The following is a 72,089-nucleotide window of genomic DNA, read 5'->3' as shown; positions in this document are numbered from 1 at the left end:
TCAGAGAATACAAATCTACACTGCCTGCATCTATCTTGAACATGAGTAGTGTCATTCAAGTAGTGAAATACAAGATGCAACAATAGCATAGATAAATATTGCAGATATATATGTAAGAAAATAAGACTCTGTTAACTATATAATGCTTTCAATGAGAGATTGCTAAAAGCATCTATCTTTTACTTAGAGAACATAAACTGCATCCAAAATGGCAGGGGGGAAATGTTCCTATCCCAACCCCTGCATCAAACAGCTTTTAGTCTGAGCTAGTTATGCAGTAAAAACCATTCAGTGTTTGGTAGGTGGGTGGAGACCTTGATATTTTTTCCTTCCCAGGCTTCCTCTGGTACTGAACTGAATGTCTGCCAACCTTTGGATGAGCACCTGCAGGACAGAATGTGTTTATTCAAGTGCTGAAACTATTCTTAGACAGAGTTTGTTTTTAGTAGGTTGCTCTTGATTGCTAAATTAGTCTGCATATTGACTTGCCACCCAGTTTACCTGCAAAAATTCTTGTACTATTTGACCTGAATGAGTTTGGAAAAGAATCATTATATATATATATATATATATATATATATATAACTTAATCAAATTAAGAGCTTCAGGAGTCCTGATATCAAGAAATTAACCCACTATATTTTCTGGAGACATGTTGAAACACTCAGCAATATCTTTCATTAAATAAGGTGTAGTCAGGAAACTCTCATACCATTTGCCTTTAAAGCCATAATTGTTTTACTTATGTCCACTTATGTCTCTGTAAGTGCTGGAATTTATATAAAAATTTGTGTATAATAAAAATAATAATTTGTATATAACAAAAGGGTATCCAGGTATTATGTAATCCCTAGATCTTCAAGGATTCTCAAGCTCCTGAATCTTTTGAATCTAAGTATCTTTAGTGACATAAATATCTTTGAAAATATGGTTAGAGAGACTTACTTCATATTTTTCAAAAAATCAGAGAATCACAAGGTTGGAAAGGACCTACAAGATCATGTCATGATAAATCTAAAATAAAATAACCAATAGACCTCTGCTTACATTCTAGACAGGCCAAATATCTGGTCATAATCAGCTCACTAGTAGATGGAGCAAATGTTTTTGTATTTTTCTGAGTAGTGCAGCTACATGCATAGAACTGCCTTACTCTGAAGTAGCAGGTATCTTTTGTTCTTGATCAGCACCAGAACAGCATTCCAAGCTGAACACTAAGACAAAATGCCATATTTCAAAAACTACTGGGAAAAACATTTAGCGAATAAATAAAAAAGTTATGAAGATATATCTATAAATAGAGCTTATAACGTTTTACTTTTAGCTCCTTTTCAGCGATCAAGCAAAGCAGTTATTAAGTGCAAAGAAATTACTAGTTTTAAAATGTGGTTATTTTGAGCACACTTACCCAGTAATAACTGTACTATTTAAGTTAAAATGCATGCTTGTAATGTGACTCTGAATTGCTAATAATTAACAGGAAAAACATATAAGTAATCTTTTACCTTTGATAGGAAGCTGAAGGTAACTAGTTTTTCTTATGTTCTGAATATACATGTTTATTATTAAAAAAGTCAAGCAAATGTTAGAAAAATAAGATTGAAGACAAACACTGAGAATTAGAAAAACAAATCCCTTCTCTTTCTCTTTGGACCAACATAGGAGTTTGTTTTCACATTAAACATTTTACAATGTACCACATACAAGAATATAAAGAATTAAGTGCCAGAATATGATAGCCAACAATTTAACTTCTAATATATGATCTGAATTAAATGAAACTGACAGCAGCATCACTAGCAGTTTTAAAAGGAACAAAATCAGGCTGCTAGCCAGCAGAATAAGATTTCTTTCAGCTGCCAGGAAAATTAAGGTCTGAAGCCTCATCCAGACTGGCCAGCATTTGCATAGAGCAAGCCCTAATCATGCACTGTCTCTTCAGACAGGTGCACAAAACTTGGTACAAGGCATAGGATTATCTCCCAGGACTCAAAAACAGAATCTTCTTTTAACAGCAGTTAGGAAGTAATGACTGGACAAATGCGGGAGCTCTGAAAATCTAAACAGATGAGACTACTTAAGAGCATAAGACCTCTGTAACATATTTTATCTTTCATGAAACACTCAAAAAACACATTTCAAGAAAATGGAAACTAGGGGAAAGATGCATATACTCTTCTCCAATAGAGCAACATTAAGGCATTTAGCTCTAGCTTTCAGTGAAATCTGAACAACTCCCTGCTGCGAAATACACATGTCCTTATTTCAGAGATTTCTTGAGAGCACTTCTTTCCTTAAAGACACTAGTAGACAACCTAGAAGATTACCTGCCAATAAAAAACTGTTCTGCTTATTAATCTCAGTAGACTGGCTTAGTAATTCACTCTTTGCTAACATCACCTATTACTACACTGTTTAAGTACTTGAATTATTTTCCCCATTGAAACAGCAAAATAAATCTACTATGGCCTACTTAATCTACTTCACTGAGGTCAAGTGTTTCTTACATCCCCCTGTCCACCTCTCTGTGCAATCCTTATTTAGAAGAACCAAGAGCTTTGATAGAATTGTTTTTTTTCTCTTTCTCTTTTCTCTCACATCATTCCATGCAGAAAATTTACAGACATGGAGGATTCCAGCTTACAAATTTTACAGTTAAATGTCTTGCTGTGAATGTATGGTCAGTAGATTGATTTGACTTATGACAAATCTGAAATGATAGCATGACAATGTTTTTATGGAAATGCCTAACATATGAAGCCATTTAGCACAGTAATTTTAAACATATCTTATCTGAGAGCTAGGGATGAATTCTCAGTTGCATCACCAACAGACATATGGTCTGAAATCTGTTCTGTGAATGTGAAATTTTGCCAATGGAATTTAAAATGTTTTTACAGATTGGATTACTTGGTAAGGCATTATATATAATTTGTTCTTACTGACATTAAATACTAGCAAAGAAAAAACGCACCTTTCAGCCTCTGAAGAAATTTATGAGATTTTCAAAAATCAGCAGTAGTATAAGAGGTACATTTTACCTCGAGTTTAAGCATATAAGTTGTTATTAACAAGAGTCTGTGATTGCAGCTGTTGATTGACAAATCTATGGGATGTAGACTGACAGTTACTCAGGCAGAGGGCACCTTGTAAAAGCCAAAACAAGTGATTTAAATAGTGCAATATCTGCAGACCATCAGTGTGAGATATGTTCCAGTCCATGTTTTTGTTTTTGTTTTGTTTTGTTTTGTTTTTTGAGAAGAGAATGAGTTAGAAGGAGATGACAGTGGCAAGTCTTGCTGTTTTTTAGTAGAAATAGGGAATCTGTTCTGATATGGGGTGGTTCATATACATTTTCCATAAAGGGAATGAAGTTAGAGGCAGAGGAGGTAAAGGCAATGACTCAAATTGCAGGTAGTAAGGATTTTTAATGCCCACTCACCTATTGAAATTGTTACCTGGAACTACTTGAAACAAGAAAAGTAAAAACCGTAATAGAGCTCTCAGCAAAATTCTGCACAATTCTCAGTCACAACCTGATATTTCAGAAGACCTACTTCTGAAGTGGGAGATGCAGATGAAATATCTTCTCTCTTCTGAAACCCTCTGCATAGAGCCTTTCCTCTTGATCTTCTGTTCTGAAGACACTTGAGAGGTAAAACATTTATTTCTAAAGGACTGCATGTATAAATGTAGAGCCCTAAAGTCAAATATTTTTTTCAGGCAGCAAGATGTCTCAAGATTATTCACAGAAGTGCTCTTTGCCACAGAAGTTAAACTGCATATACCACAATTGTGTCTTTTCCTAGATATCAGTGATACAGAAATTCAAAATCCTTTCTCATTATATTTGACATTGATTTTTTACTTAATTTGAAGCATGTGGCGCAAGACATAGATGTACTTCTGCAATAAGTTGCCCTTTAAACAAATAGACTTAAAGTTTATAGCGGACACATTATGAGTAAAATCAACCACTTAATTCCACCTCACTTAGACTTACTCTTAGGGGCAGCTTGTCCTAGTGAATATCAGCTTTATAAGTTAGTGGTAGTGTGTGTTCCCCAACAAGAGTGATTACTCCTCCTCTGGACAAGCTGTAACAGGTAGATGTCTCCTTCACAAGCTGTGAGGTGCAATTCAGAGGAAGCCCAATCTAGGCATGGAGGTGCTTTATTCTTCTGATCTGCACATTTCAAAGAACCTGTGATGATTCTTTATACATTCTGAGTTTTACAAGTCAGTGTGGCTATCGGTAAAGTACAGAAAGTTTGTGCTCTTTACTTGCAATGTCTTGAGGACAACCTACAGTCTGGTGTTAACTATTTCTGAAATGCACTGATATTACTCACATAAGTAAACAGCTAAAAGAGGTGAAGCTCAGGAAAAGCAAAAGTTTTGTATCTTCTTCTGGTATGTGTCTTCATTATTTCATTTTCAATGGATTTATTTTCAGGGGGAAAAGATCTTGGAGGCTCTCACATAAAACCTTTCTTTACAGACCTCAGCTAAGTCATGGCATCATACCCAAGGACTGAGGAGATCAGTGGAACACCTGCTTTACAGCAAAGCCTCAGCCTGAAAACTTTTCCACTGCAAATTGGTGAATACTGTTATGCTAATGTCAGTCTTAAACTTCCACTTTTCTTCTCTTTTCCTTCCACAAAAAGGGAAACCTCCCTGAATCTTTTTAGCACCCTCAAATTTTCAGGCAAAACAATCTGCTTTTGGAGCCTTTCTCAAGCAGTGCACAACTTGACTATCTCTCTAGACACAACAGTGTATATGTTGAACACCCAAAGTACTTCTGTTATTACTAGAAAAAAATAAAAAAATCTGTGTTTGCTCTTATGTATACTAGGAGGAAAATGTGCTTGGATAAATTTGACTTCCTACTGCTCAATTCATGTAAGCTGACAAGACAGCAGGCCTACATATTTAGCCAAATAGCATACAAAAAACTAATTTCAATTGAAATATCTGGATATTATCCTGATTAACATCAGTTAGATGTTTGTACAGATTAACTTCACTATAATACTTATATGAAGTGAAAACAAACAACAAGTGTATAAGTTGTTCAAGTAAGCCTCCACATTACACTAAAGAAGCTGAAAGGAAATATTATAGCTAGATATGTATTTTTTATTTGGGAGGAATTTCTAAACTAATATTTTCTTTATCTTAGAACAACATCATCTAATCTAAAGATTTATTACCTTTCGAAATATCAGAAATGTCAGAGACAAGACATAGCTTCTTGCACATAGTATGGAAAAAAAAAAGATGACAGGTATAGCCTTATTCACCAGATTTATTCTGTGAAACAGAGTGCACTCGAATTACTTAACTACCTGATTTCAAGAAATGTTGCCGAGTAGCTTTTAATCTTACTAAGACCACCCATGTCCTTAAAAGTATTAACCATTCAGCAATTAAGAGGCATAGAACGTTATGTCTTATGCTTTGCCTTTTCTTTACTGTTATTTTTTATGATGGATAGTGACATATTTGATGTTCTATATGCCAGTTCTTCACTGCTTCATATAATTCTATTTCGTCTTAAAGTAGAAAAGCCCTCACAGCAAGTTGAAGTCACAAGATAATAACTTCGCTCTGCTTAAGTCAAAGATAAAGTTTCCAGAATTTCAATCACAACACTGTAGGAGCCCATTTCTGAATTCTATGTTTTTACTGAATAATTAGCAGAACCCATAAACTGACTAACTGATGGAACATAAGTAATAGTGATACAATGATACAATACCACATGTCCGTGCAGTGTAAAAACTATTGCTATTAAAACTAAATAGAAACAAATACCTGGGCAGCCTGGTGTAGGTGGCGCTGCATGAGCAAGAAGGTTGGGCCATAAAACCTCCGGAGGTCCATTCCAGCCTCAGCAGCTCTTTAATCCAAAGGAAAAATTTATTGACTGGCAGCTATTTCTGATCCCTTGAGGAATTGGTCTTGTATATAGATCTGTAGTTTTAACCTAATAATGTAATTCTAGCAGTTGGCCCATCCTTAACTACAGATCTCTCCCTAACCACTTCACAATATAGTTAAAATGCAAATGAAAAAGTAATTTCAAAAGTCCCAAGTCTAAAGCTATCTTAATGAAATCACTTCTTAATAATTCAGTACCCAAACTAGATAAAGTGTTGTGACAGGGTGCTAAACTGTATAAGCACTTCAAGTTTTATCTGGCAGCTTTTATTGCTACTTTGTTTTTGTTTCTACTTTTTCCTCATAATTTAGAAATTACATCATTTTTTGCCTACCAGATAAGAAGTGCGGATAATTCTGATTCTATCTGATCTATGCTGCATTGATTAACAAACACAACCTAAATATGCTTTCATAATTTTGCTGTTTATCATGTTTAGTGGACTTACGCTGCTCTATATTAGCACTTAAATGGTATGAGAAATCAACAGTCAGTAGTGTGTACCTCTGATTTGACTTTGAATCTTGCATCTTGTTATACAATCAGAGAATGAATATTTTATTATGTGCTTTTAATTGTAATGTGCAAAGAATGAGAGATCCTTCTACTACTACAAAACTAGATTATGTCATTGGACAAAAAACTCTCCAAATTATATTTCGTGACAGAAATCACATGTTTGTTCTTTCCCATCTGATATTAACTATCAAAGGATTATGCATTTATTTCATGGAGAGAGAAAAGTATCCTTGTATATCTCAACTTCTGAATTCAGATTAGTGATTACAGTGATTAAAGATCACTTTAGATGAGAGAATTCTGGCAAAAGAAGACCTGTTGCTAGTGTAGAACAGACTTGTGAGCTGTGAACAAAACTTTTACAGAAAAGATCTGTTGTGGATATCTTCCTTGGGCAGCTGTAGTGGATGTCTGTGTGTGTGATAGAAAACAAATTTTGTAGGAGCCTTTGAAAAAATTCAGTACTGTAGGTTTTGACTTTAGTAGCAGTAGAACACAAGATGAACAGCAAGGTTACCATTTATTTGCCTAATGGTGAGAACTACATATTCTACTTCTAGTTCATAAAATCCTGGATAAATTTGTGAAATTGCTAATGAACTTACTAAGCTACCAAACAAAAAAATCTGGAAATTCTGTTTTGATAAAAAGAATATATGAGTTCTTGTTATCGATACATAGTGACAATTTGCCATAAACAAAAGAATGAGATACAGAAATGCCTATTATTACTCACCCGATTGGACAAGGATAACATATTGTACTCTTAGAGAGATTCATCAAATTAAGATTTTGTTATCACTATATCCAATTGAAAAATGTTAGTACACATTTATTCAGGTAGAATGAATAATCTTATTAAATCTGTCTGAATACTTTGATAGTAAGCAGAACTAGAAGAATCAACATTCCTGTTAAAATTCATTGGAAAGAGGATTTCCAGTAGCATTCTTGAGTATTAGGAGTACTAGAATATTGTCCTAGAAAATAGAAAATTTCATTTAACTGTCTTAAGACAGTTTTAGAGCACTTGCATCAGAGATACTAATTAGAAGACGGCTTATATACTTTTCCACTTTCTGGTGTACAGATGCCTCTTTGCAAGGAGATAGTTTCAGCCTCAGTAGCTGTTAACAGCTGAGGTACACACAGAAGTGTCCATGGGCTGTCATAGAATTTAGGAGGAAAAATGGATAGTACAGTGACCATTTTTAGCAGTTCAAGAGGCTGATATAGATTAGTTTCATTAGCAACATATTTGGTGGGTGGGCTGAATCACTGTGTAAGTAACTTTGAGAAAAATACTGACGTTCCCTATCAATATCACTCTGATTATCAGTTTAAGGTGTCACCTGACATTAGCAGCTAGATGATTTCCAATAGCTCTTCATATTTCTAGAAATAAAGAGGGCTTAATTGTAATTATAATTCTTCTTGCTTTTTTCCAAGACATCTGAGATAGCTACTGAGACTAGAACTCAGTAGTCTCAGCATCAGTGATATTTACTGAGCGTTACATTGATTCAGATTTCATTTCTAATCAATAGAAGTTTAGTGGAGATCTTGTGCGAACCCAGTACTAATTCCCCTATCATCCCATCACACTGTCAGAAGGCAGCGTTTGCCCTTTGTCCTCTGTGCCTGAAAGACAGCTCTGAGGATGGACTGAGAGTAAAATCATACAAAAGCTTGAGCAGAGGAGGAGGAATGGCTTCTTAAACTCATCTCTGAATGTGTAAAATGAGGAGCAGATGAAAGGCGAATGAAATAATAAATTGTCTAACCCTCTTTTTAAAGCCTTAGGTGCCTTCAGGATGGAGTTTTTCCCCCTCCTTTTATGTCCAGGACCATGAAAAAGAATGTTGCAGTTTAGGGTAAGAAAAACAAACAAACAAACAAACCTGATGAGGAGGAAAAGACAAAAAGATCTGTCAAACCTTGGATAGCTAGGAGATTCCTGTTGTGCTAGTGATTATTAAAGAAACAAGAGCAAAATAACTAAAAAGAGCGAGGACACTCAAATAGGAAAATGATTGTACATCAATTTAATGACATTCTTTTATGGGTTACAGGAGAATACTAAAGATATAACATGGGAAATATTCATGAAACATAGCTCCATTTATGCACACAGCATGGACAGTTTTTGAAATAATTCTTTTGACCAGCTTTAAATGTAGTAGAAAAATTTAATTTCAAGAGTATCTTGGCAAGTAGAGCAAGACTTCCAGAACAGACCTCAACAATACTAATGTGGAACAAGCTATCAATTTTTCTGCATTAAAATGCATCACTTGCAACTAAATTAGGAAAGAGCTTTAAAAGCATGTTTATTGTATTAAGAACTTATGGAAGCCATTAGTAAAAAGTCTTTTCCAAAAGCAATATTTTCAGGGTGTTTTTTTTTTTTCTCTTTATGTTTTTATTTAAAAAAATATATATATGAAAATTTCTGTTGCTTAGGAGTACATTTTTTTTTTTTTTTTGTCCACAGGGATTTTGATTTCAAGTCAGGAAAAAGCAGCAGTCACAGATTCCTGTGTGTGCATTTTAATGCAAATATATCTAGTAATCAATAGGGAAAAGCGATAAAAAAACATATATGCACTAGAAACAGAATTATTTCTACACAAAATGTTCTCAGAATTTCCCGTGAGAAGATGGTAGTTTTAAAAAGTAAGTTGCAAATGCCATACCTAATCAGGCAAAGAAGTATGGCAAACTTTTTATACTGTATTTATGAAAGGCATAGAAAATAAAGATTTAAGGATAAACATGCTGTTAGCTTTGGAAGTAGTTCACCTTAATTACATATGTGCACCCTTTCAGCAATGACACTGAAAATGCATCCATGAGAACTGCTGCTGAGCACTCCTTATCAGCTGGTTACCAGGTTACTGTCAGGAAGAGCAGCTACAGCATCACCCCAAAACTGTAATCCTCAAGAACTTCAAGAGAGACCAAGCACTGCTTCAGGCTCATTCACAGGATGCCTCTGTGCTGGTTAGGTTCTTCCATTGAGTTTCCCCTCCAGAGACACTTTGCCTTCCAATCTTGTTCTTATCACCTCACTGTTTTTTATGGTTCTTTCACTGCAATACAAATTTACCCTTTCCTATTATTACTGTCAAACCTGAGAGTTGTCTAGTTTCCACTTCAGTTCTCTAAAAGGCACACCATAAACATGCAGTGAATTGGGAAATGAAGTTAGAGGTAGATAGCTATGCACCATAGATTGTCATAATGCATTACATTTGGTCGCATCCTTCCTTTTTACTCAGGAAAAATGAAGCCATCAAGTCACCCAAACACAAACTTCCAGAAAACACCATTGCTCAGGCTGTTTTAGCCTTCTCAGTTTAGCATTTATGGCTAAGAACACATGCAAAAAGATCCTGGTTTATCCGCTTTGCCTTTGAAAATACTTGTAGCCTAACTCACATAAAAGAAAGGTCAAACACTTCCTGAATGACTTGTTCTTCTACAAGATCTGATCTTCTACAACCTCCGTCCAGCCAGAGTCAATTTTTCACACTATTGCACTTGGCCCAGTTTTTTAGTCCAGTCCTTTTGGTGCACCTTTCTACAGATTAGATGCAAAAGCACTGCACTCAGGACAGTTCAGCTATCTTATTTATTTTATTCAGGCCCTGATAAATTTTCTTTTCAAAGATAAAATCAAGAATTTTAAAAATATTATACATCATTTAATGTGTTTTAAGTATAAAACACAAAAAGAAACTACTATTGCCTGATTTAATATCAGATTTTTTATCAATATGAATTGGACTAAACAATATTCTATAAAGAAAAATGAATATCAACAAATTTTCCAATGGCCTTGAGGATAAGAAAATGGATGAAAGAGAATGGAAGTAACAAAAGAAAATAGACAAATTGACATTCAGTAGATGTTCAGACAGTGTAATTTACATGTATAGGAGACAGAGGGGAGTCATTAAAGGAAAAGCAAATTATGGGATAGTGTAAGTCAAAATCTGTTCTCTTAGAACTTTAATTAGCCACCCTCATCACGGTTTTTCTCTTCCAGACACTTCTGCCCCACTGCATTCAAACTACACCAGTCTTGTGCGGCATCTAAATTCAGGGATAAATTACATGTTTTAATAAATATACCCATCTTCTGACAGGCTCATTCTGCAGCTTGTCACTCTTTATGATGTTGCTAAAGTTAGGGCAGCTTTGATGGAAGATTCACACACTTGCTGCAGCCCAGATTTATCTGCCTTAGAAGTGCTATCTTAGTCAAACTCCCTACTTTTTGTGAAACTGCGGTGGAAATTTTATGGCAGTAAATATTTATTTTTAAGCATTATTTCATTTGATGAAATACAACAGTGTATACTGTTGTGTTCAGCATGATTTATATAGTGTGTCTGATATTGCATTCATGTCAACCTGCCTGGGAGGCTTCAGTATCCAATGTGCCACAGGCTGTCATTTTTAGGTCTGAATTAACAGTTCATTAATATGTGTAGGTCACTTCATGTTCCTCAGCAATCATACCATGATGCCTTTATGTTCTGGAAAGTATCATTAGATCAGTTTACAATTGATTTATGTTTCTAAGGCTATCAACACAACACATTGTTTATTTATTTGTAAACTGAATACTGAAACTCTTGAGCACTGTTCTGGTGCAAGCGATAAAAAGTATTTAGAGACTGACTGCACACAAAGGTTTTTCAAAGGATGGCGTTATTTTCATTGCTGATCTTTGTGGCCATTTTCTTTATCATACCCAATTTTTGCACATCATATTTAACTACTGACTCCAGATACATTTTCTTAAATTGGTTATAACAGCACTGTAAAGCATGCTATATTCCTACTCCCAGCCAGGACTCCCAAAACAATACAGCCAATGTCTCACTCTGTCAACTCATGCTAATAGGAATTCAGAATGAGTCCGAATTCTGCTCAAAACCATGAAGTTTTCTAAAGTCACCGCTTTCCAGGAAACAAGCCTCCATTCTATACATTCAACTTCATTGTTAACTACATAGCTTAGCATACAGTCTATTTTGTTTACCAAGGCCAAGGATGCAGGGCAAACCAGTCCAGCACCAGAACCAGAACCAACAACAGTGTCAGGGATGCTGAAGCAGGTCTCACCACAAAGTAGGACAGCAGTTTCCCATTTAGCAGTTATCAGTAATAGCAGATGAGTGGTGGGGACAGAGATATTAGAAGACAAACAATGAATTATGCAATGAGTTTGTTATCATGTTACTTCTGGTTTCTCACTTCCACTTTCAAGTGGTCTATCAAAACACTGTAAACAAACATCATCGCATCTTCACTAGAATAACAATTAACAGTGCTTATTTTACAATGTAGACAAAATAGGAAATTTATTGTGAACTGCTTAAGAGATAGGTGTCTGAAAACTCTAAGTTTTAATCATAGCTTACAAGTAATCACCACATCTCCTTTGGCAAGTCATCTTCTCATTCTCATTTTTCTTTTAGTGAAAATGTATCTTTGCAATGCAGTCTGATGTAATGACTAAAAGGAAATGTTTGTACAATACTTTAAGTGTAACTAGAGGTACCAAAATATTGACTGCATTTTTTGAATGAGAAATTATTTTCCACATGTCAATTGAATTATCATGCAAAGGAAGCTGGATTTTAACTGAATTTATGTTAAAACAATTTAAAAACTGGCATGCTTTGTAAACAGACATAAACTGAGGTTTTATAGCTAAAAAAAAAGTTGTTCCACTTTTAAATTAATAGCATTTAACTGATAGTCCTTTAAGTGTCTTTTAATTTCTCTATTCTCAATGCATAGTCTATTCTCAGAATTTTTACGAGAAGTGAAATGAGCAATATTTGAATATAAACTTACTTTAATCTCTTCTGTTTTAAAACACTATATTGGGAAAACCTTCAATAAAATTGAATTCATTAGATTAAACTGTAACTACAATATAAACAGGCATACATTAAAGACTTTAATCACCCTGTCCTTGCAGTTACCTTTATGTTCATACTGAAAATAAGGAGAATTTACAGCTCCACAGAAACTGCAGCCAGCTCAAATATAGAAAACACACACAATGTTCATATAAGCATGGAGAGAAGTGATGTAGGAGCTGACTTTCTAGAGCCCTGTTAGCGGGGCAATAGCTGTAGAAAAAAGGCACAGCTGGGCTGTTTTCATGGGGATGGGGTGGCAGAGTGGTGAGGAGTCAGAAGGAACAATGGAGGTCGTTGCCTGGCTGGAGCAAAGGGGAATTGCTCATGCTGCTTGCACAGCATTTTTGAGAAAGCACCATGGTAGGAGAGCAGCATTCTCATGGTGGGGAGAGAAGGAAGAAGACCCCACACTTTTGCCTGGATTTGAGGACTGGTGAGTGGTGCAAGAGCTAGTTGGTCTATTGCTTTCATTTCCGTGTTCAGCTTCAAAGCCCTGTTGATTGGAAACTCCTCAGCTGCAGGTGAGAAAGGATGAGCTTGTGGTCTTATCTGAAAGGAAGTGCTAGAAAAATTCAACTTTAAGGGTCAAATCACGAGGTGTGTTTAAAAGCAGCAGTGGTCTAGCCCTTTGGGATTGATCTGATGCCCTAATACTCGAGTGCTTTGCCCATAACACATTAAATCAAACATCACTGACTGTAAGTGAAAGACTTTTTGGCTGTTCACACTGTTGCCATGAGATGCTGAAGAAGTCTGACATAAAACTAGTTTTAGTTGCTAAAAATTGCAGGGCTTTTAGAAAAAGAGTGAAGTTCAAGGGTGGTGATATAGAAGTGAGGAGAAAATGTTGAAAAGAGAAATAGCTAGAATCAGGCATCACTTGTAATCTTTTGCACACAAGTATACTACTGCATAGACTATGAAAATTTCACTTAAAGGTCTGTGTCACCTTCATACTTTGTTTCTACAACCTTATATGTTGTTTCTTCTCGGTGTGTTAGTTCTTTATTTTCTTCAGTACCTATGCCACTTCATGACTTGTTCTCACAACAGAGAGATACTTTATAGACAGTGCCACTGGCTTATTTGAATTTAAGGTAATGGAAGCAAATAACATTTTAGTGGCTGAGAAATGAGTCCAGAATACTTACAGCTTATGCTTTTATATACTACTATACTGCTGTGTTAAAAATGATGTTATGAAATTATGTTAAAATACAATTTCCACTTTGAACATGCTAGAAAATACAGTCTGTTATATAAACTCTTAGCACTTGACCTCTGTTTTTTTGAGCAGTAGTGAATAGTCATCTGGAACTGTATACCTACTCTTCCTGCAAAAGCGCATGAAAACTGACACCAAGGAGTACATCGGAATGGCCTTTTAATGTTCCTATGTTGGGGAACCTGTATTTTATTTTTAATTTAATATGAACTAGTATTTAATACTAGGCTCATAATTAATTTGGGAAGGAATATAAAGTCCAAATGAGAAGTCATTCACAGTCTTAAAATCATTCAGCTAGCATACAGTTTATCAACTCTTGTAATTTTAATGCTTTGCAAATGAGAAATTTGCATGCTGATGTGTTGGGGTTTTTTTGTTGTTGTTTTCTTGAAAAAGTATGTTTTGGGGCAAACAGTCTTAAAATATACCTACAAACAATTCTTTTTATGAATTTAATAAATGTCTTTATTCATGTTACTGGTACTCATTCTAAGGCTACGTGAAGTCACTCAAGAATCTAGGTTTCCTCCTTATCATTGCTTTCAGTGTATCCATTGAAATAATCTGACAGCCTAACCAAAAGCTGCCATAAAACATTCCACTGGAAATATTCAGTCCTGCACTTGAAAACATTTCATCCTCATAAAAACTGACTGCTAATGGGATCACAAAGTTCTGAGTAAGAGCCAGAAATAAAATCAGACTAATCTAATAGGTTCCTCATGAAAATTTTAACAAAAGAAAAATTAATTTAGTTAAATTTAGTGATCTTATAGTCTAGGATAAGAAACTTAGAATACTCCAGTCACTTTGTTCTGGTAAAGTAAGTAGAGATCACAGTTACCACAAAACAAATGAGGTGGGGTGGCCCGTAGGGAGACTGTCCAGTTCATCCCAATTATTCAGAGCTGGGTCACCTACAGCAGGTTGCTCAGGGCTATGTCTAGATGGGTTTTATATATCTCCAAGGAGGAAAACTCTCTAACCAGGCTGTGACAGCGCTCAGTAACTCACAAGTAAAAGAAGTTGTTCCTGATGTTCAGAGGGGACCTCCTGTGTTTCATTTTGTCTCCATTGCCTCTTGTCCTGTCTGGGTACCACTGAGAATAGCCTGGCTCCATCTTACTTGCATCCTCCCTTCACATACTTTTTTAGACATTGATAAGTCTCCAGGCTGAAAGTCTCACCTCTCCCAGGCCATCCTCTCATGAATGCTGCTTCATTCTCTTTGTGGCTCATCACCGGACTTGCTCAAATAAATTCATATTCTTCTTGTACTGGGCAGTGCAGCACTGGATCCATCACTCCAGAAATGACTTCACTAAGGCTGAGCAGAGGAAGAACCATCTGTGTAAACCTGCTGGCCCCCAAATTGTTCTGATGCATGAAGTTGTTACTCCCCACATACAGAACTTGATATTTCCCCTTTTTAACTTCTCAGATTCTTGTCAGTTCATTTTTCTCCACCTGCTATATTTTTTATGAGATTTCTTCTGATTTGGGGGGTTTGTTTTGTTTTATTTAGCTACAAAACAACTCATGTGTAATTAGGAAGGTATGCTGCTCTGCTTCTGGAAACACATCATCAAGAGCCGGGATATTTTGGCACTTATTGAAACAAATAGCTTTTTGAACATCTGAAATTGCTCCTTGAATATATTTTGATTACCATGTGAGCGTGGTAATAAAGAAGTCTTTTGTGAGAGGAAATTTTTGGACTGAAGTATTAATATTGCTAGGCTGTGAGCTCATTATCTTAGCTGAACCTCTTAAACACTTTCTCATTGATAAACTCTTTCTACCAACTTGTGGAAAGACTCTGAGTAGGAGTTGCCCTGCACAGTGGTATAATGAGTCCTGATTCTGGCAGAAAAATAGCAGATCCCATGAAGATCAGTGGAAATCTATCTCCCTTTCAGTCTCCAATAAGATCTTTGATTTTGATCACAGACTGCATATTTTTGGCTGATGCTTCATTTCCTTTGCTTGACTGTGATAGGTATAGATGGCATCAGCTGCAGTTCCCAGCCCTGATACTGCCTATCAGTTGAAGTTGCCTTAACACTACTGCAGATACAAGGAGAGGAACCTAACCTGTATGTCTGTTTTATTCCATTGGTCTGTGGAGTTCAAGAGGAGTTAGATGTAGCAACAAAAGTGGTTTATTTATTCTAAGGACTTCTGAAACTTAATTCTTATTTTCTACACAGACATAGAAGTCTTTCTCTCAAGTTCCAGAAATTAAGAAAGCACAGGGGCCCTGATCCAGGCAGTTGATCATAAGGAGAGTATAGAGATCAAAAGTCAATACATGCCATATTATTGCTAATTCTGGCACCTGTATCACAGACATTTTGATAATTGCATAATTATTTTTGTTCAAGTCTACTTCTGCAGCCAATATTTTTAAAGGTTTCCTATATTTGGTTAAAAAAATGAGCATGTAGTTACAGAAAAATGCTCTAAATAAGAGGCCAGATACCCTTGAGGTCTCCATATTCAGCCAACACTGTCCCCCCAAAGTTCTCTCTTTTTTTAATTTCATGATTTTTAAAACAACCTGATGACTTTTGAATCTTTGAAACTGATGAGGCTAATATGACTTCAGTCTTTTAGTGCTTTAGATATTTCTTGAATGTTCTCAAACTGCAAAACAGTTCCCTCATCTGTAATGTGAGTACAGCTCATTAAAAAAAAATAAATTAAAAAAAAATCCATTAACATTAATGAGGCACTTAAAAAAACTGTAAGAAAATCTCTAAAAATGATTTAGCTTTTTTTTTCTGCTACCAGCCACAGTTTATAGATATTCAATAAGTTTCCTTACAAAACTGGAATTAGGGTGTTGAAAAACAACTAAAGCTTTACCTTGGCCTGTGTTCATCCAAACTGTCTTCAAAACCAAAAAGAAAAAAGGAAAAAAGTTCCACTGTATTTAGCATCAGCAGCTTTTCTCTCTCCACAAAAGCTGAACATTTCATCAATTAGACTGTGTGACTCCTTCATCCATTCCAGACAAATATCCCTCTCATTTCTTAGACGTTATAAGCAATTTTTTAATAAAACTAATGTAAAAATTAGAGAACACAACTCCCCCATTTGATATAGTCTAATACAAAATGTACATTTTGATGCAGCCAGCATAAGAATGGATTTCTGACAGTTTTCAAAACTGAAGTACTCTGAACCTCTGGGTTACTTGTTCACCCACATTCACTTCTTCGTGTAGCATAGTGAAGTTTACTGAATTAATTGAGATTGCAGAAGTAAATCCAGGCATACAGGAAAACTATGAATGGCATAGGGCAGAGGTCAGAGTCAACTGAAATGGTTTTTATTTTGAGAAACAAGACATGCATATCTAATAGTTAAATTAGGATAGCCAAGCAAAATGACATACATATAGGTACATGTAGTCTCATGTTAATAATTAATTTGTTCTGTAAAAAGGCAAGCTCTGTTCAAAGTACTTTACAAAATTGCTAACAACCTCGGACAGTGATTGCTGTCAAACAGAACTAACTGCAATAGAGATCTGTAGTAGTAATTGATATAAACATTGGCAGTAAAGCTAAGTTACTTACATGGAGGACTTCAGCATCTCACAAACCTGTTTCCATGCAAAAACTGACCTTTCAGGCTAATGACAGGCATGCTCATATCTTGCATGGGAACTCAGCTTGCCCAAAACTGCTCTTTCCTCATCTGCTAGAACAAAACCGTTTTCATCCTTGTCCTTTATAGGACAATTGCATCTCACAATAATGACAATACAATAAAAAAAAAAAGAAACATGGTTAGTTCTATGATCAACAAAATGTCCTTCCTTGAGTCTTGTCTGAATAGTTTGCAGTAGAAATTGGCTGAGATCACTGCAAACCAGTATAATAAAATGGTGATAATCTGTTCCTTTTTAGAAAATGTAGCAATAAAGAGCTTTTGTGTTAGCATTATGTTTTTATTGATAGATACCATACAGAAGACCACACACATTATCACAATATATGGGAAAACGCATAGCCATTTCAGCAGACGAAAAACAAAGTGCAGTTGATTCATCGGCTCCTTTAAGAGCGCTGGCATCTGGACCACAAGCACTTCAAAGTCTAATGCTGTACTGAGATGTGCTGCTTTGAAGTACAGCTGCTGATCTAGACAAATTTTGGAGCCTAAACCAGCATATGAATCTGCTGTACTCAGAAAGAAAAAAAAAAAAATCTATTTCAGATGCCAGTTTTGACTCATTTTAGAAAATTGCTGTCTGGATCGGCTGTACTTCAAAGCAGAGCATTGCAGTGCAGCATTTCCCTTTGAAGTGCAGCTAATCCTGATAGTGGGTTTTCTCCCTCCCCCTTTTAAAGCAGTTAAAATTGGCATCTGACCTTACCAGTATTTCTCCTCATCCTCTGTACACTATTCTTCTGCTCTTCCTTATTTTCTTTTCCTTTGCCCTCTGAGAAATACAGCAATATTTGCTATCTTTGTAGCTCCTGCATCATCAGAGCTACAATAAAGTGGGTGGTTTTGGGAATAACCTCGTGGCCAAATACTGCACGTCTTGTCATAAAGTTTGTTAATAAATAATTCCTGATTATGTAATCTAAGAAAAACAAAGCTCAAAACAAATCTCTTGTAAATATTTGTATTCGGAATATTCATAATCATGTTTCTATAGTAACTCTTTGTTAATGATAATTAGTAATGGAATAAAAAGAAGCTGAGCTTAATAACAACTGACCTTTAAAAAATGGTGTTTTTTTAAGCTGTTTTGTAACTGCAGATCTTTTGTGCCAAGTCAGGAAGGTCTGATGGAATGGGTTTTACTGGGGAGAACAAAGATCACCACAGACAGAGTTTGCACAGCTATGGTATGATCAGTCACAGAATCATAGAAAGGCTCAGGTTGGAAGGGACCTCAGTGCCCACCCTATCCCAATCCACTGCCATGGGCAGAGCTTCCCCCCACCAGCTCAGGCTGCCCAGGGCCCCTTCTAACCTGACCTTGAGTGCCTCCAGGGATGGGCATCCACATCTTCTCTGGGCAGCCTGTGTTGGTGCAAATGGATCCATAAGCAAATGCAGAGTACCCATAATGGCAGGGCACGATAGGAGCTAAGACCTGTTCAAGACCTTCCTGCAGAAGCTGCTGATCGCATCTAAGAGCAGCCTGGATGAGCAGCATCAGTTTCCTTTCCCCAAGAGAATCAGCTACTGTTAGTTGCATGATGTACAAAAGGGAAGGGATTTCCCTCTTGACTTGTGTACAAAAAGCAATGAATTATTCTTCTCTCAGTAAAAGAAAATGAGAAAATATGATCTTCACACTGATTATAATCATGGTGCTGGACATTCAAATAACCACTTACAAACAAGTCCTGGATAGACCAACCTCATTCTCTGATAAACCTGTCAAAAGGTTTTGATCTTGCTGAGAGGTACTGAGTCCTGCTGACTTGTATTTGCAGGAGGATCATTAAATCCTCACTGGAGCAAACCTCTGAGGAGAACAAAATATGTTGAACATCCTCTATACAAACTTGGATGAAAAGGAACATCTGGTTTTGTAAATAAAAACAAATCCTGGAAAAAAATCATAAGCCTGGATAGTGTTTGTGCATTGCATTTGGAAGAGTATTTTATTTCCTGAGTACCTTAAGAGTTGCCAAAGCCATGACAAAAAGTGGGAGCAGGGTCAGGAGCAAATTAGAGCCAAGAGGAAGGCTGCTCTAGCTGCATGTGTGGGGAACAGACCCAGCTTCTCCCTAACTCCTCTGTGCTAAGACCTCTGAAACATACATTCCCATTCAGCTGATGTTTTTGAAGCTTGACAGAGAAGCCCAAAAGGGAAGTACTTGTTGCCTCTCTCCTCCTAGAAGGGAGAGAAAGAGTGTTATACCCACAGTATACCTCTCTAAGCAGGACAGTAACTGCTTATTTTATCCCCTCAGTCAACTGAAAAAGAAAAATCATGCATTTCAACATTATCATAGTTGCAAGAAATTCAGAAGAATGTTACAGGGTCACACTTTATTCTAACATTTCTGACTCCTGACCATGTGACTTTGACAATTCCAATAGGCTTTATAGCAATTCTCCTCTCTTGTATGAACATAAGGGATGCTCACTTTTGCTAATAAATTGAGAGATCAATATGGATCATTATATCCTGCCCAAACAGAGAACTGAAAGGAAACAAATAAAAAATCCCACCACAACTACAACTATAAAAAAAAAAACAAAACTAAACTAAACAAAAAAAATCCACCCTCACCAACAAATAAATACTAGTAAAGAAAAAAAAAAAGAGAGAGAGAGAGCAATGTAATGCCAGCATCTCTCATTTGCTGAGAAATCACTTTGTATAGTGGAAGTACTGGACAATGACTAGCATTTTATTTACACAGGTCATGAGACATGTCACTTGGATGAACTGTTCGTGTCAGAGAGATTTTAATTAGAAAATTCCTGGAGGGCTCTTGCTCCCAGTACGTGCTTATTAACATCTAAAGAAAAAAGGAGTTACTAGAAAAGCCTGAGGAATGGACAGAGAACTCAGGTTACACAGGAAGGCAAGACACAGCTGCTGCTAGCATAGAAGAGACACTAAGGATGGCATGCTGGATTTTGAATGAAAAACTCTCAGTCCTATTATTAGTGAGTATTTTTAGCATTAAAATCCTAATTGGGTATATATAAATATTTCAGGCTTGTTAAAGACATTTTATGGTTTGCTTACAGTAATACTCCCAAGCTATATGTGAAGGTTGCTATAAAATATTCAGCAACATTTTTATAACTGGTCTTAAAAACAATTTAAAGTCTTACTGTTTTATTTTTAATTATTTCTAAGTCTGTATACATTAGACCTCAGATAAAGGGAAGAGAGGATTGGAATTGTAATTCAAATTATATTACATATCATTTTCAGAGGCTTTGATGAGTTAAGTATGAAGGATAGACAAAGGAATTTCCTCACCTTCTAACTTTCTTCGTTTCTGGAATTCTTTAATTTTAAGTTTTATTGCCTTTTTAGACACAAGGCTAAGCCCTGTGTTTAAGATCAAGTTTACCATCACACAGTAAATGTCATCTGTATCCTCTGCTGGGGACGTGGGGATAGGGCTATAATCCTGCATTTGCCTCATTTCAGCAGGCATTTGTGATTTCTATCATCTGTGATCAAGAGATGCATTGCACACTGATTTTGAAGTATTTCTCACATACTTTTCAAAACCATAACCATACCTAGTTTTATATGCATTAAAAAATATTACAAGTTTCACTGATCTGCAGCCTATCTGCTTTGTAGTTGGTGTGGCTGGGCATGAATTTATATCTGTTTATTGATACCTTCCACTGGTATGAAGATGAAGATGCTTACATTTATACACGGATTATGTTGGGAGTAAGTATGAATTTGATTGTTAAAAGGCTTCACAAGAAGAATGAATGTGTAATTTGATTTTATTCACATCTCTTTATGATTTTTTTTTTTGATGCTTAGCAGTAATTTTCTCATATAAAAGTATTATGTTACTGTAGTGTTTTCTTCCTTTTTTTTTTTTTTTTTTTTTCTTCTGTTGCAAACTTGTAATCTAATTTCTTTATACTGTTATATGCACAGTCAACCTTGGCTTGGGCAAGAGCTTCTGCAACGTGCCTGAATTTTAACTGCATGCTAATCCTGTTACCAGTCAGTAGAAATCTTATTTCATTCTTAAGAGGAGCAAGTGCTGTAAGTACCATTTCTCAAATAGCCATATTATCCTCTCCTTTTCACTTCTGTAGTTCCACAATATTGTCCATATCAAACATTTTCCAAGGAATCTTAAGTTTTGATAGACAAGTCTGTACACTATTGCCTAGCTATTACCATTTAAATTGTCAGTACTCATGAGTGAGGAGAAACAAATTACTTGTTTAACGTAGCACTCAATGCAACACTGATTTTGGCAGCCACTGCATAGCACAGTGTCATGAAGTAAAAAGTGAGGATCGAAAAAAAGGAATTGTAAGAATGCAATTCAGCCAAATGTAGAGAATATTTAAATATCATGAGTATCCTGTATAGCTCTAAAGTGAAAATCAGTGAGAGGAAATGTACAGATAAGCACATCTCAAGGATAATAACAAACACATCTAAGCCCTTTTGACTGTGCGGACACCATTTAGTTCTTTCCTTCTGGTAAGCATGTGTCTTCTGTATATGAGTGGTCATCTGCTCAGAGGCATTTGCATTAAACTTGGCATCACACACACAGGAAGTACTTATGGCTTTATCTCTACTAGCTATAGCTTCAGCTTGCAGTGAATTATGAGAATAAGAATTATTAGAATTCCAATATCATATGTTTGGAGAAAAAAATCACTGATGACTTCACAAGTCTAAGAACAACTGGAATTCAGAAATCAGAGCATTAATTTATTTTATTGTCATCTGGTTCTTATTTTCAGTTCTGCTTTTTTAATCCTTTAAAGCACTGTCACATTTCAGCCAGCCTTTAGACTGGGAATCATCACTGTTTTTTTGTCTGTTTGAGTCCAATGGAGCTGAGAATTAAAAATAATAATAATAATTCCTGAATTTCTGAACTCGTTTGTGAATTAATATAAAATGTTTGCATGCCCACTTAAATACTGAGTAAGAACTTGGAGAAGTGCTATTCTTCTCACAGATTATCAATATTTTGATTTGCTAGACAACACTTTGCACTAGGCAGGAAACGACTTGTCCATTTCCAGCATGGTCAGCACAAGACTGGACCCAGTGTCCATCAGAGGAAGCTCATGGCACCCCGCAGTGCTCCAGATTTTGGATGGTTTATTAGTTGGGAAGCAACATGGTTACATGCCAGGACCTTTGGCACGGCTCTGTGCCAGGCCAAGCAAGCAATCCAGCCAGACAGCATATATTTCAGAGGCTGAGCTGGGCCTGCAGGTGCTTTTTAGTTTCCTGAGGAGACTGCTGGCTTTGGCTCATTGCAGCCCAGCCCAGCCCCAGGTGGTCTCTGTGCAGAGCCACCTGCTGTCCAGCACATCCAGTAACAGGAATAAGGCTCAGTATCACACAAGCATGCAAACACCTGAGACATAGTCTCACCATCCTAATGTCTTCACTTCCTGAAAGCAATAAAAATTCTCTCATTGCAATTTTTGAGTTTGTAAAGCAACAGTGGCCCAGTCTGGTTGTGAGCACAGCCAGCTCTGGTGTTCTTATTCCAGCAAATCAGTTGTCAGTTCAGACAAGCTGCTCAGGTGTCACAGGGGAAAGCAGTTTTGCCCAACTTGAATTTGATCCCCTACATAAGCTGAATAGTTTAAAGGAATCTTGTAATGCTGTTAAACTGAAAACAATTGCCTGAGCTCCAAGGTTGTGTTTGAACCAGAAATTCATTTTTAGATATACTGAATTCCTCTAGCTTCCTTTCCAAAATGGAAGTGGCAAATAGGAATAGGAATGATGTAAAACAACTTTTGCTTTTTTTACCAAGTGCTGTGGAGGAGCACCAAGGAGACAGCTTGACAAAAACATCGCATTTCACAAGGTGGTTGCCTATGGAATAGCTGTAAATGCAAGTAAGCTTTTTTTGTTGTTGTTGTTCTTTGTCTTTGAACTATTTTGAATTTCACAGTGATTCTGCATAATGTCATTAGCTCTGACATGTGCTATTTTAGTACTAGCATTTGATACCTGCATTTTTAAATAAGTCAGGTAGTCTCATTTTGTTAACCATTTGTAATCCTTTCAATTTGGATAGTATCTATTGGTTGCCCATTAGCTGGTGTAACCAGCTTGCATGTTCTTAAATTTGGTTTCCATAACTTTCATTGTACCTCTCTGAGCAGATGTTTGGAGAGATAAAATAGCATTATAGTCTGATTTCCCATGGAAATTATGCTTATGAGTTACACTGTTCATCTGTCCACTGTTAAATCTTCTTCAATAAATTTTCAATCAGGCAATAAATTTAATTTGACTTTGAGGCAAGTGGCTAAATCAAAACCATTAAATTCCTACATATTTTTAAAAGTGTAATATAGATACAGGGTGAAGCTGCATCTTGAGATCTTAAATTTTCGTTTCAGTTGGTCCCTTTGACTATTGATCATTTGTCTGGACAGGACAAAGACATGACACCCTCCTGATCCTCAGATGGTTAAAGGTTCTGGGGAGGAACCAAGCTTGGGGGAAATTAAAAGACACACGGGGAACAGGAGATAGTGTGGAGAAGAGTAGTGTGCAGAGAAGGAGGAGAAAAAGGCAATGTGAAAGATAAAAGTGCATAGAGATGGAGACATGTTTGGGGAAGGTGGCATTGTTCTCTTGGGAAAAGTGTTGGAGATGGAAGAGTTAATCAGGGTTATTTACAAGCAAAATACATTGGAGGGTAGAAGTATTTCCCCTAGGTTGGCTGTCAGGGTAGATCTCAGTCCCACTATACTTTGCAGTCTGTGTGTGTATGGGCAGTCAGCATCCCTATATATTAAGGATAAACGTATGGAGTTAGGATCACTGTCAGGTACCAACAACTAAAATTTGTCCATTGTATGTATCATTAAAGAATTCAGAGCAGAAGGTGGCAGATGAGAGTGTGCATCCTATAGTATATTATGATGATTTACTTATCTGCTGTATTCATTCATTTATCAAAATTCAGTTTCATTATATAGCAGATTCCTATAGAATGGAACATTGCTTCTATAATTAACAAATCAGCCCGGGAATGTAAACTAACCAGCTTCTACTTGGTGTATAATTTGTCATGCTCCAAAAAGTAAGCAAAATTGCACAGTCAAAGCTTTTATATTTTTTGGTTTTACATTCATATAAAACATTTGAAAGGATAGATAACAGCAGGACAAGGGGAAATGGTTTTAAGTCGAGAGAGGGAAGATATTGGTTGGATGTCAGGGAGGTTCTTTACTATGAGGGTGGTGAGGTGCTGGAAATGGCTGCCCAGAGAGGATGTGGATGCCCTGTCCCTGGAGGTGTTCAAGACCAGGTTGGATGTGGCCCTGGGCAACCTGCTCTAGTATAAAATGGGGAGGTTGGTGGCCCTGCCTGTGGCAGGGTGGGGGTTGGAGCTTTGTGATCCTTAATGTCCCTTCCTACCTGGGCCATTCTGCGATTCTGTTTCCTACTGTGTTAAGATGGACAATTAGGGAAGTACAAGTTTATCAAAAAAGTGATTACTTTATGGCCTTAGTATTTCCAAGAAGACAGACACATAGAGCTGATATGAAATGACAGAAAGCGTCACTATTTAATTCTATAACTTTCTGGAGAGAAAATAAGGTGTTAGGGTTTTTTTGGCTGGTTGGTTGGTTGGTTTTGTTTTGTGGTTCTTTTTTGACTTTGGCTGGTTAAGCTTGGTTTGGTTCAGTTTTCCAGAATAAAAAACCAGACAGATAGTTGATGAGATAATTGAAGAAGTAAAGAAAATACAGAGAAATCTGATTTTAAAAAAATCCAACTTAAAAAACAATTCTTCCCTAACTAAAAAGTGAAAAGCAAATATAGATTTTGGATAAATGCTACATCATTGTGTAGTCGGTCTTGGGTAAAGAATGGCCAGAAACATGGTTGTCTGGAATTAAATTTCAAAAATGAATAGAATAGAATAGAATAGAATAGAATAGAATAGAATAGAATAGAATAGAATAGAATAGAATAGATCAATCTTTAGCCCATACAGTGAAAGAAAACTGGTATTATCTCTTTTCAGAGAAAAAAACAGGTGTCCATGAGTATACTGAGTTCTTTTTTTAAGAACCTCACAGTGTTAAAATGATGCATAAACAGATGCCATTTTTCTATCAACTGACACATTATTTATCCAAGTACTCCCTATATTTCCTTTTGTTACACACAAGTATAGTCAACTCTTATTAGACTATTGCAATTTAGTAATTGTTAGTTAAGTGAATGTTCTCCCCTGTATGATCAATAGCCTTAATGTGGCAGCAAGAAGTTAAACCAATTTGCAGATCAGATCAGTAATCTTATCCTCACAATATAAAATTGTAGACTCCTTTATTATTAAAGTAACATGCATTCATCTCAGCTTGCCAGGTGGTGTTATTCCAGCATATTTATTTAATAGCATGCTAAAAATAGTCTATGTGACACTAGTATTGTCTGACTTCTTGCAGTCAGCCTGCTCAGCTGAGGTGCACATGGCCTTGGAAAATGTACATCTGTGTCTTTAATTTTTCATCAACTCTAATACAAATCCAAGAGCAGGCTTTAATTGGTCAGGTCGTAAAGGGATATAATTAGAGACTAGTGAAAAGGGGAAGTTGGAGAGAAGAGAGGATAAACAATTCTATCTATAATCAAGAGCATCATTGAAAATTCAGTAAAGGGAATTCTGCTTAGTTTGGCTTCCTGCATTCTGCATGCCTGTCTGTGATAAGAGCTTTCTGGGAGTCATTCACTCACTAGTAAATCTTCCTTATGGATCTGTAATTCTGCTAGAATAAAACCACTGTTTCATGCACTCACTGTCTGATCAGTTCAAATCATTCTATACTTCCTAATTCCTAAAGAGACTCTGCAGTTGAGAGCTGGTGTCAAAAGACAGCTACAAGAGATAGAGAACAACATTATCTACAACTCCATTTTTCTTAGTACATTGCCTTTACTATTATTTAAAAGTACATTCATACTTACTATAAATTGGGCAGTGCTGGTGGAAGTTTTTATTTTGGCATACAGTGCATGTTTTGAAGAATAACCTGTTTGTTGTATTGTTTTGATGCTTGCAGAAAAGTTAATACAGATCCACTCCTGCAACAATGGTTGAAATACGATGTGAATAGAGCTTAAGAAATTGAGGAAAAGTAGGGGAAGGACAGTGGGTTTCTTTGTAATTAGTCTGCTTGGAATGGTGCTTCCTGTTCCTTACATATTCCAGTAGTGCAGTTTTCTTTAAGAATATGCAAAATGCAGACAGAAATACAGAGGAGCCAAGTGTGTTTGCCTTCTGACATGAACTGAAAAATCTATAAATGGAAAGAAAAATGGGAAACCTTTACACTTTCAGACATATTTGAAAAGTGTCTGTAGGTGAAGGCCATTGGTGGTCTGAGTAACTTCTTTGTGAGAATTAGCAAGGAAAGCAGATGCTAATACTCAAAAGGTCTTTCCTTAATATATTGTTGTAGTCCTTCCAGAAACTGCAGAAAATCAAATTTTCATTAAACTGCATTTTATTTTATTTTATTTTATTTCAGTCAAATTGTTTAGTTCCAGATTTAGTGGTAAGATAAGGAAAGGAAACACATTAAGTTAGATATTATAATCTTCCAGATAAGATCAAAAATGGTCCAAGTCAAGCTCACGTTTGACATTCATATACATTCTAAAAATACATATTTTTTAAATCTCATGTAGGTTTGTTTGTGTTACTCTTGTAATTTTCACATGATCTGTGCATTCTTAACCCACAGAGAAAGCAGAAAGCTGAACTGAGGAGTCTGTGTAACCACAAATGGCACAAGGCAGTGGGTTACAAAAGAATACAGGTCAGGGGCAGACTTGTCTGTTCTCTGCTTAAGTTCCTGTATAGCTATTCTCCTCACCATGAGATGAAAGGTCTAGATTTGACCCTTCAGTTTTACCATGTTGTGCTGGTTAACCAAAATACTTAACCGTTAGCTGCAAGCTTCAATTTGATTACTATCCTGTTCAGGCATGCAGAAAAGGAGTTTGGTTCAATGAGAGTTGTGCATGCTTCACTGAAGGCACAATTGGCTGAATAAGATGAGCTAAATTGACCAGACTTTCAAGAAAATTTAATTACATCTCTTTGTATTTGAGAATATGTACAGTAAACACCATGCTCTAATAGCAGCCCTTTTCCTCCTCCACTCCTTCCAATAAAACCTTTTATTTGATCTCAGAGGTGGACCACATAAAACATCTCAGGGTCAAATACAAATTAATGCATATTAAGTGCTTCAGAGGTTCCAGATGTTGTTAAAAACAACAGTTGAAATCCTTCAGTCTTCATGCACTGATATAAAAAAAGAGCTCTGTTTAAATGATTGCATGACTTATTCTGTACTTTATATTTAGTAATGCAGAATGAGAAAAAATATTGATTTGAAAATTCAATACTGAATACCTGAAACTTTGTTCTCACAGTTAGACTATCTAAGCGGTGCAGGGGAAAAACAAGAAACAAAAAACACTTCAGCTGTTGTAAATGCAGATTCCAGAAATTTGTATTTAAGTTTTCAAATTGCTTGGTAAATTCTATACACTGTAGATGCAAAGAACCTTCAGAAAATGTACTTTAGGGATGTAAAATATTTTAGCTAATGGAAACGTATCCAGTGCCAGACTTTTTAGTCTACTACAATTATTGTACATTAAATGAACCACATTGAAAATGGAATTAGATCTTTGCATTACTCTTACCATCCAGCTATAATTCAGTTTTAGACTGCATCATTTTTTCCTGGCAGCACAGAAAAACAACATCAGAAGTATTACTCTAATGACACTCAAGGCAAAATTTAAGATCACGGGATATTGAGGTAAACTGACATATTCAGTACATTAGCTTGAATGTTAAATTTTTTCAGTGTATCATTATATTGTATATGTTAATAGTTACCACAGAATAGCATTGAAAACATGTTCATTCTGGGAGTCTCCCACTCTTGTAAATACCTTCCACCTGCTAGATGAAAGCTGGAGAGAATATTACCCAGAAGGGAAGATTTCCAAAGAAGATTGTGGGATGCTGTTTCCAATGACAGTAACATTTACAGTAAAGCAGAACAATATACAGCCAGACAAAATAGTGTATTTTAATAGCTTTCATTAAAAAAAAATAAATAAAAAAAAAATAAAAAAGAAACATTGGGTTAAGTTGAAGAAAACAGATCCCTTCTTCCAGGGGAATCTGGCAACATGATTACCTTCATTAAATCCTAGGCAAAAAGTCTTCTTGAGAAGTGAAGTCTGTTCAACCCATAGAATTTTTTTTTTTTTGGTCAGTGTCACAAATATTTTACCAGAAATATGTAAGAAACTACCATCCAATCTCACTTTCAGCACTCAGGATGTAGCAGGTAGCACTCAGTTTCCTGTCACTGCTGACACAACTAGAATTTGTACAAACCACGTGCAATCCCACACATTGAGGAAAGTGCAAGATGTAATAGCTTTCTAAACAACAGAAATGTCTTCATTTTGAATGAAGACTTCACAGTGTGTCATATTCATTTTTTACAAACCTACATATTTCAAAAGTGAAATAAAGTAAGTTATGCTATGAATACAGATTGAAACCTCCAAAACTAGTCAGTGTTGCTACTCTAAAAGAGCGAGTGTAGTCCAAACCTTACAGTTTATGTGATTAAGGGAGCTGTGTTGGTAAAATAGAGCTAAGGATTCAAACTGTAAAATACATTTGATCACAAAGCTGTGGTGAATATTTATACTGCATCAGAGTTAGAGAATGACATAATGGCTTGGACTGGATAAAACCTTAAAGCCCATCCAGTTCCATCCTCCTGTCATGGGCAGATTTACAACTCGTTAGATCAGGCTGCCCAGGGCCCCATCCAAACTGGCCTTGATGGGGCATCTGCAGATTCTCTGGACAGAGATGGGTTATAAAGCCCATCCTGAAGGTATGGGAAGCCTGAGTACCATTACTGATTTCACCACTAACTGCTTGTAGATGCCAAGATGGAGCTGCTCAGTGTAAACCTACTCAGAGATTCACTCTCCAGGTTAGTCTCCAAATTTGGAAAATTTTCTCTCCTATTACTCATTTTTGGGGAATCATGGCCAGTATGTTTCTCTACAAATTACCACAGCCAGCTGTCTGGTACCCTTCACTCCTGCCCTCCAAGAGAACTCTGTCAGATGTCAGAGAAATTAGGTCCTCTTCAAACAATGACTTGGTTCCCTTCCAGCTGGTTTTGATAACATCCTTAGCAGGTCAAAACATCTGTTCTGAAAGGAGTAGGAACAGTTCCCCCTTTCCAACTCGGCGCTTAAAAGTGCTATTACACTGAAATATATAAACAGTGTTTATATACTGCTTATACATCAGCTGTACTTCTGGGAACAGATTGCCAGAACCCCTACACAGCTGCCACCTCAGCCCTGCAGCTTCCAGACTCTCAGGCATTTGGGTTCTGACAACCAGCACACGCACTCCTCCTCCCCTGTTTGTGGTCTCATGTGATCTTCTAGCATCCTGAGGACAGGGCTGCAGCCAGCACCTCAAGTTTGGCACTGGCCATTCTGCTTCACATGCAGCACCTAATCTGTAAGGACATATGCAAGATGTGCTGGGTCACCAAGCCCAACACCTTTGAATTCTGGTGGTCACATCATACACATTATTTCATAAAATGGCCAACCTTCAGCCTAAAGCTGCTTAGATTGTTTGATCCCATTATCCCATTTATTGAAAGGGGCTGAAAGTCTCATTCCTTTGATGGCCAGAATCTGCCTTCTAATTTCCAGGCTCGTTTTATCTTGTGCACTTTATAGCCATTTGAATTCAGCCTCCATCCTGCTGAAGCTATTCCAGTTGACATAAATTTCTTATTCATTGGTCCAAAAACTTAGAAAAAAAAAGTGTAAAAAATTTTTGTACTGTGGGTGCTCAGTTTATTCATTTCAAATGTTCATGCCAATAAATAACTGATTATTTTAATTAAAGGTTTCATCAGGAAATGGTTCACAAAAGAATAATCAGTTAGATGATGGCTTGGACAAATACTTTGGTTTAAGTTCCTACTTTAAGTTACATATAATAAGTATTTAAAAAAATGTCTTTCATCTCCCAGTGAGTGCCTAAGCATGGGGCAATGAGATAGAGAAAGTGAAAAGAAATGGTGGGAAGAGCCTCTAAAGATAACATTACATTTTCTGTGAAGTGTAACTTGACAGTCATCAAAAGTACATCTGCTGCTCTAGAAGGATCATATCAGAACTGAGTGGAAATAACCTCTCTCCAGTCTGGACAGATGGGCTAAACTGCTGTTGGAGGACAGAGTGTGATCTTTAACTTTTTTTGCACAGGCTAATTTTAAGTACTTCCATATTCTGCATTCTTCCTTTACTTGTATTCCCATGACCACAGCCCTCTCCACATGTTGTTTAGGAACAGCACAGGAAATAAGAGAGCTCACTAATGGATCTAAAGGACAAAAATCCTTAAACAATTTTAAACTATTTTTAGCTATGATTACACAATGACTACTCTAGTAAGGCATTACTCTTGTGCAGGGAATAACAAAAAAAAGACAAAAAAAAAAAAGGAAATAGAAAAATAAAAATAGGGTAAAAAAAGGAAAGCAAAGAGAAAAAGAAAAAAGACAAGAAAAGCTATGAAGCAGAATGAATGAAAAAAAAAACACAATGGAAGAAAAGAAGAAAAAGAAAGAATAAAAATAAAATCTTCTTTTGAGAGCAGATTATTCAGGCAAGCAGGTGATATTTGGTTTATTACTAGTATTACTTTTTACAAGGCCTTTTAGGTGGTCAGGGACAGGAACAGATAAAGCCTGAGACAGGGATGATGACAGGAAAATAATTTTAAAATCTTGAAATAGTGTATCCTAAAAGCTCCTCTGTAAACATCTGATTGTTTTTCATTATTGGTTTTCATCTGTCAGTATTTAATTGCACCTTTCCTGTAATGGATTTTAAAATCTGTCATACCGAAAACTATGAAAATCTGCACCTAGTTTGATTATGATTTTATCTATGTTAACCAGTAATAAAACAAAAGATTTATTTCCTCTTTTATCAACTTTCCACATCGAAAAAGGATTATGAGGAAGTTCACTTATGTATTTTTCTAAACTCATCACTTCCTATCCCTTTGGGGATCATACCAGAAGAAGAAGTAATGTATGCTGCTGAGGACAAATCAAAGCTAATCCCATGATTCAGACCTTTTCCTTAAAATCAGAGTTCCTATGTGATTTCCAGGCTCCACCGGCATATTGTGATGCTGTATCCAGATGTTGAGAGGGGAAGATTTTGAAAGCATCTCTTAAGCCTCCCCAGTGCAAGTCAGTGCCTAAAATGGATAAGTTAGTGTCCTATGTAGCAATATTAGATCTTGGCATATATTAGAATATTCATGAAAAAAAAAATAAAAAATAAATAAACCAACCCAACAACCACAAACAAAAATGGATTTTAATAAATTTTCTTTTAACACTTTAAAACCCAAATTAAACAGCTTTATCTCATTTCTCAAGTGGTTTGCCTTGGATGACACTGAAGCCTGCAACTGTAAACATGCAACCCTGCAGCTGTTGTCTCTGGTTTGAACCAGTTGCTACACGTTGAACATACATCAGATAAAATTTTCCTTTTGCTGTCAGTTTACTCTGTGCAAAGCGCTCAATTTATGCACAGGCTTTTCAAATAGTGTGTGCTTAACAGAACTCCTTCTGGCACTGAGGATACATACAAGCATTTCTGCAGTCTTTTGCCTCTCTTCCCTCATGCAGCCATCCACATTGTTGCCCACTTCATCAATATAGAGCGGTATCATAACAGCCAGTCAAAGGAAGCAGGGGGGCTGCGGAATAAACTTTCTGGCCTTGGCAAGTGGCCAAATGAAAGCTACTTGAACCCAATCAGGACCTACGAAACGGTAAGTTGTCACTTTTTGGTTTTCTTCATGTAAAAAGTTTTCCTCTGTGGATTCTACTGTCAAGGAAACTATATTTCAAAGCCTTTTAACCAGAGCAAGAAGGTGTGCCAGAGGTAAACCTCAATTTCAGCTGAAAACACTTACTCAGAGATGCAATTTCAGGTTACTTAGCTCAAAGAAACACCTATAGTATTTTAATTGGTTTGCCAGGAGACAAGGGGAAGGCTAAGGGGACTTATAAATTGTAGACAGCGAAACAAACCTGCAAGGAATTTAAAAACTCAAACAAACTGTAAATATGTGGAGCAAGCACAACTTCTTTCTAGAAAGAAGCAACAACAATTGAACAGCAGTAACATGTCACATTTCTTTCACAGTTGCTATTTTTCTCCCCCGATGGGATATCTTCCCAGTTTGAGGGTTGCTTCTGACTTGTTACATAATGGGGCTACCCAAGGAAAACTACATCCAGCAGCGCCCAGAGGCTTGCTGCCTATGGGAGGCGGAGTACAGGGAAGCCAGGGATATTGCATATCTCTGTCTTGCAAATGAATGCCTCAGCTTACCTTGGGAAAATAGTGATACTGTGCTTCCTGCCTACTTCCTAGGTTACCTAACAATAGCATGGCTAAAGATCTTCCTTGCAACACTCACAAGATACAGAAAAACACATCCATTCTGCAATGTATGTACATAAAACATGCAAAGGTTGCTCAGCTTTACTCCTTACACTATTCATCAGGCACTATTTGCTTTTTTATGCATATTCTTGTATGCTGTTGTGTACACTCAGGCAGCACAATGCCTAGTAAGACCCCCGCATGTATTGTTTCTACTTTTGAGGAAATTCCTACGTACCTAGTTTGTTGTGAATGCTGTTTAAAGACCATGGAGTGGAGAGAAACAAAGTGAGATGATGGCTGGACAATCAACAGTAGGATTTCATAGTACTTTTCAATTATAAGGCATTTTGTCCCAATTCTTCTCCATTCTTCTCCATTTAAGTATGACTTTTGCATCTTACTAAACAAACAAATAAACAGTTATCAAGTTTCAAGAAAAACAAGCAAATTAATGTTCTCAACATTATGAATACAGAAGTCTTGATGTTAGCGTTGACAAAGTAGCCAGAGCAGAACAGTGAGCATGGACAAAGTTTTGTCACCTCTGAATAGCTGGTGCCCACTCTCACCACATGCATGTGACATGTTTCTCCAGAACAGAGCAGAGCTCATGGTACTGAATGGCAAGCTACTGCCTTCAGGTATGCAGTTTTTTCTCTGCTAAGCCTTCCCATAGTGATATAATTGAGAGGTAGGCTTCTAATTAACATTAAAATCCTAAATACCCTTGAGAAAGAAAGCTAGCATTTTCAGAGATTTTTTCCAGATTTCTCATAGTAATACACCCCACAATTACCTGCAAATTTACAGCCTAGATTATACTCTAATCTCTAATATTTATACTTATCTCCCACTTGTGTCTCAGTAGCTATACTCAGAATTAATAAATTATGAAGGAAAGCAAAGCAAAGATTGCTTCTAACTTCAGAGAGGAAAGTTCTGAGAGCAACAGCTCAGGTTTCCTTTTCAATTCCATTGTAACCCTGCAGTAGAAATGTACTAAGAGTTTTTGACATCTTTCCTTGTTTCATCTCAACAGTCAAACTAGGCAGTATAGTGGAAGTGTTCAAAATATCACCTAGATCAATCCTGTTAATATGTAAAAGGGTCTGAGCACATTCTTCACAGGCACCAATTTAAAAATGTGCTGTGTGCTGTCAAGTGTGAATATTTGAAAGGATGATTTTACTGAAAAAATGATGGTAAAAATGACATTGTGGAATTTTATCACCTCTAACGTTTCCATATCAGATGAGTGCAATTTACAAATACAGTATGTTTTACATCTACTGTACTAAGCTGTAGAACCAACTCATGATCCAGGAGGCATACTCAGTTTCCTCCTTCCTGTACACCAACCCTAGGAAAACAGATATATGCTTTATAGACCAAGTGGGTGCTTTATTTACACTCTGCTGGCATATTTAGCCTGAGTCTCTTCTTGCATGTGAGATTCTTACTGCCATTCTTCACGATTTGCACTTTACAACTGAGATCAGCATCTGACTGTTGTACTCAAAATATGTCTTCATTCTCACTTCAGTTTATTTTGGTGGGTTTAGACAGATGTGACAGACCTGTGCTGATGTCTGTGAGTCATGAACAAGAAAGAACATGCTCTGGACCAGAATATTATTTTTTTTATTCTCGCAAGCATAAAAATGTGAATATATACATGTATTTCAAAAACTAAATATTATTGACTGTACTGGTAACTGTAAGGAACATGCAACTAACATTTTCTATTTAGGTAAGTGAGAGTATGCCATTTTCATACACCACTACAGAACTGTGAAAATCTTTGAGGTAAAATATGCACAAAAGAGATCCACACATTCCAAGTGACTTAGCACATCCTCCCATAAATAAGATAATTTGTAGAGATGTTTTGGTTATTGCATTTCTAAGCTTAATCTTCTCTCTTCTATCATCTGTTTCCCTTTTTCTTCTGAGATGCCTTTACATAAGACAAACAGGTAAAAGTACTACTGGGACTTCAGTGAACATTTATCAATCTTTATGGGATAAGCCCAATCGGAAATAGAAGAGGTGGATGATTTTCCATGCTTTTCTGAAGTGAAACTGAGGTTTGCCTTGTCTGAGTGTCTTCTTCTGATTTTGTTCCTTTTCTGAAAATGTAATAAAAAATTTTGATTTAATATATAATAGGAAACACAGTGACATTATTAAACGGAAAAAATACTACTACAAAAAAAGCAATATTAGTAATAGTTATAATGTATGTTTACTCTAGAACACAACAGCAGAGGTACTGACCACCATAGCTGGAGTAACTGGAGTTATGATAACTGTGGCTTTTGTTCTGATCGTGACTTCATCCACAGAGCTAATCAGAAGGTCATGCTATGAAGTGTTCTGGTATACCCACCACCTCTTTGTGGTTTTCTTTATTGGTTTAATAATCCATGGTACAGGGTAAGTACTTGCATGAACTACATGGGGTATGTGTACACAGTCTGAGATGAAATGCAGGCCAAATCTTTCACTCTGTGTCTTTATAATGACAAACTATTGATATCTTTGCTTGCAGACAGACTGCAAAATGAAAACCTTTTTAGATTAGTACACACCACTTCCCCAAGGACTCTTCTGTGTTTTAGTTCTTTCAAACAGTATTCTGCTATCTCACCAGCATATGACTTGCAGCATCAACATATTCAGTCTGAAGGAACTTCCATCTCTAAAAACTGGGAGCATTACAGATCAAATTTTTATTGGCTCCAATTAAGAAGGAATACACCTTAACTTCATAGCTCTTGTAAGGCATTTTTTCAAGAGAGTTTGTGAAGGCTTGCTAAGCTTTCTGCACTTCTGCAATTTCCCTCATTTTCTTTTCTCTTCCCTCTTCTGTGTTACTATGAACCTCTTGTCTCTTGTAGTGCATACACATGTTTTTTTAATTCAGATAAGAAGCATAGTTTTAAAGCAAACCTCACAGTCTTTCTCACTCAGTTTTGGTTCATACTATTGCAGAATCTCAGACTGTACGAAGTGGAGTGTTTGAAGATGAAACTATACCAACAGTTTTGTCTCTGTGTTCATGAGATTAACGTAGACCTAGCCCTAAGTCTTTTGGTACCTTTCAAATGTGCAAAGTGTAAGGCCCTCAACAAAAAGTGCTTTGCTCTATTGATCTTTTCCTGCCAGCTACCTGGTGTACACATGTCCTGAAGCTATAGTAATACTTTTCAGATGTAAGGACAGTGTCACAATATCCTTTTTGTGAATATTTCACAAAATATTCAGATGGTGTTGACCACCTCTGAAGTATGTACAGACCATTGTTCTTCCACACATGGGAACTTCTTAGCCTGCTGTTTATCTTGCTCCACAGCTGCTGCTCTGAACAGCTTTTCTTGTATTCCCACATTAGCCCACTGCAACATGTGCATGCCCACTCCTTATAGGTTCATGGAGTTATCGTGGGACAGGTAACAGGCTGGCACGATGCTTTGTTCTGTTGCTTTCCTTACCTCCTTTCTTGTTATTTGAGACCTGCTACATTTAGTTTGGCTTTGAAGGGTTCCTGAAATTTGCCCTGAAATTTCATTAGTCCCTTGTTTCAGAGGCACAGCTGCAAACAAACACTGTAAACTGTATCCTGGTCTGATTAAAAAGCATTCCTTAATTCTTCCCTTTAAATCTGTAAGGACCCAGTTCCAAGCAACTATAAAGAATCCTTGAGAAGTCTTTGGTATGTGTGTTCCCTCTACCTAGACAGCTGACTGACACTCCTCAAAGGGACACTTACTTAGCAGTATCTAGTAGGGTTAGATGAATGTAGTGCTTTCACTAAGTGGGAACTGCACTGCCACAGAGCAGCTCTTGCTGCCCCAATGCATACTATACAGGAGTCAAAAATTGAGGTTTCATCCACTTCCCATCTCTTCCTCCTTCTCAGGAGACTGCGCAAAAGCAACAGCTCACTCAAGCCTTCTTCTTTTTCTGTCTTCTGTCTAAACTGGTGGCAGCTGGTGATACCATCACATAAAAGAGGGCAGCACTTGCATCTTGTAAAACAAGTAGGCAGGACAGGCTAATGTTGTAGAGTCAATGTGAGAATGGAAGGGAAAATTCAGAGAAACCACATGAAACAAACAACATTTCTCATAAAAAAATCTTCCTTCTCTACCCACAGTAAACACCAGCTGAAACGCATTAAAACTGAGCACTGGAGACTGATATGTTTGGAAAAATCACATCCTTAGCAATCTCAGAAGAACTTAGAACTTAATATGTTTAGAAAGCACACATCTAATTACGGTCCTCCAACTTTATTTGCAGCTTTTAAAAATGCTTTTAGAAAGCAGCAAAGGAAAGAGAAGGTCTGTCTCCATTAATGTTTATTGTTTTTCTAACCAGTACCATATGGTCATATATAGAGGAGGTCAGCTTGTCTGCTCGAAAGAACTTGGAAATCATTCTGATTTTGTCACAGAAAGTAGAACATACATTTTCTTTGCAAGAGCATCATTTGCACTCTTCATTAGAATTGATGTATACCAATACAATAACAAATTTCTTACACTTGGTTGAAAAGTAGTGGCAAACATCAGAGAAACGTAAAGAGAGTAGAGTAGTTTTGAAATGACCTGTTTTTGAACTTCAGTTTCTTCATGTCTGCATTCAGTTACTTATACGAAACATACATATGTCTAGGAACAATACAAAGAGGAGTGTTGTTGACAAATATTTTTGTTTTAAGTCAGCTAGTCCGGGGTCAGACACCTCACAGTCTGCTGCTTCACAACATCACTTACTGTAAAGAACACTACTTGGAATGGGAGAAAGCCAGTCAGTGCCCTTTGCCGCAGTTTTCTGGAAACAAACCTGTGGTAAGAGTGATGTTTGTCTTTTTGAGAGGCCATGCATCTGTTGTAGGGAGTGAGGGGGCTGCAGTGTATGATGCTAGTGACTGGCACTCAGTGTCATGTTTTGAGAGTAATTGCCCATTTCTGTTCTGTGACCTCCCCCTGTGCACTGAAAAGACAGTGATCCTTTCCTCCTACGTAATCTATATAGACAGGTACAGATGAAGAGAGATTTGTAAAAGTTTGTTGCTAGTAATAATAATTAATACTTCTGGAATATTCTTCAGTCAGTCAGCACTCCTTTTTATTTCAGTCTTGGCCTCTGTGTTTTGGTTGGTATTTGGGTTTTGTTGCTTTTTTTCCTTTATTTTTATTTTATTTTATTTTATTTTATTTTATTTTATTTTATTTTATTTTATTTTATTTTATTTTATTTTTTATTTTATTTTTGTGGGTTTTGTGTTTTGTTGGCAGTGGTGGGTTGAGTTTTTTTATTATTATTATTACATTTTGTTTTTATTGTTTAGCATCAGCAATAGCCTTTATGTGCTCATCTCATTGCACACATATAGTCTCTAGGTAAAAATCTTTTAAGGGTACAGATACAGAAAATGCAGTAAAACAGGAAAGACAAAGATGCAAATTATTTTTATTATTTTAACTAATGGTGCTTTAATATTGATAGTCTAATTACCAAGGGAGACTAAACCAAAGATAAGATTATGTCCTTGCTTTGGGGCACATACCTCCTATCATCCAGCCTTGATGTCTTAAGTTAGGTAAAATGGAGAGAATTTGAAACAATAAATTATGAAAGGCAGGAAAAATGTCCCACAGAAGGGTGGTTTCACTGCAACAAGATTGCAAATCCACAGGGGGTAATTAAGTAGCAGATTTGTACAGTGTGTCAGATGTCTAGCATCTAAACAAGATCGTTTAACATTTACAGTTCAAGATTTAGCTTGCTCATCTGCAAGTTTTTGTTGTTTCTTCCAGAAAGAGAAAGCATACAAAAGGATATCTACATGTAAAGGAGAAAAAATTAGCATTCAGTATCTTTCAGCTCTGTTAATGGCTGACATAGATTTTTCTTAAGCTAAACTATTGTTAGCCACTACTCAAACTGAATATTAATGAGAAAATGAATGCCTCTCTAAAAATTTCAGCTACAGTGTCACCATAAAAATCAATAAGTGGCTGAGCACTGTGAATACAGACACAAGCTTGCTTCCAACAGCACCCCTTGACATTCATTATCATAAAGCTAACTGAAGAGAACTTCCATTTCTCCGTGTTAAACCTACTTTGCCACACTTTCCTGCATACCCAAGGCCTTGCTTACAAAGTCACATTACTTTAAATGAATTGTGATAATACTGTATGGCACATCAATTGTCTGTAAGAACAGGGCTTTGCTGGATGAGTGTTGCGCTATGGTGTGATGCCTGCAAGCATCAGTCGGCAAATCCATTCAAAGGCTCAGAAGCTGCGGCAGCACCAGCAAGGCAGGAATACAGGAGCAATGGAGTCAAAGGGACAGCCTTATGCACATGCAGCTGGGATTGTGCAACATGACATTGGATCACACACTCCCCTGGCCACAGGTGCTGAGGGATACTGAGGCAGCTGGGCCCTCCTCTCAGACATCTACACCTGTTTTCCAGCTTCATGCCTCTGCCCATCTCCTCCCACTGAGGATGTTTAAACATTTCTGTTATATTCAGTGTATCTGAACTTTTATCCTCACAGTGTCTATCATACCATCACTGTACTGTCTCAGTCCATTCTCATCACAGGAGGAAACCTGAGCAGGAATACAGTTGCTCTGATTAGATGGCCAGGAGCTGTGTTGTCTAGAAGCATAGTCCTCCTGATAGATTTCTCATTGTCCCAAACGAACCATGAGATATTTTGGATTGAAAGCTCTGTTACACAGAAGTGTCACATTTGAAATCTTAGCTTAGCTCTCACATGAGAGAGATTGCAGCCTTAACATTCCTGTCACGTGCTTTTATTTACAGGTAGCACAAATGGAAGGGAGGAAAAACAGGTCTCATCATTATTGTGCCTTGATGTATGCTAATATATTCATGACACGTGAGATTACCCACTGTTCAAAGACACCTGTAGTATTTGGGGACAACTGATGTGTTGAGTTTCTGCTTAAACTCCGAATCATCTGGCTTATACTAGTTTCTTCCCATTACTAAATCATGACTTTTTTTTCTTTTCTTTTTTTTTTTTTTCTTTTTTCTTTTAATTTAATTTGCAAGACTTAAGCTTGGGAAATTGCTGCTCCATCTTCTTATCATTTTCTAAGGAAGCCACATAATTTTACAGCTTGCTTCTCATAAAAGATACTTTATATTCCCTGTTACTCAGCTTGTGAGGAAAAGTCAGTGTTTCAGTAAGTAAAGTTAGTCTTGAAAGTCATATCATTGAGGAGTCCTCAGATGGCTAAAATGCACTGTATACATAATTGAACTTCAAATAAAACTGTATCTCCTAGGGGGGAAAAAAAACACACAAAACCCAACCTGCTTTATTTATTTATTATTCCAAAGACTCAATTACATCTACTTATCTAAGCTATTATCATAGTACATCTCTGTACTATGCTAATATTCTTGAATAGCCTGAATAGCCAAGCGCTTTGTACTGTTCTGGTGGTCCACAACAAGAAGTAGAACAATCCTCTGCACCACATACAGTAAGAGCTGGATAATGGTTTAAATGGAATTATATACAGTTCTTCTAATTGAATATTTGGGATTTAATGTTTTTGCATGCAGTTTCAAAAAACTTACAGCTAACAATATGATGTACTCCTATATGACCCTTCTGGAATATTTTAGATTTTGAAGAGAAAAAAAAAAAAAAATTAAGCCTATGATGGGTGATGTTATATTATTATATGCATCTATATGTCTTCAGGTCCAATTATGTTTATATTAAACTCCTAAGAAGATTAGTCCTTTTGCTTCATAATAGGAATGGATATTAAAGGACTCTCCCTGGTCAGAATACAGATGGATATTAGTAATGCTTTTGAACTGTCTATGACAGAACCCTAGCTGTCTATTTCACAAGAACACCAGAATTGCTACAGTAGCAACAGAAATACTTTTGTGAGAAAGGCAAATGAAAAAACAAACAAACAAACAAAAAACAAAAAAAAACTCATCACAGAAGGGAAAGCAAATACTTACATTTTAGGCTAACTTCAGATTTTAGCAGTGAATGCAGCATAATTTCGTTGAAAAAATATTTTTTTTTAATATTTAACTTTCTACAGGCTTGGAAATGGGTTGTGAGTCCTGTGGTGCTGTATATCTGTGAAAGAATTGTTAGATTCTGGAGATTTCAACAGGAGGTAGTCATTACTAAGGTATGTAGCACAGTTGCATGTTTGAGTAAAAAGAAAGCAATGCCAATGAGTTCTTTTTCCTCTATAGGCATCTACTCCATATTATGATCTTATTTTTCAACTCCATATTCAACTGCTCTTCCATCATTACTATAGTTTCAGCCAAGTATTGATTTTAGTATTCTGATAGTGAGCCCATAAGAATATTCCATATTAGACCAAATTTGATTAATGAACTACCAGACTCACAAAGCACAACTATCACAGCACACACCTCTGCACAGACACTATCTCTTTCCACTGAACTTAAACACAATTTACACTGGAGTAAATGGCACAGAGGCCCTCAACTTCATCAGGATATGGTTTTTACTGTCAAATCTGGAGGCTTCCAAGGAGTTTAAGGGCTTTCTTATCAGGCAGCACGAACAGTCAAAACGTCATTGATACCAGCTCAACTGCGACAATTTGTCCCGGATGTAAATATCTTTGTGTGCTAAGGGTCTGTTAAATTCACAGTAGAGTGAACTGGGGCTGTAGGAGCAGCCAAGTCCATGCGTATCAAGTCAGTGATCAGGAGGCTTATCTTACGTGAGGGAAAAGAATGCAGGGTAAATCATGCTGATGATTTCACACAGAAGCTGTGATCTTAGCTACTCAGTATGCCATGTTTGACACAAAACTGCTTGCTGAGCTGAGATTACCTCTTAATAAAAGTATACTAGGATTGAACCCAACCAAGCCTGTTTCTTCTTGCCAAACCAATAGCACTCCTGTACACACATACAAGTTAATTGTGCTACACATGAGTAAAACTGGAAAAATATTCCAGTCTGTCAAGGAGTAATTTTGCCTTGGGTATCACAGAAGCACAGAACTGTGGGGTCTGGAAAGGACCTCTAGAGATCATTGAACTCAGCCCTGCTGCAGAGCAGGCTCCTACAGCAGGCTGTACAGGTAGGTGTCCAGGAAGGTCTTGAACGAAGAAGATTCCAAAGCCTCCCTGGGCAGCATGTTCCAGTGCTCTGTCACCCTCACTGTGAAGAAGTTCCTTTGCATGCTGGTGCGGAACTTCCTATGCTCAATTTTCTGGCCATTTCCCCTTGTCCTGTTCCCACAGAATGCTGAAAAGATGTTGGCCATGTCCCTTTGCCTCCCACACTTAAGATATTTATAAACATTAATAAGATCCCATCTTAGTCTTCTTTTCTCAGGGCTGAACAGACCCAGGTTACTCAGCCTTTCCTCATAAGAATGGTGCTCTTTTTAAAGCCCTTTATTGTTTTCATGGCCCTCCGCTGGACCCTTTCCAGGAGAACCCTGTAAAGGCTTTTGCAAAGGCTTCCAAACTAGGAAAAAAGCTGACAAAACGTTTGTTACAGATTTTACTGTGCATCCTATGACTCATAAAGAGAGCTGCCAGGTATTATACAGTGTATACACTCTCAAATTATTGAACAGCAACAGCACTACAGCATAAAGCTTAGATCATTGTCTATAGATACTTAAAAATTACTATGCATCCCAATTTTAATTAACTTGAGCTCAAGTACAGATGATTAACAAGTCATCTGCAGTTCAATGGAAATGGCTATTCTCACAGAAAATTAAGTAAAAACATTTACTATTCTTTAGGTGGTGACACATTCCTCTGGAGTCCTAGAGCTTCACATGAAGAAGCATGGCTTTAAAATGGAAGCAGGTCAATATATCTTTCTGCAGTGCTCATCGATCTCACCACTGGAGTGGCACCCCTTCACCCTCACCTCAGCTCCTGAGGAAGACTTCTTCAGTGTCCACATCAGGGTAGCTGGGGACTGGACTGCAGCCCTCTTCAAGGCTTTTGGAGCGGAAGAGAAAGCTTTCAAGGAGTTGTGGATGTTACCAAGGTTTGAATATCAAACAATACATTTTAAAGTGTTAATTTTACATTTAAAAACAAATTTTAGCATTTTAATTAATTATATGTCTGTTTTTTATGGCATGGTATTAGATCATAGTCCTAGATTCAGAAATATGCCATTATGCTAAAATAAAAACAAAACAAAATCCCTAGAAATAAAATCAGTCATGAACTAAGGCCAGTGACAGTCATGAAAACCCAATGAATAATCCAAGTCCAATATATAATGTATATATGTATACATACACACATATACATTGCTATTATTTACATCTCTGCCATCTATATCCATAGATATCAATTTTGATAGAGGAATACTTGCAAACTAGATTAAAACAACACTAAAAGCAATTTGCTAGCAATTTTTACAAATGTTTCCTTCCTGATAGAACCCATCACCTGCCACCCAAGTGCTTGATTTGTCACTTCAGATTACTCAGATAATTTGTGACTACAGAAGCCTCTGCCTGAGCCTTACTTCTTTTCATCAGTCTCCCTCAGCTCCCTCTCTGTCCTAATATATAAAGGTTATAAGCATTCAAGTTCTATCTTATGGCATCTTAATCTAAGCATAATGTTGATCTTTCATTTTTGAAAGTCAGCAAGGCTCAGCTGAAGTTACTATAGTCATTCAGACTTACACCTGCTAAGTATCCGGCTCTAAACAAGATGGATTCAAACCATTTAGTAACTTGTGGTTGTAGGGGGGCATTTTCAGTACAGGAAATGGTCCGGTACAGAATCATTTCTATTATAGTGGAATGCTTAGGACTTAATACTGAGGGCTATTTCTACCTCAGAAAATTGCTTTTGATGAGGTGGTTTTGGTGAAACCAAATAGCAAAAGGCAAAACTACTTTATGTAATTTAGTGGTACTTGGATGCTAAAGAATATTGCTTTAAAAAGCTTATGGACGCCATCAAGCTACAGAAGCATATCAGACTGTGGAGGCAGAAAAGAAAGTGGTGCGCAGCCCTTGCTTTGTCAGTTAATAGGAATCAGAAATGAAAGCTGTGCCTTTATAAAAGGCAGCTGGAAAGAGAATTTTTCTGTTTCAGTAGAACAGGAGCAGAAATGACCCACAATGATTGATATTCAGTGTAAAGAGGGAGAAAGAGGCAAATGTCGTCAAATGTTGCTGGCCACAATGCAACGTTGAAATAAACAATAATGTCATACATAAAGACTCTTCTTCATAATTTTGTTAGTCTGCTTAATGCCATCATTGAGTTGCTTTCTTGCAACATAATAAAAAGAATATTTCAGTAGTTAAGCTAGCAATAAAAAAACAGGTATTTTTCACAGCTTTGAGTATTTAAAGATAAACACCAAACTGGTGGCAAAATTCAGAAATAACATTTATCAGAAACCAAGCAAAAGATGGAAGATATATAGCAACTGAAGGATAAGGTAAGGTTCTAAAAATAAAACCCATGTATTGCAATAAAGGAAGATTAAAATAAAATATACATCTATCCTAAATATACAGGTAACCCAAAGCATATCTAGGAATAGTCTGTATCTCTACTTTTGAATCCTCTTTTGGCATATGAAAATGTAATGTTTTTGTCACATTTTAATTACTTTCCTACATTTCTGCACCCTTTCAAGATCAAATTAATTGGTTGTATAGCTTAGTTTCTCTTTCCTTGCTTTCTATTTGTCTTTGTATTAGGCTAATTTCTGTATCTGTGGCACAGAAATGCATTCAAACCAATGATGGGATCTCAGTCATCTGATGATTTAGGAACAGATGGGCTAGATAAATATTTGTAAGGAATGATTTAAACATAGGTGATCTTGTGTTATAGCATGCAGACAGACTAAGTAAACTCTTGAAATTCCTTCAAGATCTATTTCTTCCCAGTCAACTAACAATGAGAACTGCTACCCAGACCAGGCTGATCTATGAAAAACATTCATTTTAAAATAGTTCTTAAACTCTTTACGTGTATGCTCTTAATTCTGATTTTGAGTGAACAAAAGGCAAAGGGCTGGACAATGATTTGTCTAAGGATATATGCCACAAATAGTTCTGTTTTGTTTTTTATCTAAGACCAGATTTTCAAAAGTTATCCTTGAGTTGTTATTTCATTTGCTATATCACACTTGTGGAAATTAAAATGAGCCATGTAACAACTATAAATGAAAGAGAAAACATTTGCTAGGATTTCGGATACACTTTGGGAAAGCAACAATTGTTTTTCAGATAAATAGTTTGGTGATTTTGTTTTCCTTTCCAATTAAAACACTTAATTGTTCCTATGTCTGCGTATTTTCTCATACTATCAAAACTGAACTTTTAAGATGATTGGTGCAAAAAAAGAAAAGCACAAAACAACAGTAATCTGAAAGGCAAAAAATACTTTCTTTTTTCCTGCACATGGTGTTGGATATCAAAACAGTCTTTTGAAGCACTTATACTATCTAAAGATACACTGGATAGAGCACTCCAGAGTACAGCATATATTTATATTCCATGTTGGTAGTGGAATTAATCTGATTATATAATGATATTTTTCATTTCTAGTGTTGTTCAAAATGAATGCTTTAACATCAGTAATATTGATTATAAAGGCTACCAATATAAACAAATGTTTTCCTTTACAATTTCTTCTTTGTGTCAGATGCTAAGCACAGTATTACTGCCAAAAATGTATTTCTGAAATACAGATTGTTCTGAAAGAGCTGAGAAAATACTAGTTTCCTTGCATATGCCTACCTTTTTCTTGCTTTCTCCTTTATTACTTTTAATACACAAGGAGAACTTTTCAAAATAATTATCAGTTTGTCTTTACTTTGATACATACAATACAGAAAATAAAGCTCTAAAGCAGGCTGCTTTTCAGTAATTTGTAATTAAATATGCAAATTCCACAGCTAAATTTGGACATGCAATTATATGACTAATCACATTTCAGAAAGCCAGAAAATTGCAATTGCATGCTTAAATAGATGGCCAGGCCCCAAACCCACATGGGTGTTCTTGTTCTCTTGTTTCAGAGAAAAACAGTTGCTTTGCTATTAAGTGACACCCAATGAAAATTAAACGTGTTTACATCGGTTACTCATGTGCCAGTTTAGGCACAGAGCTCTTTTATTTTAACAGAAGTTCTGTTTTCATAACATGTAGATAACAAATTTTTAACCTTTCTACTGCTTTATGTGCTGCTGATTCTTGACTAAATGTTTTGTTGCTGTAGATTGGTTGTGGATGGACCTTATGGATCTGCAACCACAGATGTTTTTCGCTATGGAGTGAGTGTGTGCATTGCAGCAGGGATAGGAGTCACTCCATTTGCTTCTATTTTAAAATCCATTTGGTACAAGTGCTGCAATCCTAACACAGTATTGGTGCTGCAGAAGGTAGGTGTGAAAGTTTATCACTCTATTAAAAAGTTACACAAATAAATCTATTTTGCCAGCTTGCAGAGGCAATTCAGAATTGGAGACTCACTCGAGAGCTTTATCTTGCCCTCAGCTGGACTCATTCACTCTTCAGCTGCCTCAGGAACTGTTCAGTGGTAGGTTTTCCCAATTTCCCTGTTATTTCCTGAGGAATAACACAGCTCAAGTTACACTAGTTTTAGTAAAAGCTGAAGAATCATATTTTCAATTGTATTTGGAGACAAATATGTAATATCTCTCATAAGCAGACACATAGACAGAGCTCAAAGACAAAATTGTCCGCTTTCCTACAAAATGATTCCTGCAAGGTCATCAGAGAGCCCTGAGGGCAATGCCTGCTCTGTGCCCAGGTGCAGGTCCCACGCAGATTCTTGGGATGCCAGTCTTGGCCCAAAGTGCTGCTTTCAGCACCCATCAGCTGCTTTTCTCACCCTGCACTTCTAAAGGAATAAAAAAAGGCATTTAAGCTCTGAATGAGATGTATACATCAAGAGGCATGTTACTGCCTGCAAACCACTTTAATTAATTTCTTTTAAAAAATATGCTGGAGGTTGTAAGGAACGGATGGCACCAATTAAGCTAACATACTCTTGATGTACTCACCTGTTATACATCTTCTGCAAAGGATGGATGAGACACTACTGGGAGAGGATGGGGGAAGGAGAGATACTCAGTAAGGGATAAGATAATAGAGAAAAAGAAAAAAGAAAAAAGAAAAGTATATATATATATAGCATTAAGCATGTTCTTTTCTATCCATCATGGCTACTGATGCCTTGCAGACTTTTTCTTTAAGCTTCCTTTAGTTGGTTTTCCAACATAAAAGCTGAATCAGAAATTGTTCAGCAACACACATTTAAGGACAGATATCCAAGAGGGTCAGTACATATGGAGCTGATTGCAGGATCAAGGGGCTGATCTTTTTAAATGAAAAAGTGTTAAAACTGGCTTCTTAATGACAAGCTGCCAGGCAAAAGCATCTGGGATTTTAGTAACTGAGGAGCTGAGGGCAGGTTCAAATTGCTATGGGGGATCTTTGAGGCAGAAAAAGCACTGAGAAAGGAGGGAAATAAAAATGAAAATATGAGCTAGAAGTAAAAAGAAGTGTACTTGCAAATGTTCGTGTTGTATCAGAATGATCATTTCTACTGGAAGAATGGCTATCTATGAGCATATACGTGTTATATGTACGTATTATATACACTGTATGTGCAAGCAGGTAAAAATATTATTATTATCACTACTGTTGTTATCTTAAGGGGAAAAGATGTGAATTTAACTATGCACTGAGTGTATAGTATACCTCAGGATGTATAGCTGTGAGAGAATCTTGGGCAAGTGTGCCTACAAGGAAAAATGCATGGTCCATTCTTCTACAACTTTCTGCTATAGAGTTTGGTTTCTTGAATTCATGTGAAATACAAAATATAGTGATTTCTATATGTCTTTTATCTATATCTTGGTTGCCTTATTGGTGCAATGGGAATACTGATGCTTATTTTTCAGAGATGTTATGAGGCTTAGCTCCATTGGTGTTTGTAAACTATTTTGAAAGCCTAGATGAAGGGTACTGGGGAAGTTCACAGCATTACTTAAAAAAAAATTAGCAGTCATCTTAGTGAGAGCAATTAATCTCATGGTAGCTCCACATTTTTTCCCCCATTGGTCACAACATTCCACTTGTGGTATAATTACAAATAATTTAATCTTCCACAAAGTATTCAGCACACTCTTTCTGCCAAGTACCACAGAATTGTCTATTAAGGAAATAAATAAGAGGTTTTTCTTTTTTTAGCAGCTTAGTTTTGATTTGAGTACAGCTATCATTACGCTTATTGAACTAATATTTCTTAGTGTTGCTTACATATGGTTGAGTTATAAACGCTCATAGCTTCCATAATGTCTGCAGCTGTATAATTTAAAAACAAAACAAAACAAACAAAACACCAAAAATAAAATAAAATAAAACACAGAAAAAAAAACAAAAAACCAGCAAACTGAAAGGAGTGCACATTTATCTAATTGATCCTTCACAATTAAATAGCTTTAGAGCCTTAATTTCTCCTTGTGTGTGTGTGTGTGTGTGTGTGTGATTAAGAAGGGGACTGCTGCTGGAAAGTTTCCTCTGGCTTTAGTTATGCACAAAATGATATTTTCTTCATATTGCTGATACGATCTTTTGGACCAATTGCTGTTGAAATCAATAAAATTGTACCGATTCATCAGATGCAGTTGTTAGCAAATATGCATTTCCTCTTTTACTGAAAATAAAACATTACTGAATTGCACCAAAGACCCCCCTAGCCCAATACCCTTCATTCAATATTTCCTGTTTATGAGCACCATGAGAAGAATTATGAGAGACATCAAACAGAAAAATCATATAGAGATATTTCTTTAATGAACGCTCTTCTGACTTTGAGCAACTTCAGTAATGTCCTGATACAAGAGTTGCCTTGTTCTGTTTAATAACCCTTAATGGCTTTTTCTTCCAGGATCTTGTCTAATTGTTTTTTAAACCAATGTAGATCTTTGGCAACCACAGCATATTTTGGCAGTATGTTCAACAACTGTCCAACCACTTAACCTCTCCCACTTGCCTTAGACCTACCATCCCAGTCTGAGGTAACCTTCCACTTTGAGTTCAACCCCAGACCACAGGTCTCTCAGCAAAAAAAATTTGGACTAAAGGCCTGAAAAGCTGGCCTATCTCAGCTGTCAAGTGCAACCTGAGATGTCTTTGAGCAGTTTAGGTTTCTTGCTTCAAATTTAGGGGTATGAATTTGAGCCTTGTCCTATATTTATGTGAAAGGCCAAATGCTTCCACTGTAACTCCAAGTCATGTGCCATGTTGTACATGCCTCTGCTGGCACTGCAGTGCTTTAGCTGTAGTGGCCCTCTGGGTGAATCAGTGTGGCTGAGTGAGATCTCTGAACATTTCTGGTTTGCTACAGCCCATGCATAGCATAGGATATTCCTGATCAGGAGAGGTTTTGCAGGGAGGTGTCCAGCTGCAGGTGCAGGAGGGTTTTGCAGTTGAGTCTTATGTCTAAGGGGCAGCAGCAAGAGCCAGGGATGAGGGTGTCTCTCTGGGCAGCCCTGGCCTCATTGCCTTTTACACCTCACTGGTGAAAAGATGGCTTAGCTCAGAGTCACAGCTCCCATCTGTCTTCAGAGTGGAGAGAAACAGACAGATGATCATCAACAGGTAATTACTAATGACTTTCTGCATTGTAGAAGATGATTTACGAAGTATATTCTTTCACCTTACTGAAAAGAAGTATGAGAGCTCTTGTCTGTTGTACAAAATTCAGAATAGGGGAAAATGAATGATAAATGTGTACATATTGCAAGGGAGGAGAGTACTGTAGAAATAAGCAACAATTCAAACCTCTGCATTACAGATTTGATTAATAGCAATACTGCATCTAACTCAATTTGTGAAAAGTGCACTTGGAAAATTTAAGACAGTTTACTTGGGTAAGCCATCAAGCTGATGAATGTAGTTGATGGGGATAGTCTCTACGAGACTAATGATACATAAATCTGAAGCAGATTTTTAAGGGTTCTAAATAAATGCACAGTCAGTTAATATTATTGGTCTTACAGTAAAAAAAATACTAGATTCAGAATAATTGTTTAATTATAGAAATACACTGATGCTAGCCTTATTCTACAGTTTTAATGAGGATGAATTTTATTGTGAGTTTATTGTATTTTAATTATACATGCTATATGCTGTGCTTTGCCGTAGGTACTTGGTGTAAAGAAAGGAAGACTCCTTCATAAATGGCATTTATTTTAGCTTATTATACTAGAAGTCCTTATTGATCTAAGATAAGAGGAGACCTTTTATTCATAGGCCATCCTAACTCACTATCTCCTTTCTAAGATTATATTCATGGTCAAAAATACTTCTTAGAGTGACAATCTTTCTTCATTAACTAATGCTCTCTGCTGCTAACATGAAAACATTAGAGGTAGTGCAATGGATACAGCTCCAGCAGAACTGCACCAGTGATGAATTTAAGAAATTTCTGCAGCCTCAGAAAGTAATATCCTTTCTCAAGGGGACTGTGCTAGAGGCAGCTTGACCTAGTTCAGTCGAACTGGCTGCTACAGTGACAGCAAGATCTGTAACCAGCTAAAATCACTCCTTCAAGCTCCATAGTCTATTCTAGAAAATAGTTCTCCATTTTCATGACCACACTGCCTCAGCTCATCAGTTAGCTTTTCTTTCTCCTTCCCTGAATGTGCTTAGTGCTCAGCTCTGCCTACCTGCTCCCAGTTGCTACCCAGAACACAATTAATTATTCCTTTAGGAACATATACCTCCTTTCCACACACAAGTACTAAATTCATATTTCCTTAGAATGAACTGCTAAAAATACTTTAGAAATAAGATGATCAAGTTGAGAATGGGGGAAGACGTTTCTCACTACAAATCAACAGCCACAGCGTGATACAGACTGACAGCACTCAGTGGCCTCATTTTCAAGATTCTATGAGTGTAGAACAGGCAGAGACTTTAGAATCTGAACATAAAAAACTAAATATGTGTTAAGGCTATAAGTTATATATTTCTGCTAATTTCAATAACACTGTTGTTAGTCACAAAATCAAAATGCTATGAAGTCAGCAGGCTTGTTTTTTCATCCTAACCTATGCCATTGTAAATCAGGAGCAATCCCCCTGCAAAGAATTTTTTTAAGTAAAACATTAAAATAGAATGGGAAAAAGCAACAATCAAGATGATTTATATTAAAATTCTACAAACAATCCTGTTTCTGGACTGTAGATACACCGCTTAACCCTGAATGCTGTATCTGTTCCTCCTAGGTTCTTTATATTTCCTTCAGGAATGACAGATGGACTCATAGCATACAGCATGTATGCTATAAGCACATATAGCATATATAGATATATAGCATATATAAGAAACATTTCCAATCACTGCTAGTCTCTTTCACCAAATCTCCAGAGAAGCACAGTCTTACCATGTTTTTCTTCCAGCACCTTACCAAAAGTCTGGCAATTTCATATATGAAAACTCTGGGAAATCTTATAGCTTTCTGGTTTGTTTTCCAATTTTTGCATTTCAGAAGCATCTAATATGAGTCTTTGTATCACTGATCCTAAGGAAATGGGCTACAATTTCCAAATTTTCAGAGCCCCTCAGAGTGATTTCCTTTAGGATAGACCTTAAAGATTACCTTTTATACTGAGGTATAATAAAAGGTAGAGGAGCCTGGTGAGCACAAAGGGAGAGGTGTAGAAGGAAGTTAAGGGATTTTGCAAAATATAAAAAATCATGGTTACAATAAGAATACTGTTAACCTTCATTATTGTTTTATAGCTGACCTCCATGTCATTCCCTGATCATTTGGGATTGTGTATTTTTAAGCTTCCCTAATGCTTGTGAAGTATCCCTTTGGAGGCACTATTTAAATAATTACACTCAAAATTACATTGCCCACAGAGACTCATTTTCTATAAACTGATGAGATGACTGACAGTAGCCAGTCACTGTGTCTTTAGCAAAGAAAAACACTGGAAAACAAGAGCATTTTCCAACACTGATTCCTAAATTTCTCTATGCTACATATCCTTGTTTAGCAGTTGTCCATGTTGTATTTGCCTTTTCCTTTTGCCATGATAACATAAAGACACAAATAACATCTCACATTCAATCCTGCTACTCAGCCTCCAAATGGAGAAGCATTCATTTCCCCAGTGGGAAAATTTACATTAGCTCCATGTCCTTAAGCACATGATAGAGTTGTACACAACTGGGAAGATCTTGTAGGTCTTGAAGTTTGGCTTCACAAATTCTCCTCTCAGTATGTGCAAACCATGTTTTTTTTTCACAAGATTGGACCTCATATTTCTTAGAAGGACAAAATAACTTTGGAGATGTATGCAGAAGGCTCTTGAATGGGAATACTTACATCACTTCCAGATGGTTTTCCATGTGTGCTTAGGATACTGGGTGTTTTGATGTCTGGTACCCTCTGATCAACTAAAAAGAATGACAGATTGTATGGGAAGAGCTATAGAACTTGAGTAATAAGAATGATAATCAGATTTTTCTTATAACTGCGGTGCATCTGAGCATCACAGTAGTGCCTAGCAGACTCCAGACGCCATACATTGTTAATTAATTAAAAGGTATTTTATATGCAGTTAAGATAATTGACCACAATAGGTCATACATTTTCTGGAGAGGTCATAGATGTCCCTGAACCACTTGGATATTAGTACTGAGCAGAATAAGGGTTTGGGGAGTCTCGTTTGATCCAGCTGAAGACGCCATGGCAAGGACTCTTGAAATAGAAAGACTCATCATCATATGAACAGCAGTTTCTTCTGATATGATTTCCTGTGCAAGCATTTACCTATACCAGGTTCCCAATAAATAAGAAACATCCCGCTTTGTTTGTGACTGTTTGTGCAATAAAGGAATATACAGAGAGAAAAAAAAAAAAAAAAAAAAAGCCACAGAAATTATCAAGGAATGGAAAAATTAGCAGCCTAGTAACAGATCCCAGGAATGTTTGGTTTACCATAGAGAAGATTATAGGACAACTTGATTCCAGCTTCTAATTTCTACCTGGGGAACAAGCTTTAATAATAGATTTTCCACTCCAACATAAAACATTAAAAAAAATATCCACCATGCAGAAGATGAAGCTAGAGAAGTATGGGTGAGAAAAACTGTAAATTTTTCACAGACATGAGGTCTTTAACCAACACAAAACTACATCACGGGACAGTAGATAGACCTCTTTGGCAACTTTAAAATTACAGTTTAATGTTCTTCTAGAAGTTATAAGCTGTAATTTAAACCAGACATGGTTTAAAAAAGCAAAAGCAACTAGGCATGATCTTTATACATTTTTATACAGAGTATTTGACTTGAAGTGCATAGCTAATACCTTTTGACTACACCTACAGTTAACCTATGGCATAAGATCATGAGAAACAAGAATTCTTTGCTTCTGTGCTGAATGAAATTGAAATTTCCTTTTCATTATAACTGAAAATCAATACAAAGTTCCAAAGGATAATCAAGTTATTTGCAAGAAATGTAGGACTATGTATTCTATGTTAAATTAAGAAATACTGGTAGGGGAAATAGGAACCTTGTATGCTGCCTATCTTCACTCTACACACTAATACTCAGACTTGAAGATGAAAATAAAATTTTGTAAATGATAGAACCTCTACATCACTGAAAAGTGATTGTGTTTAAAATCAAAGTGGAGAACTGTACACAATGTGTTTAATGAATTGCGCTAATCGTTAGGAAGTTTCATTGAAAGTTTTCTTCTTTCTAAATCTCTTTATTTTTTATCTGACAGGTTTATTTTTACTGGATCTGTCGAGACCCGTCCACATTTGAGTGGTTTGCTGATCTTCTGTTCCTTTTGGAAACAAAAATGGTTGAAAAAGGGAAAAATGATTTCCTAAGTTATCACATATTTCTTACTGGCTGGGACGAAAGTCAGGTAATAATGAAACTCTTATGAGTCTGAGTTAATGTACCTTGCTTTTTCAGTATGGTAACATAAGGAACAAGAACAGCTGAATGAATGATGGATGAAGCAGAGAGATAAAGAACTGTAAACATAAAGACACCAGGCTGTTTCCCTCTCACATTTAGGAAAATAGGAACAGAGAAAACAAGTCAGTGATCCCTGCAGTCCCATATCTTGCTTTGTGTTGTTCTGACTAGCAAGTGTTCCAAAAAAAATAGAAGTGCAGAGAGCCTCTGGAATCTTGCAAAAGGCCATTTTATCCTTACATCTTTAGAACTTTCTTTAAACAGATTCTAGCTTTTTATTTATTTATTCTTCCCACTAAACTATAAAACATCAGATATTATTATTGTTATTACTTACTATGTTATATTTTTTGTTGTTCATGTATGCATTCACTATAATTTTGAACACTGCTGCATTTGAAACATTTTTTGCAAAAAAATAATAATAATAAAATAAAATAAAAAATAACCAATTCGTAGTTTTTGATAAGATATTTTCCCTGATTGACCTTAACTTTACCATTTAACTTCATTGGATCATCTTACCCAGTGGCACTTAATCTTTAGAGTAGGTAGCTTTAATTCAGCTTATTTAGTCCTTACCTAGACCTAAACTAATTGATTTTCTCTCTCTGATTCTTTTTTTAAACCAAACTCAGATCACACTGTGATCAAAGTTAGGTACCTGTCAAAATCTCTCACAGGTGACTCTTTGCTCTACTATTTTATTTCTTGCCGTCTCTATTGAATGTAAGGACTGCCTTGTAGATATTAAAAATTAGGGTTTCTGTCAAGGAATGAGGTATGTACATAAAACTGTATTCAGAGAAATCTCCTATTGTAAAGTATATGGCAGTCATAAAAGTCTGCATTAGCAGTATCACAGGGTATTACCTAAAACCAGTTTTGAAAGAAGCTATTCATGAACTTAATAAAACACAAATCTGCTATCACCTTCCAGCTGTCAACATTTTGCCTCCCCCTTGTGCAAATATCAGGCCAAAAGTCAATTAGGCAGACAGCTATTCTTGCTGGGACAGCTGAGTCTCTGCACTCATGTTCTCCATCAAGTACCTCCTTCCCTTCACACCTTTTTGTCCTGTCAGCACTGTCTTATTATCCTATGCTGTTCCTTATGTGATTCAGGAGAAATCTTAGAGTTGTACTGCTTGCCTACCTACACTGCTGCTGTTGTTCCTGGAGCACCCAATGGCTATGGAAAGAGAGTAATGCTTTTCAGTGGCTACATCTCAGATCAAATTAGGCCCAGGTAGTAAAACCATGTATTTGATCTCTACTCATATCAAACATGTAGTCTCAAAAAGCTGAATTTCTTTAAGGTCACAGGCGCTTTTTGAAGTATTTATTAGACTTCTTTTGTACTTCTACCCTCCCTTCCCTCCTCGTTGTCTTTGGATAATTACACAGTTTTCTTTCCTTTATTAATACTTCTGTCTTTCACTGAGAAGCAGTGTTATTGCTTTCTCCTATTACTTGGAGTATATGTTGTTGATTTTAAAATTATTACCTTGTAAATTTGTGTTTAGGCTACTCACATAGCCCTGCATTATGATGAGAAGATGGATGTAATTACTGGTTTGAGGCAGAAGACCTTCTATGGAAGGCCAAACTGGGACAATGAGTTCAAGCAGCTAGCTGAAAACCATCCTAGGTAAGGCAGGTTGGCTTCTAACCTTGTTAGGTAACTCGTCTCAGCATAAACAGTGGGAGGAGGGGAGAGCAAACCTTTCTAAATGACCCTTTTAAAATAATTTAGTTTTTTTTCTGTGTGGAAAGAAGATTTATGCTTAATGAAGCTTTTAATGAAGAAATCTCGGAAAGAGAATGCCAATAAAATCTAATTTTTGGAGAAGAAAATCTAATATTTAGAAGTATTTCAATATCCTGGCCTATGTCCAGATATAATTGAAACACACAATCCAATTACTGTTCTGCACAAAGGACAAAGTAGCATTAATTTCCCTTGAAGATGGTTATTAAAGAGATAAACTGTGATTTTTTTCTTATGATGTCAAGGATATGTTTGTTCAGTGAACATATTTGGCTACTCTTGCAAGACTATGCTGTTCTGTTATTAGTTCATCTCTGCTGGCAAAGACAGTTCATTTGAACTTGGTGGATTCACTAGTGGCCTGAGAAAAGCTTCTTTGTTCCTGAAAGCCTTTGAAGCAAGAATTTGAAATATTTTGTGTTCGGTGGTAGAAGATTCCAGAATCCTTGGGACTCTTTATGATTTCCAAACATTTACCTGCTAAAGCAAAATAAAGGCTTGCACTTGAGAGACAGAGACACAAAAAGAAGAAGAAGAAAGAAAACTTTTTTTAAAGATGAAAAAGACTCAAGAAAAAGCTGAAAGGGAGGAGATCAAAGAGAATACAGTAAGCTACAAGAATACCATAAAATTGCAAAAATAACAGTAATAGAGAAACTATTTGATAGAGGTCAAAATAAATACAATCAGGAAATAAGGAAAGATTAAAAATAGAAAGAGACCAAGGGCAGGAAACACGATTTTTGAAAGACCTTTTATAAAGGTTCTGCTGTAAAAACAGAGCTTCTAAAGTTATAGTTGAAACACATTCATTTTGTTACTTTTTTAAGTACAGCTGAGAAAAGTCTGTTTTTCTGATGCTCAGAGAAGGAGATGGGTATTAACTTTCCGCACTGGATCTTGTGATATTTCCTTAAAAAACCAGTGCTAAGTGGCAGAAAAATCTGTATCTGCTTCTGAATGTTGATGTACACATTACTTGTCAATTTTGAGCTCTTAAAGAAAATTCTGCACTCCTTGTGTACACTGAATCACAAAAAATATCCTATCTTTCCTTGCTTTGAGTTACAGAAGGCTCAAGAGTTTATACTATGTGATAGAACAATTTGTATGAGCCAAATATATTTTGAGTCCCTACGTCTAAGTCCACCAAGTTTCCCATTGTACAACAGTGTCTTTTGTGGATTAGCAGTATACCACTCCAAGCTGAACCTAATGTAGTTGAGAACTGGAGTGATAAGGGCACTACTTTTGAGGACCATGGCTTTGGCACCAAAATCACATCTACAGCTACTCCTTTAATGGAGCAAAACCTTTTGAAAATCAGTCACTTGTCTCTTCCACTGTGTATAAGTAGATTCAGCTTTCCCCAGTAGTGTGCTGGGGGATGTGTGCACAGCATGTGTGCATATCTGTGTCCACATATATGTGTTTTAAAAAAATATGTGCTGCATACTTATAAGCCAGTTCTTTAAAGCACTTCCCAGGAAGGAATCATATTTCCAGTTCTTGGTAATATACTTGTGCACTTATTAACAAAGCTGTTTGTTACATTAGTCACGTTTTTGTTGTTTTGTGAGAACTGTTTACAGGTGTTTTTTTTTTAAATCTGATACTTACAGAACTGTCCACAGACAGCAAAACAGTGACTCAAAAATAGCTGAGAGATTTATGCATTTCTTAGGGAAAGACTACTAACTCATCTAGAGAAAAAGCATTCTATATTTTCAGCCCAAACAGATGTTTTCTTTCCTGAATAAAAACAGTATGACAATCAAAACCAAAGAACCATGATTTAAAATAATTTGTGACCTCTAATGCAGCGATCCAAATAAATAAAGTGGTATGACATTATAAACACTGCAGTGTTACAATAATTATACTGTAGTACTTTGTGACGGTAACACAAATTTTCTCAAGTGCATTTCTCAAAAAGTAATTTCAAAAAAGTCATTTCAACTGATAGAAAGCTCGAGGCTGTAAAAAGTTGCAGTTTATCTATTTAACTGTTTTATAGGTGTTTTTTGTTGTTGTGATTACAGCAATAGTATTGGAGTATTTTTCTGCGGACCCAAGAATCTCTCTAAGATCCTTCAAAAGATGTGCAGCTCATATTCAACAGTTGATCCAAGAGGAGTTCAGTTTCACTACAATGAAGAAAGTTTCTAGACTGTACTTCTCAACTTCCTAATAGGTATTACCAAGTTATCCTTTTTCTCACATTCTCCTGTACTCTATCCATTCTGTGGCATTCAAGCTGTAAATTGAAACAGTAATGCTGACTTTAGTGGAAAAATACCATCCTATGCCAACTAAAGAATTGGTTCCAATCCTTAGCCTTTCCTTCAAAGAACTCAAGGGCCAGTTTCTTATTGCTTAGTTGATGATGCACTGAATCCAACCACATCTGTTTGAAAACACATACAAATCACTAAACTTTGAAGAAAAAGGCATGAGAAAAAAAGGAAATGAAGAACTGTACCTCACTGTTGTATGTGATCAAACTACTACTGCAGGCAATACTATCATTCCTGCTGTTTAAATCATGCCCAGCCATTCAAAGCATTTTCCTTCCTGGTGTTCTGATCTTGCACTTCTAGCCTCCAACTGCGTACACATCCACATCACCTTCTGTGTCATAGAAATACCGTTTAAATATATGCTTTCCAATGAATTCCTTTTGACCTACCAAAGCAGGCAACATTTAAACATGCTGTTTCTGCAGCAGTACTGGCAGTGCATTCCATAAGCTAATATTTTCTGAAGGTTAAGGAGATTGCAGAAATTTTTGCACTCAGCAAATGTATCCCCTGAGAGAGGTAGCTGAAACTGTAGGCAAAAGTTTCATGTGTCCTTTAAATGCCACACTGCTTCCTGAGCACTGTAGAAAGGACTGCAGAAAGATAGAGAATCGTGGGTATCACAGATTGTTTGGTGTGAAAAGGGACCTCTGGAGGTCATGTGGTCCTGAGTCATGTACCCCTTCTTTCATTTCCTGTGCACTTCGTTTTTGTGCTGCCATCCTCCACAGCAAGATGGATCATCTTTGAGCTTGGAGGAGATGATCTTTCTGGATTCCCCTTTTCTCCAGAATCACACTGCACGTGATTTTTCCGGGCAGGTCCCTAAACAATCCTAAATCTGCTCTCCTGAAGCATAGGATTGTGATTTTGCTATTTGCTTTGTACCTTCATTTGTGTATCCTGAACTCCACCATTTCACAATTACTGCAGCCAAGACTGCCCTGAACCTTTTACATCCTTCATCAGTCATTACTGGTTCATAAGTGTGATGTCCTGTAAAGCATTTGTTTTAATTGGACCTTTAAACATCTTTGCCTAGTAATCTTGATCATCTCACAGCTGGCTTCTAATGTGTGGACATCTACCCCTATGCAGGGATACATATATTCCTGCCATTCTCTCTCATAAAGGACAAATTCCCACCTCGTCATAGCAGCCTGTATTTCCCAAAAAGCCTGCATCCATCCATTGTAGCTGTACAGTCATATGAACAATCATACAATGCTCTTACATTTCCAGGGAAATCATATCCCCTCAACAATATGAAAACCTGTAATTCTTCCTGTGTCCTCCCTGTAACAAGAGACTTACTAGGCAGTGCTTCAGAGAGGCATCTTGCCATATGAGTTTTCCAGAAAGGAATGAGAACTACCTTCATCATGCTGTCTTGTCAGAAGTTGCTTATTCATGTGCATACACTTGGGATGGGCTTGCTTCTGCCCTGTTTTGTTCCTGTTCACACTGTCTCACACACTTTGCTTGTTGACTGCAATTCCTCACTTGGCTGTTGGTCATCTGCTCTCACCCATTGCTCCCATTTCAAAAGTCTCCTCACAGACTATTCAGTACGTAGACCTTTGCAGATCCTAGGAGACCTCAGTTCTCAAAGGGAGTTCCATGATTGTGTAAACCACATCCTTACTGTCAAGGCCAACTGCACAAACAGCAGTTGACTCACAAGAACCATCTCCCAAGTTCCGCATCATAGCAAAAAGTCTTTTGATTGGTTCATTGTTAAGCAGTCTCAACAGATGTGGTAGAAAATGTATTTGCATGCCATTTCATCACACACCAAGCTGACATCCTTGAAAGTGGTGGATCTAAAACATACCCATACATACAGCACTGCTTAATGTTAAAAACAGTTCATACCTGCATTTCTTGTTTTTAAGTTTTCCTTGTAACTAACCCAGGCTTTTCTCCTAGGACACAGGCTGTTATTTAAATTGGTTGTTTGTTCTCTGATATGCTGACATGGCTCTGAGAGGTTGATACAAAACTGTGAGTTATCTCCACCTTTGCAAACCCTCTCAGGCGGCTGCTGGGAGTTCTGAAGTAGTTTTCTGGCCAGCTCATGGTCTGCTGCATATTCTGCTGTCTGACAGCTGTGCGTCAGAGACCTCATCCACAGTCCTGTGGTCCCTACAGCCAGGGACCATCTTCTAACTCTGGGACTGGCGCAAGATGTGCATGCCACAGTTCAACCAATGATGCAGTCTCCAGGAGAGACTGATTTGGTCAGCAAGCCCTACAGCACATTGTGTGTCAAAGTGATGAAATTATGGCCTTCCTTAGTCCTTGCTCTTATGTTCCAGTGGCTCTCAGTGACACAAGGGCTACTGTTGTGATTGTTGTGATTGTTTGTATTCTTCATAGCAGTCCTCTTTGCATTCTTCACTCTCCAATTCCATCTTAGAGTATCATTAATGCCTTTCTAAACCAATGTTTATTTGCACCTTCAGGTGCTACTTGTCCTTGTGAGTGGAGGGTAGGGACAAGAGAGTGTTGGTGAATGGAGTTAAATCTATCTGGCAACTGGTCATGAGTGGTACTCCCAGGCATCAGTATTGGAGTACTGTTTAATATCTTTATTGATGATCTGGACAAGGGGATTGAGTGAACCCTCAGTAAGTTTGCAGATGATACCAAGTTGGGAGTTGGAATGAAGTTCAACAAGAGTGAATGTTGAGTTCTGCACTTTAGCCACAACAACTCCAGACAATGCTACAGGTTTGGGGCAAAGTGTCTGGAAGACTGTGGAAGAAAAAGACCTGGGGGTATTGATCGATACCTTGGTTGAACAGGAGCCAGCAAGCATGCCCAGATAGCCAAGAAAGCCAATGGTCTCCTGGTTTTTATCAGAAATAGTGTAGCCAGCAGGAGCAGGGACATGATCATCCTCCTGTATTCAGCTCTGGTGAGGCTGCAGCTCAAGTACTGTGTTCAGTCACTACAAGAAAGACACTGAGGCCCTGGAGCATGTCCAGAGAAGGGCAACAAAGCTGGTGAGGGGTCTGGAGCACAAGTCTTATAAAGAACAGCTAAGGGAACTGGGTTTGTTTAGTCTGGAGGAGTCTTGGGGTGACCTTATTACTCTCTACAGCTCTCAGACAGAAGGCTACAGTGAAAGGGGGGTTAGCCTCATAACAAGCAATAGGACAAGAGAGAATGGCCTCAAGTTGCACCATGGAAGGTTCAGGTCATTTATTAGGAAAAAAATTCTTCTCTGAAAGAGTGGTCAGGCACTGAAATGGGCTTTTCAGGGAGGTGACTGAATCAATGTCCCTGGAGGTTCAAGAGATGTGTAGATGTGGTGCTAAGGGACGTGGTTTAGTGGGGAAATATTGGTGACAGGAAGACAGTTGGACTGAATGATCTTTAAGGTCTTTTCCAACCTTGATAATTCTACAGCTCTGTAATTCAGCATGGTTAAGCATGTAGAGCACCAAATTATTTCAGAACTGGGGAGGAGGCAAAATAAAAATTCAGAACTTATGTAAGCTAGTAAAATAGGAAATGTATTTCCTTACCTCACTCCCCCAGCACAGAAGTTAACGAGAATCTATACTCAAGTTGGATTGAGACATAATGGAGTTCACTAGGATCATGTAATACATTTCTCCGGCCACATAAGAAAAGTGGGAGATAGAAAACATCCTGTGTATGTCAGCAGTTGAATAAGACAAATGACAACATTATATATGTACACATACACACACGGGAAATGCTCACAAGAGAGGACATGGCTGTATAGACAAAAGAAGCAACAGTAAGAATTACATCACAGAAGATTACAGCATTATTCTACATCTCTTCTATTAGGATATACAGTATGTGTGAACTGAGCTTGATACACAAGATACAGACTTGTTATTATTAAGTTTAGAGTAAGGCATCTTTATTTTAAATAGCTGAAGTTTTCTTAAATGCCTGCCTATGTGAAATGATTAATGCGGTGCATACTGTGTAGCAGTAGAGTGAGTAGAGAATTAGAGCCTCTGCCAGTTCACCTAGAGGCATTTATCTTTCATTTTTTTCCCTGGTGCCCATGCTGAGCCTCAGGGTAAGCTGACACATTTTTTAATATAAATTAAGTTTCTTTTTTTGTGTGCGTTGAAAATCTTGAAGGAAATGAGAAATGTGTGTAGGCACCAATACCAGCTGCCATTGCATGAAAGAAAGAGGTGACAATTTCCTGCAGATTCTGAATGATTGTTTTAATGGGTTTGGATTGGAGGTAACAAGCACAAAGATATTGTGCTGCCAGAAAAAACAGGATCTCTTCTACCCCTAGCCTCATGCAACAAGATGCAACATTTAGCTTCTGGCTCAACATGGCATCTCTTCACTGCTTTGATTTATTCTCACTTTTGCAAATCACTGTGGTATGCTACAGGAGATGCATTTAGAGCCCTTGTTATACTTCATTGAGTAGTATCGCTGTTATCACCACCAGAGGAAAATTTCACTTGTATCAGGACTGAGTGACCTAGAATAAGAGAAAAATAATAACAATAATATATTAAAAAAAAAAAAAAGAAAAAAAAAAGAAACGGGGAGGTTTGTTGAACTAGGATGAAACTGCATTTAGATTGAGTGAAAATCTCTTTATTACAAATACAATTTAAATCAAAATGGAAACTAGGAAAATTTGGCTTCCTGCCTTGTTTTGAATAAAACTGAACACACAGCAGCGATGATAATGTGAGTGCACGTGTAATGACTCTATTATTATGTTTATGTATGGAAACATCATTCACTGTCATGGAAAATGAAAGATATCTTCATGGATTTCTCTGTTCAGCTTCTTCAGCAGGAAGTGTTCAGCACTTTGTAGGACAATATTAGTAAATAAAACATAGACATAACAGCACAGGTTTATCACATCCTGTGACAGAAAACTAATCATAGCCAAGGATCATAAATATGTAGATCAATTACTTCGGCTCTAACAATTAAAATAATGGTATTATAATAATAACAGTCATGTTATAATAATTTATTTACTAGTAAGTGTAAGTTGAAATATATGGTTTTACATGTTTTGATCTTCCCTCCTTTCTTTCTCCCCTCAGGTTATACATGTAGTCAAAATTAAGCAAGTTTGTGCCTTAGTTTATGAAGAAAGATTAAACAGGAACTACCACTTTCAACAGGATGTCCATTATATGGGACATGTATTGTATCATTACAAATATGTGCTTTTTTCACGCTTTTAGATATAATAAAAGGGCTAAGAGGAAATGTTAACTGCAACAAAAAATGCAAAACTTTGCAGATGTTTGAATACTTCTGATTAGCAGGAAATTTTATAAGAACTGCCTTAAAGGTAGCTCAGCCACTCTGGACAAAGTAATAAACTAAGTGACACAGTGGCTTTGTTATCTTTGTAGATCAACAATTTTACTGGGTTTTGTTCTTGTTGTTGTTATTTGAGGAGGGTGGGAATCAATTGTATTTCCTCAGGAACAATGAAAAGGAAAAGAAAAATGGGACACTGCTTCTACCCAGCTTGCCCTATGAATATGAAAAGGATAAATAAAGCATGCATTTCAAAGAATGCAAATTCATTGTGATCTAAGCAGCTTTGCAGGAGGTGGCTCTGGAGGTGCATGACTGTGTGCAGCAGAGATGAACTGTCCTCAGGCTGCTCTCTCTTCTAACTCTTCTCAAGCATTCCAATGCCAGGCATGAATCTGCCTTAGTCTTCAGAGGCAAGAGCACTTACAAGGTACAGGGCTGTATCAGGGACTGGATAGCCTATAGCCTAAACCTCCTGAGTGCTGAATACTGGCTTAGCTGGGCTTTCTCCTACTGGTCACATTTTCCATTCTGTGACAGCAGTTCCATCTCCTTGTGTCTGATCATTTAATTGTCTGAGAAATTCTGTACTTCATTTTCTATGGAATAAAATTGAGTGTCCATTGCATTTAAGCTGCAGCCATAAACAGAAACATTTTCCAGGAATGCTTATTTACACGTTACTTGCATTTGAACATGTTCAAATGAGGGTGAACTGATTATTTGCATTTTAAAAATACAGCCAGATAAGTCTGTTTAACATGAGTCTTCTTGACCTTCAACAAATCATCTCATACAGTGAAATAAATTTCATTCACATGACGGTTTTAGTATAAGTGAACAAATGTGTTAGTTGACATGGAAACACACTTTTTCTCCTATCAAAAGCAAGAAAAAACTAAAAAGCTTAAACTCATTAAAATATATATATTAATAACCTTTCAGAATACATAGAAACAAACAAAAGCTTTACGGTATAATGAAGCACTCAAACTAGCATATTTCAAAGGCCAGATGCTTCAAGTATTTGCAACTATTATTTCTAAGCAATAATGATTTCTAACATGGTAATGCATTTTTATTCACTGAGGATGAAAGCCCTGAGCCTGCCAGTCCTTACACATGTGCCTCAAACTTACTTCAAACAATACTTTTACTGTCCTAGAGGATTAAATATGGATCCCTTTGATGAGCTTGCATAGAAGACTAATGTCAAGCTGAAGGTTGGGTCAGGAAGGCTGATCTATCTTATTCTATTCTATTCTATTCTATTCTATTCTATTCTATTCTATTCTATTCTATTCTATTCTATTCTATTCTATTCTATTAAACTACTGGACTGCTTTCATTCTTGTGGAGACTGTTTCCCTAGTACAGTAATTCTGAATATGAAAGATAATTTACAATCATATTCACCTTAAGGTACACAGATAAAATTTCACTGATGCACTTCAGCAAAAGGCCTGTGTTTTGATGGTCTTGTAGCACCTTTTAAAGAAAAAAATGAGCTTTTTCTCTTTTTTTTCCCCCTCATTATTATTTTTGCCAAATGAATAGCATATTCTGATCATTTTATTCAGTGGAAACAGAAAAATAAGAAGGAGTAGGAGCAGATATGCCCTGTGCGCTGAAATTGCATTCCTGTTCTCCAGCCTACATCTGGCTGTTCCCTGGCATTGCTGCTTGGAACTTCAGAATTTCCTGTCCCACACAATGGCTCACACCCTGGCTTCTCTGCACAAAAACATCTTTCCTTCTGCTGCAATCCACAGCTGCAAAAACCCATACATAAATCATTACTGTCAAAATCTGAATTAAATGGACCTTCATGAACAAAAATAAAGAAGCTCACATAAACCCAAATTAACACACAGTAGCTGTGGAATGGATGAACTTAAATTTTCAGAAACCCATGTGCTCTAGATCTCACAGGTGCTGATGTCCATGATTCTCTCTTTCTCTGCAACAACTACAACGTATTTATTCTTGGATTTACAAGAATCCATCAAGATTAAAAAAAAAAAAAAAGGAATACTTGAATGATAATGGCCAAAGGAGTTTGATCAACCTGCAACACTGAACACTTATTAATTGTACATTACTATACAATGTCATTATATTTAGATAAAAATGTTTAGATTAAGGAATGCCCACCATCTGCACAGTAATGTTAATAAAACAGTCATACAATTTTCTGAGTTTTTATGTGGCTAAGGAAATTCAGAGGGATATGCAAAAAGAATATAAATGAAGAGTTAGCCATATAAAATCACTCTTTTTTAGATTCCTTATCATGCAAGAAAGAGGAATATAGTTAAGAGGCACAGTTGGGCAACTTTGAATTTAATATCAAAGGTCTGAGGATGAAACAAACAAATGTATGCTGTGATACTGGTCAACAGAGAAGTAGAGAAGTTGCTTTAAATAGAAACCATGTGGAGAATGGAAAGATTTGAGTGAACTGGACTTTTGGTAACATAAATATGCCTGAGTACAATTTATCTGACAGAAATATACATCACCTTTTTTATTATTTAATGGAAGCTGCGGTTGTCATTACAAATATGTATCTATAATACAAGACATCAAGCATAATCACAAATGCTGGCCACACAAGGCATATTACAGAAAGTACGTTATCCTTCTATAGCACTGTGCATTCATAAAGGAGCCTGAAACATTTTAAAAATAGCCTGATGCTGGGAGGTGCTGATTTGCAAGAGCTTTTAGTGTAACCAGAAGAAACTGTAGCTACTTGGCATTCTGTCGAACCAGACCTTTGGAGTCCAGTCAATGAAATTAACTGGAATTTTGCCAGAAAGAGGACAGTAAAATTTGGCTCAGACAGTCAATGTCAGTGCTGAATTGTATATTATAAATATTGAAATGCTAAACTTTAAAGGAAAAAAAATAAATGAATTCCCTTCAGATGGCCTGTTTTGTTTATAGAAAAGTAGCTAGTGCTTTACTACAAGATGACTGTCCTAATGCTATAGGCATAGATAACCATCAGTAATGAAGAGCGTTAAGTGGGAAGACATCTCTTTGGAAAAGGATGTTATTATATCCAGACATTAATGTTACAACTCTAGCAAAGTGCTTATGCTTAATTAAAGGCATACAAGATGGATTCTTTGTTACAAGGGAACTGGCACATGATCAAGGCATGGTCTAGATCTTGAAAGCTTTTCTCAAGTGAGACCCCAAATGCTTCCACCAGAAATGCCACCTAAATGAAAGGGACTCTTCTCACAGACTGAAGAAACTGGGAATCTCCTTGGCCTTGCTCCCCAGATAAATCGTATCTTTAAGCAGAGGCTTGAAATTGATTGTCCTCTTTTCAGGGGACCAATCTAATTTTTAAGATTTGTATATCCCATAATAACTTGTGCTACATTCCTGTCTGTCTGCCTGTCTGCTGGTCCTCTTTCCAGCCTTTCTGTTCCTCAGCAAATATTACTTAATTTGACATACAATTTCAACCAAGATATAATGTATATCACATTAATCTTAACTCTTATATGGTCCATATCACCAAAATTGTATGAACACTGTGAAAGTATAACACATGGCCTATGCCACTGAGCCAGCACTGAAACTAAGTGTCTGAACACACCCAACTGAGAAACTGCACATCTCAGGATATGGAAGGCATGCTACGCTTAAAATATAGTGCCGACCCTTGTAAGTTAGTGACTGAAATTGAGGCTTTAGTGGGCAAACATCTTGTCACATTCATTCAGTAAAATACTGCACCAAAAAGAGGTATTTGTTCCTTTATACAAAGGAGGGATGAGGCTAATAGCAGTATACTACTAACCATTCTGTCATACATCTTAGAATTTAAAGACATTAGGGTAAATAAAAGAGCCACAAACATACTTAAGGACTTCGGAGAACACCGCAATTAAAGGGCTCCATCAGCTTAGCTTATGAAAATGTAGATTAAGAGACGACTCTATAATAGTGTACAAGTACTTTCATGTGGAGACAATCTAGGCACCAGCAAGCTCTTTAATCTCACAGATTAAAGCATAGCAAACAATTTTACATAGAAAACAGGCAGTCACTTTTAACAGAGGAAAGTAGTTACTGGAAAGCCACTGTTGCAGGAATTGGTAAAACCTCTCTCTCTTGCTGTCATCCAATCAAGTCTGACTGCAACCTGGGTAGATCCATACTATCCAGTTACCAGATAGGCTCAGTTCAGTGGAGGTTATTGTTGCAGTTGAGTAGCCAGGTGAAAATTACTACTAGTTAAGCTTCAATGGGAAAACGTGCAGTAGTTCATTTGGTGTTCAAAATGTATAGTTTTTCACAGTACCCTTGTCAGTTTGCAAATTCAGAACTTCAGTTTTTAGATGGAAAACAGACATAGAAATGCTAAGCAGTTTGCCTCAAGGTCTCAAAAGAATGGCAGAACAATGAGTAAACTGCAGCCTTTCAGGACCAAGACTATTGTTTGATCTTTTTCTCTTATAAACTGTATTAAGTGTATTTGACATGGTCCTTAAAAGTATCAGAGAGTAAGCTTTCTGAATGAACATGAAACAGAATTGAATAATTTTCTTTCTAATAGCAATCATTAACATTGTTATTAAGTAACACAACTTCAAAGGCAAATGTTTTGATTCCCACTACTTGCATGATACATGCTTACTCATTCTTAGAATTGTATGTAAGATATAAAGTACGTACATGAGAAGTAGGTTCTCTGTAATCAGATGGGAGGAGGTTTAAAAAACATTTTAAAAAAAGTATCAGAAACAGAAATTGAGGTTTTCTTTTAAGAGGAAGTATACAAATATCCAAGTATGGATTTTGATGGTGGACTCCAATCTCATACCACTTTAAGTAAAGAACACAGGACAATGCTTGTTACCTCACACATTAACAGGATCCAGCACAATACCATGCAGCACAGCACAGAAATGGGCAGCCAGGAAAGCTAAGACTTAATTTTAAAGTAAGATAGATCGGAAAATTTTAAACCTCCTCTTTAAATATTTCATGTGAAGAATATACAATAACAAAGAATAAAGCTAGGCAAATAAATAACATTCTGCTTCAGTTTCCTGGGATGCACTTATCCCCTTTATGACCATTTGAGGCTACGCTGCATTTATTTGTTTTCTGATATCAGCAGCCTTGCTCGTACTTAGAGAATTTTGTCAGATTGCAAAGGTGGATCTCTTTATTTCTGATATCTATCCTCCATTAACAGCTTAAAATAAATTCTAGCAGAGCCAGATATGAATTCTTCATCCTGACTCTTTATCACCTCTGCATTATTGGCTCTATAGTAATCCAAGATAATGGTATTTGGTTATTGCCCTGCTTAAAGGTACATTAAAGCTGCTTCTGCAATAATACTATTTACAAGAGTAAATTCATTCCTACTCATTCCATTCACTAATATTTTCTATTAAACTAATGCTAGGGAGGAAGGATTTAGTACCCTTCACCTCCTGCAGAAGTAATCAGAAAATGTTCATGAACATTTGCAAATGTGATAGGAGGAACAGAAGGCATTTTATTATGCTGCTTTTTATCCTTTATTATTATTATTATTTATTTATTTTTAACTGGTGTTAACTACTGTACAAAAATCCAAAGCTCATCTGAGGAAAGGAATCTAAGAATTTTCAAAATCTGTGTCTCTAACATAAATTTGAGGGAAAAGACTAATTAATATCTTACTAGATAAGTTCAGTTCCACAAAGCACTGGGACACTGTTTTAAAAAGGAATGGAAATCACTTTAAAGGACAATATCAATCAAGAAATTCGGTCATTGAGATCTTGCTTCATGAACTGAAGCTAATTAATGCTCTCATGTAGGGTTGAACTCAAACCAACAGGATGATACCAGCCCCATAGCTGAATTACTTTTTCAGTGTTCTGATACTTAAAATTCCACCTAGTCACTTTAAAAGGATTGAGCAGATGATTAAATTGTTCTTTGGAAGGGAAGAACAATTCAAATCTCCTAAAAAGCAAAGCTGACCTAAGATATTTAAATATAGAATGGCTTAGAAAATGCTTTCTACAGAAAGCATCTTTTAATTATCTGCACAGTTACTCCTTGCACAGATCAGTTTGGAAGCTCTAGAAAAACACTTCTGTCAGCTCACTCTTACATAGCTGCTTCAGTAAAGTTGAATTTCCTAATTAAGGCATGACAGTGAAGATGACAGCATGAACTATGCATATATTTTAACCAGGATAAATTGTTCATGCAGATATCTGGAAAGATACGAAAATAAAAAACAACTGTAGACTGAACAGATCTCTTTGGGAATGCGGAATAGCAGGGAATCATTCTTAGAAAAGACATAGATCTGGAATATTTGCAAGCCAGTTTCACCTATTGCAAAACAACTTTAATGTAGGACATTCTCCATGACAATGCTTTCATGGTCTTCCAGTTTCTATGCACTTCTATTTGCTCTTGTTTTTAATAGACAAGTATGAGGTTTCAATGTGTGTTTATGCTCAGAGACAAAGATTAGATGTATATGGCTATAAAACCTCATCTGCTAATTTCTCTACAGCTGCTTAAAATCATAACATTTGCTCACCTAGGTTATCAACTAAGTCAAAATTATGTTTACAACTGCATTTTTCATCAAATACATGGGATCACCAAAGGTAACATTTCAAAAGGAATTGAGTTAGGAGACTAAATCACATTGACTTTCAATATAGGCATCTAGGTGACATAAATACGTGACATATATAGATCAGTATTTTTAATGTTAACCCATGTCAAAGGTATGAAACCTTTCACAGTGGGAAGCATCACACTGGAGCTGAGGAAAAGCCAAGGGCCTTAAGCAAAGGAGGGGCAGAGGAAGTGTAATGATGATGATTCCGAGTGATTTATGAGGCATATAAATGCCACGGGAATATATGATCTCTCTGTGTGATTGGCATGGTGAATCGCACAGGGCATTGCACTGCCATCCATGACTAGGAATGTAGTGAAGAAGCCTACTAGTAATAGTTTAGGCAGGAAATATTCTTTTCAGGCTCATATTCAGGACAGTATCACTGCAGCTCAGGAATCTGTGCAGCTCATCCACAAGCATTTTTCTCTGTTGAAGCAATGATTTTGTATTAGGTTCTATCTGGCACCATATTAAAACATTAAAAAAAAATAATAATAAAAAAAATTGTTTCCAGAAATATCTCTAGCCCTGAGGAAATGAAATAACAGGCAGAAAACTTCTTGGAATTTTTCCTTAGGCTTTAGATAACCAAAAAAGCCAAAATTCTAAGATCTTAAAATCTTAATTTGTCAACTCCTGCTGAACTCCTAAACTGGGCCTCACTTTGAGCTGTATCTAGCTTTTTGTGTCCACTTTGAACCTGGGAGTCTTGGTTGATATGAAAAGAGACTGAGGGGAGGTAAGCACTTTAGTGGAAAGAAAAGATCTGTAATGTATTTCACTGCTAGGAAGTTACAAATCTTATGTCTATGTTTCCCTCATGTTGTGTGCCTCTAGTCACATCTCCAAAGCTGTTAGAAAGCTTCTAGAATTACAGTGGGAGGGACATGAGTAGGAGAAAACTGAACTCCCAGACCTGAATAACAAGCACGGTTTAAGTTTATGAGATGCAGCTGTGGACCCAGCCCTGTGGCCAAAGAGCTTTCATCATCAGATATATTTAAAAACCAACTTGATGTAGACCCAAGCAACCTGCTCTAGTTGATGCTGTTTGAGCAGGGGGGTTGAGCTAAGTTATCTAAAGAGCTCTTTTTCAACCAAAACAATTCTGTAAAGATGCTGCTGTATTAATTATTTGGAATTTAACAAGTTGCAGCCATCTATGGACCTTCTTCCTTTACCATTATATTATATCTATACAGCAGCACCAGGAAATGTTAATCTTGCAAAAGCACAACAACAAACTAAAACCACAGGGATCAGAAGTGAAAACATGATCTGAAATACTCATTCTAAAGGAGAGAGTTATCAAAGAAAATCAAGAAATAGTTACAGAAAATAGGCAAGTCAAGTACCTTTGAAAAGTCCTTATTGTTCTAGTTAGTAATATCTGCTTTTGTATTGATTTCTGGCCTTCATAAATGCTTCGTTGCCCCACTAGTTAAAACCATCAAAAATCACACATACTTCCTCATGTACCTCTCTCTTTGATTAGGTGCCTCTTCTCTATATATCTTCCACTACTACTCCTTTTTAGATTGCAACATATGCCGTGTATTCTCACATTCACTCACCCCTTTACAAAGCTTTCTAAGTCTGCTTCCCAAAACACTATTCATTGTTGAGGGGTCATTTGTTTCATGAGAGCAGCCTATGTTTCAAAGAAGCACCTTGTTTTTTCCCTTCTGCCTTCCTGTAAACATCCACAAAGATCATGCCCTTCAGATCCTTCTTCTGTAATGCTATAAGAAAAATGCTGCCTTTCTGAGACCACAGCTTGCCACACTGACTGTTACTAACTCAGTGTCTCCTTACTCTCCTCATTTATCAGTGTCTATATTTTCTCTACTTTTTTAGATGTGCAAGGCAAGGTTTTCCAGACAGAGGTCACATCTTCTGCTGTGCCAGTATAATTTCTGACATGCCAGAGTTCTTCTAGGGTCATGTGAGTGTAACTGCAATATCAAAAAACAAAACAAACAAACAAACAACAACAACGAAAACCTTCTAAGCTTTGAATACAAGATTGAATAATGTCTGCTTAATACACAAGGCTG

At 36.7% G+C, this 72,089-nt stretch overlaps 1 protein-coding gene across 1 annotated transcript; it reads left to right on the top strand.

Moving 5' to 3' along the window:
• Nucleotides 1-20,055: 20,055 nt before the first annotated feature.
• Nucleotides 20,056-60,943, top strand: NOX3 (NADPH oxidase 3). The gene is made up of 13 exons (XM_015858244.2): nt 20,056-20,296; nt 20,952-21,047; nt 21,267-21,377; nt 23,134-23,218; nt 32,144-32,289; nt 35,167-35,348; nt 37,639-37,768; nt 41,040-41,132; nt 42,747-43,000; nt 46,219-46,381; nt 53,785-53,931; nt 55,514-55,638; nt 57,801-60,943. The coding sequence occupies exons 1-13, from the start codon at nt 20,252-20,254 to the stop codon at nt 57,925-57,927; spliced, it is 1,704 nt and encodes a 567-aa protein (XP_015713730.1). The 5' UTR covers nt 20,056-20,251; the 3' UTR covers nt 57,928-60,943.
• The last annotated feature ends 11,146 nt before the right edge of the window (nt 60,944-72,089 follow it).

Source organism: Coturnix japonica, chromosome 3 (genome assembly GCF_001577835.2).
Source record: "Coturnix japonica isolate 7356 chromosome 3, Coturnix japonica 2.1, whole genome shotgun sequence".
NCBI lineage: Eukaryota > Metazoa > Chordata > Aves > Galliformes > Phasianidae > Coturnix > Coturnix japonica.
This window is presented reverse-complemented; position numbering and strand designations above follow the sequence as displayed.

Bases quoted from the DNA above. Each gene is read 5' to 3' on its own strand.
- NOX3 (XM_015858244.2), top strand. From the start codon at position 20,252: ATGGCATGCTGGATTTTGAATGAAAAACTCTCAGTCCTATTATTA. The intron at 37,769-41,039 runs GTAAGAGTGATG...AACTTTCTACAG, and splicing joins TTTCTGGAAACAAACCTGTG to GCTTGGAAATGGGTTGTGAG. The intron at 41,133-42,746 runs GTATGTAGCACA...ACTATTCTTTAG, and splicing joins AGGAGGTAGTCATTACTAAG to GTGGTGACACATTCCTCTGG.